This window comes from Cryptomeria japonica, chromosome 5 (assembly GCF_030272615.1).
Source record: "Cryptomeria japonica chromosome 5, Sugi_1.0, whole genome shotgun sequence".
NCBI classification, from domain to species: domain Eukaryota; kingdom Viridiplantae; phylum Streptophyta; class Pinopsida; order Cupressales; family Cupressaceae; genus Cryptomeria; species Cryptomeria japonica.
In genome coordinates this window covers 726,598,056-726,670,144 of record NC_081409.1, presented here as the reverse complement: position 1 = coordinate 726,670,144, position 72,089 = coordinate 726,598,056, and the positions used below count along the sequence as shown (strand labels likewise).

The window sequence follows — 72,089 nt, the reverse complement described above, 5'->3', positions numbered from 1 at the left end:
GCACATAATTATTAATTATATGCACCTAAAGTTAGCTTAAGTGTAAAAGAGATAAAGGGAACTTAAATAATTAAACAAATAATGTTTAATTAATCAAGTAAATACTCGACTACTCTAACACCCCCCCTTTAAGTTAGACTTAGGGAGAAGCTAAAACCTAGAACTGCTAATGAAAGCAAAAAAGATGGGTCCCGCCAACAAGGCCTTATTAGGTACCCAAATACAATGAAATCTCTATGCACTGGAGAAATAGAGAAAACCACGTGGGAACAAAACTCTACTCCAAAAAGAGATGGAAAAGAATACCACTGAAGCATGAAGAACCTACAAACTCTGTCAAAGAATAACTGTTGATCTGAAGAACCTCCACTGAAATAGAACATGACCAGGTAGAGAAGACTGTAATCTACATGAGTGCCCTCAAATGACACTACTCAAATCAGATGGCAAACAAGGCAAACACTGAAATTGAAGATACAGATGGCATGAGAAACCAAAGCCTGAAGAGCTGATCAATCGAACCATGGAAGCATTAGAACCAACGGGACAAACCTCCCCATAATGCTAACAAGGGAGAGGGACAAGAGCACTGAAAAGAACAGCCAAGAAAAACTATATGACGAAGAACCAGGAACGTCAAAGGTGCTGAGAAAAGTACATGGTGTTGTGGAAAGAACACTCACTTGACACACATCATGAGAAAGGAAGATGGCAAACAACAGGCAAACATCAACCCCCTCATGGCACTTGATCAATAGTGCATGTACAACAAGACACAAGATATGAAAGATTCCAAGTAAACAATGCATGATGACACTTTATCTCAGTGTGTTTGCATAAATACAAGCTACAATGATAAGAAGATTGGAAATAGAAACATGAACCAAAATAGAGACATCCTACTCAAAGAAGAGATCCCAGGACCTGAAACAACCATGATATCTACCAGAGTGCTGAAAAGAAAAAAATTGAATAAAATATTCATGGATTAGAATCTAGAAATAAAACTTAGATAGCTAGAAATTACACAGCACATGCTTTCCAAAAATATAAACTTTTCAAAAAATGGAGGTCGGATGCTCATTCTATGGCTCCTGGAGTGCAAAAACTAGACCTCACTTTGACTGGAAAAAAACATAGTCAAATAGTAGAATTGAAAAAAATTACCAACACCATGAGGTCGGGATCGGAACCAGCTTTCCGACACCTATTCGTTTTTGAAAAAATGACTCTGTATGCCCAAGATAGAGCCAAAAAACCAAACCCCCCATGAAAAAGGCCAAAAAAGGAGGTCTAGTGGCTCTTTGGTGGTCTGGTGGCCAGTGGGTGGTGGCCGGGTGGTGGCCAAGTGGCACCCCGGTGGTGGGCTATTATTTTTGGTGGAGCCTGAGTGGTCGGCGGGCCAGGGGGCGAATGCCGGTGACAGGAAGGCCGGGTGGCGGAGGAGGCCGAGCCGAGCAGTAGAAGCCGGCAACGGGGAGACCGGGCGGCGAAGAAGGCCGGGCCAGGCAATGGCCACTGGGGTGGCAGGGCTAGTAGGTGGCAGCGGCTGGTGGTGTTGGGCCGCCAAAGAAGGTCGGGTCGGCGGGGAGAGGTGGTGTCGGAAGGGCTGCTGGGCGATCGCCGGGGAACGTAGGGAGTCAGCAGGTGGCCGAACCGGTGGGGGCCAGGAGCTAGCAGCACAGGGCCCAAGGCCTATAGGACTACAGCAGGGGTAGGGGCTCCATGGTACCCTACGTACCATGGGACCCCCCCAAAAAAAAATTTTGCAAAACAACAAAAAAAATTTAAACCCTTTTTTTCACCTCTTTTTTTTATTTTTTTGAAATTTATTTTAATAAAAAATCAAAATTTGGCCTGCATGCCGTAAAAAGGCAAAATATTTTTTTTTTCAAATTTTTTTTCTCGATCTGCGTGTTAGGGCCATACGGCTTGAATCTGAGAAAAAAATTCACCCAGAGGCTCAGGAACCAAAATAGGTTGAATTTTATATGACCATAGGGGTTTTTGGGCCTTCTAAGCACAATGGTGAGGTCTGTTTAGGCCCAAAGTGCTCAAAAAAAAAGGGTCAAACCCTAGATACATAAAAAATTCCTGAAACCCCAGATCTGCTTCCAAAGCAAAATTCTCAAAACAAGAACAGGTAGTTGCAGATTTGAAGCTCTGATACCATATAGGAGTTGAGAAAATACAATACCACAGGAGCCCAAATAATCTCTGCAAGCTAAAAAACCTATTACAAGAAGAAGCAATGAAGCAAATCACAGAAGGAAAGAATACATAGGAAAAATATGCTCCAAAAGATGAGAGCTCAATAATCTCCAAAATGTATTGTCAATAATAATCCTTCTTCCTACAATGAAAAGAAAGAACTCAACCTTTAATAGGTCAAGAAACCCTAAAAAGGAAAACCTAGGTTTGCACATAATTATTAATTATATGCACCTAAAGTTAGCTTAAGTGTAAAAGAGATAAAGGGAACTTAAATAATTAAACAAATAATGTTTAATTAATCAAGTAAATACCTGAATACTCTAACACAGAGATCCCAACATTTCCAACATGGGATCTGATACCAGATGTAATGCCCACAAAATACCCTAGAGAAAATAACTAAACTAGCCAACATATACTAATGCAACATAGTGAACTTTAATAACTTCAAAACCATAGATTACTTCACAAGAATGCATAAAACATTATGAACATAAACATAACCATAACATCACAACCCTAAAAATCTCAACATACATATATCCATTTACACTTCCCTAGGGTACTCCAACGTCATCACTTACTATCAACAACACATAACGCATCCATATCATGAGACCATTAACATATATTGCACAATTATATTCTTCCCAACTAATTATTATTCTTTTTATTGTGAGAACCATTTACTTACAGTTCACATTCTAACATTATCCCTTATCCTTTAGGTTCATTTTAGGTTACCAAACCAAGTGTTCCTAATTTCCCATTAAACCATTTATCATCTTATTATCACATAAACATTACCTATAGCACATGTAGTTGGCTTCCATTAAGAGAAATTATATAACCTACAAACTACTTATTCTTATCCTCATTCAAAAGATAACCATTAAGAACACACTTCCTAATACCAACATAATCATTTAACACTTCACCATGATCATAGATGCACATAGGATAGTCTAATAACATTACTCATTCATTTACTTTCCTTTCCAATATAGAATTACATACATAATGAATATCTATCTATAGCAAGCATAATTCCTCACACCTCAACATGAGCAAAACCTACTACAAGATCTAATCCCTGTGTTCACAAGGTACTAGCTACATAATCAATATTACAATTACATCCTTCTTATGATACAATATACATTTCCCCAACATAGATCTCAATCTCTTTTCTATCTATGAATATTCTTACAACATGAACCATAAAATTAATACAATATCTAATTCCATTATAATCTCTACATTATCATGTCCTATTACATAAGAATGCATAGTACAAGTACATAATCTCTTTTACATTTACAATGTAATTGTGATACATTACGCTATCTTAATACATAGAAATCAGTTGCATGACTATCTACATAATGAAGAATCCTAGAATCCATATCCATGCATGCTAGCATCCAATGAAGGACATCCAAATGGAAGAACGCATCAATCCACCTGACCGTGTGAAACCAAATAGGAACCACCCCCCATGCTAGGTGGTGACATGGGGTTCCAACCCACACTTAATACCTATGCTAACACCTAACAACCAAGGGACTCAACATCACAACCACAAAGATAACAACCATAACAATAAATCAAATCACATCACAAGGCTAATTGTAAATCAATAAACTTCCAAAGGCATAACAATAATCAAGGCATAAGGATAATGGAGACATGTAGGGAAAGAGTGTCATCAATTGCTATCCTCAATATAGAACGGGCCAAGCCTCACCCTGATAAACATGTGGAACAATCTCCACCTTGGAGTCAATCAAGGGAGATGGGTTTACTGCTCCAATGGTCTTCCCAAACTTATTCTATAACATCCTCTCTAGGACTAAGCATTGGGGCCCAAATCAAATTATTATCTTGATTAAGTGAATCCTAGTTACCCAAATCCACTAATCAATTATTAAGATTACCACTTATAATTGCAAAGATAAACTCTTCATGTGGTCCCATGACAAGTCTAGACCCTAAGCATCCTCTCTAGGAATCTCTGAGAAGCCTATACATCATGACCCCGTTCCTACACATGGAAGAGCCCACTCTCCCTATTCATGGACCTAGACCTTAGGGTAAAATATAAATCACAACAAAATCATGAAGGCTCAACGTGAAAAGAATCCACAAATAACATCAAGTCCTCAACAACGGAGCACATCTATCACGTTGGAGCTAGATCAACATTTATGCACAAGTCTCAATGGTTAAGCACCATAACATATAACTGGAGCCAAAATTAACTTTGAATTGATCATACAACAACAAATAACCTTTCAGAGAATCCAAATCAATAGCAAAGAGTCTCTAATAAAAGCACAAAATTCAGAAAACCAATCATACAATTCGAAACTATCATATTCTAAATCCCTAGAGTAGTTCAGCGCTCTTAGGAGCCAGAATAGTTCATACGGGAGCCAAATTAGCTCTCTCAGTACATCTTTTAGCACTCCTAGTCTTAACATTAGTGTTCTGGGTAAGTAGAATAGTGTTTTTGTTAAAAATGCATAAAAACTCAGAAGATGGATAAAGCAAGAGATGAAACTTGCCTAGTTTGGTATATGGGCACTCATATGATCAAAATACACTCCCATGAGATGTGGGTGGATGATAAGACATCAAGGAAACATACAATTGACATATCAAAGACATATGGAAGGAAATCACATCAATTTCAAGCCCCTTACATGCTTTGAAATGTATATACTTGCATAGAATCTTGGGAGAAGAAATAAGACCAAAAAGGGAAAAAACAAATAACTTTTCAAGGCAATCTATTGCCAATACAACAATAATCCATTGACAGACCAAGCTAAAACAAGAATGCATCAACAACACTCAAGAAAACACATCTTTCGATAATGATATACTCATGTCAATCTGCAAACTTTCACACAAACTGAGGGAGATGAAAAATACATAAAAAGGTATGCAATATCAATTGCAAAGGCTTATGAAAACTCAATTTGAGTCACAAGGCAAAGAAATCATAGACTCAAGAATGAAATTTATAGAATGGACAATCACAACAACTCCCCAATTCCAGATTTTTGAATTAAACAAATACAAATCCTATCTTTCCAAAATATTTCTCAAAACAAAATTTATAAATTAAAATAGCAAATCCAATTCCCAAAACAATCTTTTAGAAATCACTGAAAAGACAGCCTTTCAAAAATGAAATTGCAGAGGGAAGCCAAGCTCCGACTTGGAATTGCAATCTCAACAAGATAACTGACAAAGAGCAATCAACCCAACACCTTCAATCCATATCTTCAAACAAAAATCTCCTAGCAATCCAGTCCAAAACTCAATAAAATATATAAAGCTTTCAATTCAAAATTGCAGAGAAGCCAACCCGACAACACACAACAAAAACTCCAATAAATAAAAAATTAAACTCCAAACTATAGAAAATCACCAACCAATCAGAAAATTCCAATAAACTATAGATTATACCTACCATGCATATTACCGAGGTAAGTATTATTTAATAATATTATTTACTTACCCATTCCAAATCAACCAACAAAAATAAAGGGTAAGTAAACTATATATTATATCCAGTTATGCAAATAATATTATTGTAACAATACGAATATAAATAGGATAAAAATAATAAATCAAATCCCAATAATAAATAATAAATAAAAAAGTAAATAAAAGGCTTTTATAAATAAAAACTAATAAATAAGTATAAAAATCATATCAATAATAAAACATTAGCATTAAATAATTAATACAATTTAATTAAACATTAAATCAAATAAATCAAACTGAATAACATTAATAAAGCTTCAATAAATAATCCAAATAATTAAATACCCATATTATTTAATAAATTAAATAAATTAATATAAATATTAATAAATCACATTAATCCAATTATTGATTAAATAATAAACATACACTCACGTCACCTCAAGCAACCCAATAAGGGTCAAAATCCACTCAATACTCTAACCACCAACTTATGCCACAACACAACTAACAAAGTGAACAACTAAGCCTAGAGTATAAGAGGGAAACACGTGACATCTCCAAAAACTTGCCATTGGGATAACACATGCTCTGACCTATGAGACCAGGTGAAATCAATGTTTGGTACCTATAATCTTGCATCCACCACTAAGCATAATACAATGTATACTTTCATACACATCATAATGATCAAGCAACTAATAGAGAATCATGATGTCATGCCGTGCTCACAATGAGTGGTATGATAACATCTCTAATCACAACACTAGAAGACAATTTCAATCATCATAGCATCAACTCAACCAATGTGATCATGAACTAGGGTTAGCATAACCAATATATCATCAAAATCCCATAAGCAATATGATCCATCATGAACAATGACCACATATAAATCATCAAATATAAATCCATCATCAATATAGTCTAAGATGTATCAATCATTCACATTAGTCATCATCTAGCATATGTCCATATATAGTTTCTAGCATCATCAATATCATCTGAGATAGAAATAGATTCATGAGTAATCATCAAAACACCATCCATAAGTCTAAATAAATCTATCAATGCATCAATCAAAATGCAAGTCTAGGAGGAACACTATTGTGTGTGTGTGTGTGTGTGCCCGCGCGTGTGCACGCGTGCACATGCATGTATGTATATGTATATATACATATATATGTATATACATATATGTATATATACATATATATGTATATACATATATGTATATATACATATATATATATGTATATATATGTATATACATATATGTATACATATATGTATGTATATATATATGTATATGTGTATATGTGTATATGTGTATGTATGTATGTAGACATATACATACACACACACACATATATATGTATATACATATACATATATAGACATGCATACATGCATGTATGTATGTATGTACACATACATACATACATATATATATGTACATACATACATACACACACACACACACACACACACACACACATATGTATATATGTATTTATATTTATGTGTGTGTGTGTGTGTATGTGTGTGCGTAGATGTGAGTGTGTACACATACATATATGTATATATATTTATATATGTATGTACATGCGTGCACACACGCACATATATGTATGTACATATATATATACATATATATACATATATGTATACATACATGAATATATATGTATATATGTATATATATGTATATATCTATGTACATACATATATGTGTGTACAGACATACAGAAACATGCACACACACACACACATATATATTTACATACATACATACATACATACATACATATCGATATATATACATACATAAATATATATGTATATATGTATATACATATATATGTGTGTGTATGTAAAGACATATATAGATATATATGTATATATGTATGTATATATATGTATATGTTCATATATGTACATATATATAGATATATGTATACACACACACACATGAATATATATATATACATGTACATATGTGTGTGTGTGTGTGTGCACATATATATGTACATATGTATTCATTTGTATACACACACATACACATATGTATGTATGTATGCACAAAGACAATGGCTTTCTTTTTCTTCATATTCTCCAACCCCAAAATTTGAGTTGGCATTATATATTTATATATTTCCATCTCTTCCAACTACTTTAATAACTAAATATGTTTATAAAAAATACAACCAATTGGACAATTATGAAAAATTTGCTTGACAACTTTTATGCAACATTGACAACTTTTGTGCAATTTTGAAAATATTTAACAACTTGACCTTAAAAATTATTAAATGTATCTAAATGATCCCAAGTGGTCTTAAATGACCTTATTAGACCCAAACAAAACAAAAAAAGACACAAATCAATATTTTTTAATATGACTCAAAATGACTCCTAGGATGCCCCTGCATCATAGTCCCCACAGAAGAGAAATTTGAGTTCCATCTCAAATATGAGTCTTCTTTCTTGTCTTCTAGTTCCTTTGAATGTGTGCATTCATCTCAATTGGTGCACTTGTTCCTTCTGGTCCAACAACAAGCTTCTTGTGCCAAGGCCAACTTGGCGTTATATAACCATGATTTATTAAAGATTTATCTTCTCCTAGTTCATGTACTTTGTCTTCTTCACCTACATAGGGATCAAACATATAATTAAAGAAATCATATTCTTTTTTTCCATACTTCAGTTCTTCATCCACCTCATGTGGTTTGTCATACATTCTTTTCTCCTTATTATTCTACAAAATATTTATGTTTTCAAGAAGATATGCTTTTAGTGCAACATCGTTCTTTATTTCTTCAACAATTTCTTTTTGATCAGCAATAGGCATTCTGATATCTTCCCTTATTATCTCTACATTATTCTCTTCTTCATGAGTTGTTTTAACTTCTTCCTCTTTCCCTTTTTCTTGATGTTTGACATGTGCATGCTTCACTTCCTTCTCTAGTGGCTCATTTGGCAACTCTTCATTTTTCACACCCCTATGGGTTTTCCCAATATTCTTTTTTTCTTTCCTCAAGGCTATCATCGATTTCCTTCTTCTTCTCTGATTAATAATCTTTATGGGCCACTTCACCTTCTTCCTCATTGGCTAGTGGCAATTATTTTCTCAATATGCTTGACACTAGTATGTTGCATCAAGATATTATTCCATTTTTCATTCAAACTCTACTATTTTCCTATCAAACTCTTCGTTGGATTTTTGTCTTATGGATTTTCATCTTCTATTGCATCTTGCTATCTCTTCTCTTTTCTTGAATTCTTCTTGTGATACCTCACCTAGGTTTCTTTCTTTTTCCTCACTACCTAGTCTTTTGCCATCTAGGTTCTTCTCTTCAACCTGTCAAAAGCAATACACAAACCTCCAAAACTTCCCTTGCCCAAATATTTGGGCTCTGATACCAAATTATGTAGAGAAAAGACAATAATCAAGTTCTATCACAATGGATCCACACATTCAAGCCTACTTCATCTTTCTAGATGCATTACTCCTTGAGCCTAATAGATGCACATTCATTCATCGTGATCAATATTATGCAAATGATGTCTCGCCAAGCCCTTTCCCAAGTCATTTTAAGGTCTCCTAACCATTACTCCTATTGGAAAATTGAAAATAATGCATTATTTCATCAAACCCTCATGAAACTAGGTTTTTAAGGTTGTCCCACTATAAAATACAAAGAAGGTTATTAATAACTTTCTGAAATCAAACAACTAAGTCTATCACTTCAATGAGATTGAAGATAACATAGATATAGATATTTCATCAAGTTTTCATCAAGAACCAATACTGGAAAAGAAATTTATGGATTTTTATCAAAATCAAGTAACCTTAGTTCCTAAACAAAATGGTTTGCACCAAAATTGCCCTAACTCACTCAAATCTTAATGAAATTCAATGAGAGTGATTGAAAATGAAATGAGATTAACTCCTCTAACATCTCCAACCAATTTCATCAAGTTCAACTGATCAATAGTATTACATAGTTGCAGGCTTTTATAGGTTCGTCTAGAAGAACCAAGAGCAAGGTTCAAGAGAAGAGCACTACTAGGAGCATCATGGAGGAGCTAGAATAAAATAATAAAAACTTTATGAAGAAAAATATGGATATTTTAGGAGATTTATTTAATTTTTTTCTAGATGGCCCAGTATGGTGATATGATGATAATGTATGTTGTCATTGATGTCAATAACTGCAGGTGAACTAGTATGAAGATTGGAAGAAGTTGTTACTGATGTTCAAGTTGGAGAACTGGTATGAAGAGATGTAGTGGACCGGTGTTAGGGTCTCACTAAGTGTGACTACTAGTCGGTAGTCTTAGCTCTAGGGTTTCCAGTTTGGCAATCTAGCTTATGCGGTGCAACCAGTGATAGTTTGTGATGAGTTAGCTAAGAGATAAGGATGAGATTGAGATGCCACGTCAGTTTTGTGCACGTGAAGGATTTCCTTGAGGATCTTGCATGTTAAGATCGATTGCATTAATTGTCTACCTTGAGAATGAACATTCTTCTTAGCGGTATGTGAAGAGAGCTTGATGGGTTACTGATTTCCATATGCGGTGGATAATGGACGATGCAGAATGACTTGTGATTTGTTTGAGATTGTTTCATTCTATGCAAAGTGTTTTGAACGGCCAGGATTGGACCGCCTGTAATTGTAAACCTAAAATGTTTAGGGTTTAGGGTTTATGCTACCAAGCTAATTGTTGTCTATAAGGTCGATGATGTTTGGTATTATTTGTGTTGGCAAATGTTGTGTTTGTATCCGAGTGATGAGACACTTGCCAGACCAATGAGTGGAAACCTACAGAGTGTGATTGCAGAGTAGAGGAAGTGAAAAGGATCTACCTTAGCATGTAGTGTTGTTATCAGATCGGAGCTTTACCTGTTGTCTTCTAACCATTTCAATAGTTGGAAAATCCCTTCAACAGGCTTATTGTAAATCCTCTAACTAGGTCACTCAAGATAATTGAGTTCTTCAAATCCTCTAGCAAGGTAACCTTTAACAAGGTTTCAACCTTTAACAGGGTATATAGCCATCCCTTAACTGGGTGATCTTTAACAGGATCGGTTCCTAATAGAACCTTATTGTAAAGTCTTTAACCAGACTAGGCTCCTAACAGAGCGAGCTTCAAAAGAGTTCAAAAACAAGCTTGTGGGTATTCATCCCCACCGTGGTTTTTCCCATTTGGGTTTCCACGTGAAAAATCTACATGCCATGAGTTGTGCATTTTTCATGTGATGATTTAGCAGTCTTTTGCTTAGGTGTATATGCATGCAAAGTTAATGGTTACGATATTACAGATACAACACATGCATGAGTATATTGGTGAAGTTGTTATCAAGTGTTGAATGTTATTTGAAGTATTCAGTTTTACTGGTTTAGCTGTCTGAAGTCTTACTGTGTTTAGCTAGTATTGCCATGGTTAAGTTTAGTGATGAAGACAACTAGTTAGAATTGTTTTATACTAATTCACCTCCCCCCCTCTCTTAGTACCGTTTAGGATATTTGTTTCTCATCAATATTCATCAATTAGTATCAGAGAAACTCCAGGTCCTCGATGATATAAGCTTAACCGCTTGAGGTAAATGATCCTTCTTTAATGATGAAGAGGGAAGGTCCTAAGTTCAATAGAGACAACTTCAAAATATGGAAGGGTAGAATGATGATTTATATCAAGAGTTTGGGTGCTCAACATTGGTGCTATGTTGAGAATGTTTATGTTATCCCCATTGGCACTCTAACCGATGATCAGAAAAGAGAAATTCAATAAAATGGACAAGTCATGGAAGCCCTTATTAGCAGCTTGTTTGATATTAAGTTCATTGATCTACAAGATAAGGACAGTCCTAAGGATGTATGGGACACTCTGGAAACCATTTATGGTGGTGATGAGCATGTCAAGCAAGCTAAGGAAGATAGCCTTAGAGGAAAATTTGAAGACATGAGGATGGTTGAAGGAGAGACCATTCAGTAGTATGGCATAAGGATCAAGACTGTGGTTGGAGATATCAAGAGCACTGGTGGAACAATTGATGATGCCACCATTGTCAGTAAAGTTTTAAGATCATTGTTACCATTCTATGCAATCAGAGTTGCTGCTATTTAGGAGCTAAGGTCTATCAACAAAACCAAGGTATCCTTAGACTTTATCATTGCAAAGTTGACTGCATATGAGTTGAATATCTATGATGGCAGTGTTCAGAAGACTGAGTCAGCTTTTAGAGCATCTGTTGCACCAACTAGAAAAGGCAAAGAAGTAAGTACCAGTTATGAATCCAAGTAATACAGAGATATGGATGATGAAGAGATTCTGATGGAATTTGAAGCTCTTCTTGCCAAGAGACTTCCAAAAGGCACCAGAAAATACAGAGGTAAGCTTCCTTTAAAATATTTTTCCTACAATAAGATAGGACATATAGCTATTAATTGTCCTAACAATGACAATAAGGATAAACCAAAGAGGTTTAGAAAGTATAAAGGAGGAGGTAGGAGAAATTGTCTTGTTGCAATGGATGAAGGTGCTACTGATGAAGAACCTGAGGATGAAGAGAATATGGATACAGTGTTTGTAGCTATAAAGGAAGAAGTGTCTGATAAGAAAGCCCTTGTCTCTCACATTAACAACTCAAATGAGTGGATTATTGATAGTGGATGTTCTCACCACATGACTGGTGACCGAAGAAAATTTCTCTCTGGAAGAATATGATGGAGGTGTTGTCTAGTTTGGCAATGATGCACCATGTTTGGTGAAAGGTAAAGGATCCATCTCACTGAATGGAAAGAGCAGTGTGGATGATGTTTATTAGGTAGAAGGTCTTAAGTATAACCTTTTGAGTGTTGCTCAGCTAAATGACAAAGGACTCATTCTAGAATTCAAAGGTGGAGTCTACAGTATAATTGGAAAGAGTGGTGAACTTATTGTCACCGATAAGTAGACTAGAGGTAACTTGTTTCAGTTGAATGCCAAGATTAGTCAGTGTCTAATGGCGAAGTTTGATGATAGTTGGATATGGCATAGGAGACTTTGTCATATGAATTTTGATAATATTGTAAAGGTGAGTAAGATCAAGGCAGTAAAAGGATTGCCTTTGTTGAACAAATCGGATAATTCTTTGTGCAGAGAATGCCAACTTGGGAAGATGTCTTCCTCAACTTTCAAAGGTAAGTCTTTTTCAGTAGAGAACTTACTTGATCTTGTGCACACTGATCTGTGTGGTCTAATGAAAACTAGAAGTATTTAGGGAGATAGGTATTTCATGATTATTACTGATGAGTGCTCAAGAATGATGTGGGTCACATTCTTGAAAGACAAGTCTAAGGCATTTGGAAAGTTCAAAGCCTTTAGAGCATTGGTAGAGAAGGAAAGTGGTCAAAGGATAAAATGCCTAAGAACTGATCAAGGAGGTGAATTCACTTCTGATGAATTCATCAAGTACTATGAAGAGAATGGTATCAAGAGGCAGTTGTCTGCCCCAAGGACACCACAATAGAATGACATAGCGGAAAGGAATAACAAGATTGTAGTTGAAGCGGCCAGAACAATGTTGATCCAAGGAAAGGTTGCTCACACATTTTGGAGAGAAGCAGTGAGCACTACAGTCTATACTATGAACTGGGTACTCATCAAGAAAGGTAAAGATAAAACCACTTACGAGTATTGGACCAGGAAGACTCCCACTGTGAGTTATTTTAAAGTCTTTGGTAGTAAGTGTTAAATCAAGAGAGGTGAGCATCTGAGCAATTTTGATGCTAAATGTGATGAAGGAATATTTTTGGGATATTCCACTAAGAGAAAAGCTCTCTAATGCTACAACAATAAGACTCAGAGAATTGTTGAGAGTATCAACGTCAGGGTTGATGAATCCTCTGAGAAACCTAAGGAAACCTATAGTGAGCAAGTGGAAGATGAACTGAGTGTAGCCTTTTGGGAATCGGTTAAGAAATAAATAAGCAAAGATATCAGTGTTCCTGTACCGGTAGAAGCTGCAATAGGTGAAGAAGAAGCTGAATGAAGAAGGCATAGTTATAAGGAACAAGGCAAGACTTGTATGCAAGGGATATGCTTAGGAAGAGGGAGAAGACTATGGAGAAACCTTTGCCCCAGTGGCTAGACTAGAAGGTGTTCGAATGCTACTTGCATTTGCAACATTTAAAGGATTCAAGGTATATTAGATGGATGTGAAGTCTGCATTCTTGAATGGAATCCTAGAAGAGGACGTGTATATTGAGCAACCAGATGGGTTTTCCTTATCAGAAGATAGTGACATGGTGTGTAGATTACACAAGCCCCTGTATGGATTGAAGTAAGCACCAAGGGCATGGTATAAACGGTTACACTCTCATCTTGTGAAGATAGGATTTTAGAGAACAAGTGAGGACAACAACATCTACCTGAAATTTGAAGGGGACTAGTTTCTGATCTGTGAAGTGTCTGTAGATGACATAATCTTTGGAGGAAATGATGAAATGAGCCATGCATTTGAAAATGAAATGAAGAAAGAGTTTGAGATGTCTTTGATTGGAGAAATAAAGTTCTTCATTGGTCTACAGATTCAACAGATGAAAGAGGGTATCTTTATTACCCAGTCCAAGTATGTCAAAGAGGTATTGAAGACCTTTGGCATGGAGGAGAACAAATCGGTTGGTACACCAATGGTGACCGACTGCAAATTAACTAAGGAAGATGATTTAGCATTGGTAAATGAGAAGGAGTACTAGTCAATGATCTATAAGATGCACTATGTGGTACACAACAGACCGGATATTGCTCATGCAATGGGCATTGTGGTCCATTTTCAAAAAAGTCCAAGAGAATCCCACTTGGTAGCAGTCAAGAGGATTCTTAGATACTTGAAAGGGATAGTTGATTATGGATTGTGGTATCCATACAATGGTGATTTTAATCTCAAAGTATTTACCGATGCAGATTGGGTAGGTAATGTGGATGATCGAAAGAGCACAACCGATGGAGCATTCTTTCTTGGTGGAAGAATAGTCTCATGGTCGAGTAAGACACAGAGCTATACTTCCTAGTCTACAGCTGAAGTGGAGTATGTTGCAACATCTATGAACTGTACTCAAGCAATATGGATGAAGCATGTATTGGATGGTTTCAAAGTACCTATATCTGAGCTAGTGAGTATATTTTGTGACAACACAAGTGCAATAAATATTTCCAAGAATCTAGTATTGCATGCTAGAACTAAGCACATTGAGCTCAAGTATCATTTCTTGAGAGAGAGGGTTCAAAACAAAGAGGTTGTATTAGAACATGTTTCTAGTAAGGAGCAGCTAGCTGACATATTCACTAAGCCCTTACCGAAGACTACATTTACTTATTTAAGAGGTGAATTAGGGGTTCTACCCCTTCATGAAGTAAACTAAATCTTTGTGCTCCACATCAGTTGGGTAATACAGTGTCAAATCTTTCAGGATTGATGTGTTGAAGGATGCTACTCCATAGGGGGAGCAACATAGTGGAAAATGGAAGCTTGTGCCTCCACTTTGGCATTGTTGTCAAAGGGGGAGAAGATATCTGATGTATGGGGGAGAAGATATCTATTGATGAAGATATATGTTATAGTTGCATTGGTCTACATTGTTTATATTTGCAATGCTACATTGAGTATTGCCATCAATTCCAAAGGGGGAGATTATTGGCATATGATGAACTGGTATGATGGTATGATGATATGATGATAATGTATGTTGTCATTGATGTCAATAACTACAAGTTAACTAGTATGAAGATTGGAAGAAGTTATTACTGATGCTCAAGCTGGAGAACCAATATGAAGAGATGTAGTGGACCGGTGTCAAGGTTTCACTGAGTGTGACTACCGGTTGGTAGTCTCAACTCTCGGGTTTTTGGTTTGGCAATCTAGCTTATGCGACACAACCAGTGACATTCTATGATAGTTAGCTAAGAGATAAGAATGAGATCGAGATGCCACATCAGTTTTGTGCAAGTGAAGGATTTCCTTGAGGATATTGCATGTGAATATCGATTGCATTAAATGTCTACCTCGGGAATGAACATTCTTCTTAGCGGTATGTGAAGAGAGCATGATGTGTTATTGATTTCCATATGAGGTGGAGAATGGATGATGTAGAATGACTTGTGATCTGTTTGAGATTATTTCATTCTATGCAAAGTGTTTTGAACGGTCAGGATTGGACCACCTGTAATTGTAAACCTAAAATGTTTAGGGTTTAGGGTTTATGCTACCGAGCTAATTGTTGTCTATAAGGTGGATGATGTTTGGTATTGTTTGTGTTGGCAAATGTTGTGTTTGTATCCGAGTGATGAGACACTTGCCAGACCAGTGAGTGGAAACTTGTAGAGTGTGATTGCAGAGTAGAGGAAGTGAAAAGGATCTACCTTAGCATGTAGTGTTGTTATCAGATTGGAGCTTTACCTGTTGTCTTCTAACCATTTCAACAGTTGGAAAATCCCTTTACTAGGTAGCTTTAACAGGCTTATTGTAAATCCTTTAACCAAGTCACTCAAGATAATTGAGTTCTTCAAATCCTCTAGCAAGGTAACCTTTAACAAGGTTTCAACCTTTAATAGGGTATATAGTCATCCCTTAACCAGGTGATCTTTAACAGGATAAGTTCCTAACAGAACCTTATTTTAAAGTCTTTAACTAGACTAGGCTCCTAATAGAGGGAGCTTCAAAAGAGTTCAAAAACAAGCTTGTGGGTATTCATCCCCACCATGGTTTTTCCCATTTGGGTTTCCACGTGAAAAATTTGTGTGTCATGAGTTGTGCATTTTTCATGTGATGATTTAGCAGTCTTTTGTTTAGGTGTACATGCATGCAAAGTTAATGGTTATGGTGTTACAGATACAACACATGCATGAGTATATTGGTGAAGTTGTTATCAAGTGTTGAATGTTATTTGGAGTATTCAATTTTACTAGTTTAGCTATCTGAAGCCTTACTGTGTTTAACCAGCATTGCCATGGTTAAGTTCAATGATGAAGACAACTGGTTAGAATTGTTTTAACTTGATAAGTTGTTGAGAAGTTCGACCACATCCTGTTGGATCGTATAAATCATTGTAATAGAGCATTAGAATAGAGATAAGTTAAGATATAGAGCATAGAAGATAGATCTTGAGATTTGAGGTCCCGGTTGTGACCTGTTCTGTATTTTGAGCATGTTTAGCAAGCTTGTGAGCTAGTTTATGTAACCCAGTTGTTACTAGTTGGTTGTAATAAGTTTTCATGATATAATTCAATCTTTTCTGTATTGCCTCCATCATATCCTTGTGTTTTCGTTGTATTTACTCTTGCTGACCAGTCTGAATTGATCTCTTTGAAGTCCCTCCTAACTGGTGACTGCACCAATATGTATGTATATGTATGTATGTATGTATATGTATATATGTATATGTGCATTTGTATATACATAGACATAGACATATACATAGACATAGACATATACATATACATACACATACACATATACATATACATATACATATACATATACATATGCATCTACATCTACATATGCATATACATATGCATATACATCTACATATACATATACATATACATATCTACATATATGTACATATATATATCTACATATATGTACATATATATATCTACATATATGTATATATATATATATATATGTACATATATCTGTACATATATGTACATATACATATATTTACATATATGTGTGTGTGTGTGTATATATGTATATATATACATACATATATATATATATGTGTATATATACATGTACATATATATATGTATATATACATGTACATATATTTATGTATATATACATGTACATATATATATGTATATATACATGTACATATATATATGTATATATACATGTACATATATTTATGTATATATACATGTACATATATATATGTATATATACATGTACATATATATATGTATATATATATATACATACATAATATATACATATATATATATATATATACAAATTGTGTGTGTGTGTGTGTGCGCGTGCACAAACAAGACAACATACAAACATAAAAAATATAAGGAAAAATAACTTGGGAACAATCATCTAGATGATTAAGGAAATTGAAGATATGGATATAAAAATGCTTACAATTTTTTTTTCTAGTTGAAATCCTATGAAAATATTTGTGGCACAAGGCTATAAGCAATACATTTAATCACTTTCCTATATAAAATTTAAACCTATTAAAGGAGATGATCACCCTCAATCCATACTTATACTCACCATCTAGCTATAATAAGTGATCTTTTATGTCTACATACATTAACTTGTAAACATTACCAAAAAAGTGGAGAACCACCTAATTATTAAGTTTCCTTCTATAGAGAAACTGTAATGCCTGCCAAAATACCCTAGAGGAATAACCTAAAATCTACTAGAAAATGGAAATTTTTTTTTTTTAAACCATAATATACATCCATATAACATGATTCATAAGCAAGAACATATAAACACATCCATTCCCTAGGGTATATTAACATCACTACTTCACATCGTCTAAACATAACACTTATATAGAAGATCATAAGCTACCATGCATATAACCAATTACTTTTCATGCAACTAGATTAACATTAATACATATGAATAACCCATCACATTGCATTTCCTTAAGTTCTTTTAAAAGCACTAATCAAATGTGTCTAAGAAGCATCTTGATTCATCAATCACTTAATGCACCACGAATCTAAATGCATTTATCCTTCTTCATATAGGACTTGTTTATTTCCTTAATCACAACTACAATACATCTCATCAAGAATACTATCCATATTCATATACAAGGTTATAATATTAAGCACTAATTATCCTCCAAATAGGATACCATACTACTAAACAATTTCAAGAATCGTATTTAATATTATAAACATAATATGGTCATTTAAGTATAGTATCTCAATCCTAACATAATGAACATTTCTTCGATATGAATCAAGTAACAATACCTCATCTTATTACAAGATCATTGTTCCTATTTCATCAAGACCTAATGCATAGGAGTACATAGAACAAGCACATGGTCTCTATTGCTACATCACATCCTAATGGTTGAATATTACAAGTAACATAAGTATGTAATCTCATTTCCTTTTATCATATTTCATCATATATTTTACTTAACCAATCATTCCTCATAAATTCTTAACTACTCAAGTAAAGCTTCAATGCAACCATTCTATTCTTTCCATCAATCATCCTAAGGCATAACATAACTCAATCCCAATGCAAGAATATAAATACAACTCAAATTCATATGACCACTCCATTTCACAATCACATTAAACCCATTAGCGCATTTTACTTATTAATCATTCTATACATCAAGGAAACATCAAAGCGTTCTTCCTAACCTCTACATCATGTTCCTTCTTCATTTTATTTAGATACCTAACACAAAGATGCTTAATCCTTTACTTAATCAAATCATCATTATCATCTTATGCAATAGTCCCAATTACATAGTATGGTTTATTAGTACATTATACAAATCATTTAACCTTTAGTATCAATGATCACCAACTACTCAAGTTAATTCAGTAATATGAGATAGCAACATTATGATAATTAATTAACCAATACAAGCACATAAGAAATAAATATTATAAATAATTTTCTAAATCATAAATGTTGTCCAAATAAATGAAATCTATGCTTTAATTTCAAAAGTTACAAAAAATGTAAGACACATTAGATTTACTAAAATGATATGTGTGCAAATGGGATCCTAGCCTAAGGATTCAATTATAATACAAATATGAGAGTTGAACACTTAAAATCTATGTTCCTTTTGTGGTTTACAATAGAATTCAGATGAATGCATGTATGATCTAGATTTAATAATGATAAAATGATACTTTTTGATAATAACAAAAACCTACACATAAGAAAGAAAACAAAATGGATTAGATCTAAAGGTGAGACACAAAAAGGAACCTAGAATTGTAAACCGGGTTTGAAAATGTTATACTAGTGTGCTCGACACTCTAGTCTAATGGTGTTTGTGCTAAGTAAAATAATTTGAAAGAAAGCTAATAAAATAAATAGAAAACATAGAAATTGTTTAATTTAACTAGCATCTTTTTAAACAACATGATTTCAAATCAAACATATTTTAATCATTTAATATTTATAACGGTTTAAAAAATATATATTAGTTAAAGAACAGAAAATAAAATAAGAGTATAGACATTAATTAATTAATTATTATATTTTTAACATTCATAAAAAATATGCATTGAAACAAAGGACAAAATGCAACAAGTTCCTACCAATAGTGTTGGTAGAAGAGGTGTAAGAGAGAAATATAGATAAATATATAGAGAGGGAAACATGTCTAGAAGGGGAGAGTAAGGAGAAATAAAGATAAAAGAGTGAGATAATGACAGAGGGGGGGATGGAGAGATAGAAAGGTAAATAAATAGGAGGTGATATATAGAGAAGTAGAGATAGGTAGATATATACATAGAGGGAGAGATAAAGAAAGATAGGGAGAGATGGGGTGAATAAGAGAGATATATAGATAATGAGATATAGATCAAGGGTGAGAGGAGAGATTTTAAGAAAGAGACAGAGGGGGGAAGAGTTGGAAACAAAGATAGAGATGAGAGGTAGAGATAGAGATAGAGAAACATAAATAGAGAGTTTGTGTGTGTGTAAGAGAGATATACACATAGAAATAGGTAGCGTTGAAATAGAGAGAGACACACACACACAAGTGAAATAATAATTGTAATGTTATTTTCAAGATAAATTTACATTATAAAAGTAGAAATAAAATATAAAACGAAAAAAATTTTTTATATAAAATTAAATCATTTATTTTTTATTTATTTAAACAATAAGATATTTTAAAAAATTATAGAAAATTTAATAAATAATAAATAGATATAAATGTTGCTATTAAAACATATATTTTAAAATCAACATTATTTGTGAGACAAAAACTTTAATACTTTACAAAATAAAAATAAAAATAAAAAATTACAACATCTATACAACTTTTTCTTAAAAATTTGATTGTATTTTACATTTTAATTATTGCATGATCATAGTATTTAGCCTTATTTCTTCTTCCAATAAAAAATAAATTAAAATTTGGCCCTCTTCACCATCACAATTTGATAGGATATCGAAGAAAAGAGTTAAACTCTCATAACCATAAGAAATCATTAGCATATTAGACATCAATAATCAAGGAAACTATTAATAGTCATTAGATGATATTAGATGAAAATCAAGAGAAATATCAAATAATAATAAAAAAATATCAATAATGGTCTAGTGTGATGGTTAAATAATGGTATTGTGTAATATCAAACCCTTAGGTGTTATTATTGTAGTTTCTTGCTTAGTTTTTGGATTATTTTGAAATAAATCAAACTTATTACAAACCACATAAAATGAAATTAAAAAATATTTAAGTAAATCAAAATTACGTTTATCTATATTTGCTACACATTTATTTACTTATAAAATATATTTTAAGTTACACTAAATTTACATTAATTTTTAAAATTTACACTTTTTTTCTAATAAATTGTATCATAATTTCAATATTACTAAATATATAACTTATCAAATTTTCTAACTTATCCTATTTCAAATTAATAATTTGTATTGAAAATTTAAGTTATTATAAAATAATGATTTTTCTATCTCATAATTTACATATAATTTATTGCTATGAAATACATTTTTTTTATATACATGATTTAATTATTAGGAAATATAAATAATATCTTGAAATAGTTGTAATTTTGCACAAAATAATCATAAAACTTACTTCATACAAGAAGAAAAAGTCATATCCGGATGTGTGCCCATTTATAACTAGTCAAATAAAATAACTAGCGAAATAAAATTTAAAGTAAGTCTATGCATTGTTTAAAATATATATTGAAATATAATATTTATATTTATATAAATATTAAATAGCTCTTTAAATAAAGTTAAAGTAAATGATTTATTTTTTAACTTTCTAGCACCCAATACTTTTATCAAACTTTTATGCTTTAGAGAACATAATTTTTAAAAAAACTATAAGGACTTAAAAGGTACCTTGTAAAAAATTCTATCATCTCTTCAAATGCCATTGAACGCAATGACATGAATGACAACACAGACTTAAGTTATTTCAAAAGATAAATTAGATAATTTGTAAACTATAATTGTGTGCATTCTAAATTTAACTAGTTCATAATTACAAATAATAAACGAGTTGGACAACACAGGCACATTTCCCAGGACACGTACGTTTCCGTGAGTGGCAAAGTGTATACGAAAGTGCATGATTTATAGGATCTTAGAGAGGCTAGCAGGTGCGGTTCACATTGCTGCTTAGCCAGTGCCGCTGTAACACGGGTTTCACCTTTCTTCTGTCCAACAATAAATACTGATCAACTTATTCAATGCTTTTCTACAAACGCTGTCAGTGGTTGAATACAAGGTGTTTTGAGATTCCGGAAAACACTAATCCAAAGTGACGTGGAACCGGCATTCGCGGTGGGACACTGACGAGCCTCCTTTTCTAAGAATATAATAATCGATATAAATATTATATTTAAACAATAGTGTTTTTATTAAAAAAAATTAATTCTAATTCATTGCTTAAATTAATTGTTGAAAATTTCAATGAATGTAATAGTTACTTGTGTTTGACATAAACTAATAATTTTATTATAAAATTATACTTCTAAGAACTTCACAAACTCATGAAACTTATAAGCTTTCATATCACTTCTAAACTTACTAACTTAATTACTAAGAAAATACATGACAGTAATCTTATGTGACAACAAGATTAAAAGACAATGCCCCTGATGAATTTGTTAGAATTTATACCCTCACTACTTAGCCTCACTACTCAAAAATTTCTGTGTAAAGGCTCTAGCTAGACTGGTGGCTCAGGAGCGTGCCCTTGCTGGACTGCCGCTGGCAGATCTGAACATAATTAAAAAATAAAAATAAAAAAATAAAAAAATTAAACGGAGTGCCAGAGCAGAGGAGGATGTGGTGTTAGGGTTTCGTCAGTTGTAAGAGAAGTTGGTGAGCATGGGAACCCATATGGAGATGGGTTTGTAGACATGGTGTTAGAAAAGGCTAAGGCGGCTCTGGGCTTGGTTTGTGCTGTGGGCGACACTAGAGAGGCGATCGAGATTGGGTTTCCCTTCGATGCCTTTTACCAGTGTGCGACTCGCTCTGTTTTGGTTGTGCTTCCCCTGTATGTGGGGTTTTCTGGTTTGGTGTCGGGTGTTGGATAGAGGGGTTATTCCTTGCCCTTGTCCTCTTTCATTTCTTTTTCCTTTGTTGCAGGTTAATGGTTTGGCTTGTGTGGTGGTCATCCTGTGGGTTTTCATTTGTTTGTTTGCTTCCGGTTTGGGAATGTTTTTAGCCCCTCTGGCAGCTACCCGAATAATGCCAAAGATAAGAGGAAATGTTGGGTTTGCTACTACAGGGGTTTTCTTGATCCTACGACGTTTGGAGTGCTTTTGACTCTGTTTTGGATTTTTTTTGCCACGATGGTGCTTGAATCCTTGGTTGCTTCGGAAGAGTGCTTGACTTCCGTTATTCAATGCTTGATGAGGGTTGGCATTGGGGTCTCTACCCTCTATGGTGCGGCTTTGGGTCGGCTTAGAGGTTTTCTTTCCCTCTCTTTGTTCAACTTGGTTTGGGGCTGAGAGTGGTATTGTTCATTTTTTTGCGCTGTGTTCTCCCTCTGCTTGGCTACATGTTCTTCTTTGGGATGTGCGGTGTTGGTTGGTTACGGTGGGTTTGGCTTGCATCTTGGGTGCCTTACGTGTGAGGCTTTCCAATATCGTTTTGGGTTTGGCTCTCTTGGTCCCCTCAGCTATTTTCAGCTAGTGGGTTCTGTTGTGCAGAGTCCCTGTTCTCATCAGTGCCTTAATTGCCTTCTTTCTATAGACCTTTCAATTTGTAGCAGTGTGCTACCAAAACTTCTTAAGTTGCATAGTAGTTTGATATTGTGCACATTGTTGATTGTCATGTCAAATGGCTTGGTAGGAATGTTCACACTTTATAAGTAAATATATTTTCCAAGCTACAGCCCCCTAGGATCAGTTTTGATATGTTTTAGATTCCCTTAGTTTGTGGGTTCAAAGAAGATCTTGCTGCCTACATTTCGTTAGGTCTACTGTTAGCATTTGCCGAATCAACCTGAGTTGCCCAGTTTGATTGCTTATATCTTGTACCCTATTGATTGTCATCCAGGGAACCTTGGTAGTCTCATTGCACATGTTTAGTGCCATGACCCCACTTGATTTTCTATTTTTCCAAAGCCCAAAGTTTTCAGGGTTTGAACAGGTTTGATATTTGCATTCTTTGAAATCAGCCCTGAAGCCCACGTGTGACCTTCAAAATATTGCATCCCAGAAGGATTTCACACAGAACCGTCTACTAATATATCAACAACTACTAAAGAATGTAATGATTGAGAGATGGAATTCAATATATCAATCGTGCATGCCAATCACTTAAATAACAAACATGGAGATGTATGGAAGAAATAAGGTCAATTTTATGGGATGTAAAAGCTATAGGCGCAGATTGAAAGTATCACACTAGAGTGTAAAGACAAATATAGGGCTTTGAAAAGCTAAGTTCCATGAAGATGTGGCAGAAGATTCTGATTTCAAATCCATGAGGATTATTGAACTTTTGATTGGTGGCGTTATTGGTTCATCACACCATAATATTGTGTGCGATTTTTTCACGTTAGACAAATAACGAAGCGAGCTGCAAGGAAATGGATGTGAAAATTATAATTTGAGGTGGATCCAGTAAGCAGAGAATGATGAACAACCAACATAGCATGCCCTAATATATTTTGTAAAATGAAGTGCTAGAGTTGGTTGTTGCAAGAAATATTTTAAATGCTAGAGGACTTTAATGTTTGGCAAATTTGTTCATCATGAAGGGGGATTTTCATTTTGTTTGTCAAATGTTTTTTTAACCCAAGTAATCATTTTCACCTATGGGAGGTGGGAGGTCAAGTGGCTTCTTAGATTTTCACCTAATGTGAAAAATATTCACAGAAATGACCAAAATATTCATAAAGTGCGGTATTATTTTTATAAGGATGGATTACTTATGCAAATTAAGTGCCCTTAGTAGTCTACATCTTAGATAGCTTGACTCTTTCATTTCATTCATAAATACTTTTCAACCTTTACCAAACTTCATAAGAAGTATCTAAAGAAACAACAATCACCAATTCATTTTTAGATAAAGCACTAAAGAAAGCATACCTTGCTCATTTTCTTCATAAGATTCAATCTCATTTGGTGTAGTAGGTCCATTTGTTGGTGTTGAATACTTAGTCTCCACAACATTCTAGGTCTTGTAACTTAGAGAAATCAGATATCCTCACATCTTTACTTTCCAAAAATTGTATTTCAATCCTTCAAAGGTAGGGATAGTCAATTTATGTGCCATCAGATCTCCTTGAGCAGTTAGTCTCACTTTCTAGGAACCAAAGCTCTAATACCAATTGTTGACTGTTCCAAACAATTGAGAGGGGAGTGAATCAATTGTTAATTAAAATTTATCTCATTTTTCACAGAAAAACAGATCCGGTAAATTAAATTTTAAATTGCATGGTCATGAACAAATGATAACATGAAAAGAGCACACAAAAGAGTCACCAAATATGACGTGGAAAACCCAAGGAGGGAAAAGCCATGGAGAATGCTAGTTCTCATAAAAATACCTATTAGGGTGACCTTGGTTAAGGTATGACTCACTGCCAAAATTTCTCACTACCTGTCTAAAACTGGAATAAAAAAAACGACGGAGGTCTTACTGCCCAGAGGAAGAAAAAAAGAATTCACCACAAAGGCACAACTACCACTTTGCTCCAATGTAGGAAGAAACCTTAGGCTCATTGCCACTGGTACCAAACAACATTAGAAAACAACCACATTGATCAACCACTTTACATTAGCAAAGATAGATATCCTTTTACAATCAACTTCCTTCTACGAAACCTTCTTGATCATTTTTCCATTACAAGCAATCTTTATTTATACTGATTTCAAGGATAGATTTTTTAAGTAGGCCAAGGATATAATGAAACATAATTCAAAAATAGATCTTCACTAAGCATTCCCACGATGGAGAGGAATGAAAAGTGGACCACTCCACAAATCAACAACATGTTATCCAAATGTCACAATCTCTGGACCAAAAGATAAAACATCTAGGCTTAACTAGACCAAGTAATAATACTTCCGGAGCACAACAACTTGTGCTGAATCGAAACAATGAAGATACATGCACTAGAAGCATAAATCCATAAACACAACAAAATAATTGAAGATGCAGAGCAATGTGGTGCTCTACAAACTTTGTCAGACACGCATCATCAGCATAGCACAGAACTCTGGAAAACGCCTTCCAAACCACCAAACAATGAAAGAAGAATCTCAAAGAAATATCCAATAATGTTAACATATCAGGAATACATTTGGAGTAAATTTGAACATCTAGAGAAAAAACTAAGAATGAAAAACAAAATCAATACATTGACATTAATGACAACCATACTGAAACATCAATCAACTTCAAATTTGCAACATGAGCCACCATGCTAGATTTGGCATTAAATTTTTGTTATCTCACATCCCTGGAAATTTGGAAAAAAGTTGGTAGGACCAGGATGCTGGGATTTTCCATGGTGCCACACTTTTTTTGTTGAATTTTTGGTAGACAATTTGGCAGTCCTATTGAACTCAAACCCCACTCTGTGTGAAACTATATCTAATCTAAGTTAGTCTAATGGTGATTTTAAATATGAAATCCCTATATAAGTCATCCTTCTCAATTCATTTCAATAATCTTATCTTATGCAAGCATTATCATCAATGAAAGAGTAATTCTTATTCCTCAAGATCAGATCTAATTTAGGGAGCAACAAATTACATCAAGGCATCTTCACATTATGTTTCAATTGTGATTTCAAGATGGATTTTGTCTGATTTATCATGTTATTGCATCAACACACGGAGGACTTATCCTTAGAGCATTGCATCACCTATTGAAGGTATGATAATGTGCATTCAAGCATTTTAGCCTTTCCCTCAAAACGAAAGTTTTTCCAATTTAATTCAAGTTCAATTTCTATTTCAATTAGGGTTAATTCCAAACCTAGGTTTTGACCTAAGGCAAACACCTATCCCCAACATCTTTCTATCTCTTTCTGTACGTAGGAAACAGATGCAGGATTTGTACTTGGGAATTTCAGTTGAGTCAATAGTCATGAATATGTCATATTTTGATAGAGAAAAAATTGGAGGACCAAGGTGGACTCGTACTACTTGGTCTTGAAAATTTAAGCTAGATTTCTAGGAATAAGTTCTAAATATCTTATTTTTCCTAGATCTCAGTTGGTGGTTTCGTGGGACATCTATAGCTTACTATTTTTTCTGGATTACCTCAATAGCCCTCATTTTACCCTAATTTTATAATTTACAAACCATTTCAATTTAGAAAGAGGGAATCAAACCCTAACCATTGAATCTAATCAGAATTTCAACCCTTTCCATATTTGGATTGAGGTTAGATCTATTAGTTTCACCCCTCTTTCAATGTATTGCATAATTTAGTTAATTAGTGAAATCCTAGCTCTAATTTACACCTCTACACATACAAATATTCAAAATATGTTGAACTACTTCTTGTTAGTATTGTATTCATAAGCTTCTATGTGTTTTTTCTTCTTCACCAAAGTCTAGAGTCACCAAGTTTGTGACTTAGAAGCCTCTTGAAGGCTAGAAACACTGTTGTACACACCAAACATTAGTATAAAGGCTTGAATAATGAACTAAAAATTAGGTTTCAATCTTGTCAGGCATACCAAAAACTATTGTCAATTAGATTTGCACCCTATTAGATGCAAATTCCAACAATCTATTGAAACATGGAGATGATCTCAAAGTGTGGGTACCTTATGCAAGATCAAACCTCTAGAATGAAAGTGCACCCTGATATTAACTTTGGCAGTTGTCCTTCATTTTTGTAGAAAGGACATTGTATGTTGCTATTTTTGAAGGAAAGGAAAGCCTTATCACTGACAAACAACCATATACCATCATTTCACAATCTACAACTAAAAGAATATATTTTAAGCTCATATAGGTTTTATTAATACACATCTTAAGTGGTTTTATCATAAAAACACAAGAAAAACATATTCATGAAGACTAAACACAATATGGGACAACCAATAGAAATCAAACTTTCTTTTGTATTGATCAAAGAAACTCTTATACAATAGTATAAAACGAAGAATGCTTGAAGTTACAAAACTAAAAATGCTTGGAACTTTCATGAAAAATGCCTCCTACAATGAGACATTAATCCAAGTGTGACTACTTTCGAGTTAAATCAATACATGTTTTTCTTCAAAGGCCTCTAAAGTAGCTACAATAATTGCAAAAATGAAAAAAAAGAACTAAATGAAAAGTAAACAAAAGAGATATGCTTTATATATTAGAAAAAATTGTTTACATCATCTTGAACATTAAATTCATGGAGGAGGAAATTGGTTACTTGATTGATCACCATCTTGGTCGTCCAAACTCTTTGGTGAAACTTTTCGGCCTTCAAACCAACTTCAAAAAGGTGGGAATGTGGAGAAATTAATCCCTCTTTGACCCAGTTGTGAATAAAGTCTTTAAAACTACCCATAGATGCTTGGAATTGATTTGAAAATAGTCAAAACTACCCCCTATATTTTCCCTGCCTACTATCTATCTCAATAATTTACCCCTAGATGTTCTCTACATATTCCTAAATACTTGAAACTGAATGGTTATAGCCTCAAAATAATGTCTCCAAGTGTACATATCCATAAAGAGTATTTCCACATATGGAAATGACACCTATGCATCATAACTTTGCTACTTTCTTTTGCACTTTAGGACCCTTTTAGTTGTCTTCACTATTCTATTGATATAATGTCTCTTTTTGACATCTAATTTGTCCTCATGATGGAGTGCCATAGCATTTAATTATGGAAAACAAAAATAGATAGAAGAAAATGTGTATACCATCTTAGCTCTTTTCTATGAACACGTATCACTACATTGACAACCATATAAGAGAAAAATTATCAAAAGGAAACCTACACTTAGATCTTTTCTTCCACAAACTCAATAAGAACATTACACACACATTCAAGATTCACAATAAACACAGTGTAATGGTGTTATAATATTCAACACTTGAAATCCAATAGCCTCCCATGTGCATAAAATCATGTCTCTAAATTGTTCAATCTCAATTTGAATGTTGCAACTATTGGTTCATTAAATCTTCATTATACTCTCTCAAAAATGTTGGAAAGGATAAAAACTAGGGTTTGTTTCTTTTTCATACAACTTAGAGAACACTCTTGAAAGGGCTCAACTAACGTAGTCAACCAATGTGGTTGGTATTCTTAAGGAAAATCATCTTCAAGTGAGTTAGAATAGTAACAAGAGATTCTCAAACATGACACTTTTCCTCCTAAACTCTAAAACTAAACGTGGCTCCTCAAAACATAACGTGGCTTTTTATAAATTCAAAAAAGTAAAAAGGAATATGTTAACATGTAACCTCTCACAACTTATTCAAAATAAATGAAGGTATGTTTAATTCTTAATCCAAGAAATGACAACAACCTTATTACAAATTAAGTACAAGGTAAAAAAAATGTATATGAGGCAGCCTACTTATATGTTTCCCTCAAGTGCACTAGGTCAATGCCTCTTGTGCAATGGATAGAGTTACTCCATCTCCCTCTTCCTCTATGAGTTTCTTGCCTCATCATGAGGAGCATAATGGAGGGAGCTTTTCTACTCAAGGTACTTGGGAGACTTACTCCAAGGCTTATTCCCTAGTTGTAAGGAGGGAAAATGATCAAGTGGGTTGGTTGCAACCTAATCATTGATGCTCTGCCTCCAAACCACCTACAAGTGAAACCTTTATGTGGCTTGCTAGTGGTGCTTCTAGCGAGTTTGATTCAAACAAGCTTCCTTGCCTATCTATTGTTAAATTTTACCAACATTCATGCTATTGAAGAAAAAGAATATAAAGACAAAAAAATGATGATGATGGGTGAGGCATTCCTATGGATATTTTAGAAATCACTAATTTATGGAGAAAGATAAATTACTAGGATCATCATCTAGCTTCCCTTTCTACTACACTAGCTCCCTAAAAGTAACTAAAAGCTTTGCCAACGAGTGGAAAGAGGGCAATATTTCTTTGTTTGGGAAGTCTGTGGTGATAGATGAGAATGTAATCACTAAGATGATAGGTTTATCAACTAAGGGGCTCAAATTTTATAGGGATAGGAAATATTTAGACCTTGTGGTGAAGAAATTCCCTAAAACTAATAGGGAGAGGAGGAAGTTGGTTAAGAGTAACAAAAGTTAGTATGATGCAGTCACTATCAAGCTTCTTTAGAGAGATGTGTTGAAGGTGAGTATGGAGTAAATCACTATGGATGGCTGCAATTTGAGAGTTTTTGAGCATCATTCATCCCGCTCAACCATTTTAGACACCAGATGAGGGTTTCTTTCCCCTTCTATCTCTTGTCCTCCCTTAATACTAGCATTTTGGAGCATAGATAAACCCCTAGTGTTAATCCTATTTTTATGAGGGAGTATTGTTACTAATCTATGAGCATTTCAAAGCCAAGTTTTCTAAGCCCAAATCCCCCTATATCTCCATTTCGAAGAATGGGGAATCGGGGACCCATAGTTCTAATGATGAGGATTGGAACACAAATGTGGAGGAAGATATCTATGTTCCTCATAAGAAGGATAAAAATAAAAAAAAGGTTGACAATTTCCCTCATCTATTGGGAAGAGAAAGTTAAAGGGGTCAGATAACATAGGTACTGTGGTGGTGAGAAAATCGAGACCGGGTGACTAAGACCTAATCCCATGTTTGCCAACACATTGGGAATACGAAAGAGCCTAGGGAGGTAGATCACTTTGGCTACTTCCTGTGAGAAAGAGAGAGCCAATGATCACCTCTTAGGGTTTCTATTCCTCTTGCTACAAATGATGAGAAAAATTAGGGTACGAATGATCAACTAAGCGAGGTGATAAAGAATGAAGCATAAATGAACTCAAAATTGAACAAACCTACAGACTGAAACTGAGATACCGAAATAATGAAAGGGAGAGGATTCTGGATGTGTATCTAATGCTACAAATTGAACAAAACTAATCTAGACCAGGGTGCCACGCCATTGTCCTTTTTCTACAGTCAAGATGTTGCAACTGAGACACTGCAAATCTGAGATCCTGAAGCTGCAACTTGCTAAAAATCATTGAAAAGAAGAGGGACCATGGTACCACGCCACTTTCCCGGGTAGGACCAGGGCACCACGCCCCTGTCCTAGGCATATTATGGCAGATTTGATGATTCTGGGTGGTTCCTGTGACTTTTGCTGAGTTGAAAGTGCCTCTGGGTACTTGTTTTTGCACCTGCAACTAAAAAGGGAAGGTTTGGATGGCTATATAGGGTTTTTCCTTAGTCAAACCCCTGTGTTGGTGATTTTCACCTCCACAAATAGCTGATAATGTACTAAAAATGTGTGCTAGAACCTTGTGTGTATGCAAGATCCTAAATGATAAGAAACTAGAGCTACCCTACGCATGAGAGTAAAACCTAAATTTAAACGTGAATGTAAATAACAATGCTTAAAACCAAATATGCTAAATGATCCAGAGCATGAATTTGAATATACAAATTGATGTAAAGAAGCTCATACAAAGACATGAAAATAACATGAAATCATACCAATCCCCAATGGAGAGATATTGCCACTAGATCTCCTATTATTCTTCAATGTCTTCAAGGCTCCTAATTGATTATGAATGGTTGACAAATGTTTGATGAATTTTGTTGAATTTTGTTGAAGAGTCCACATAGGCTTCTCTTTCACTACATAGAAGGCTCCTTATGCTCGCTCCAACATCTTTTTTCTCTATTTTATGAGATACGTTCAAATGAAGAAAGAGAGCTCTTATGTATGAAACCCTAGATCTTAATTTCAACTTAATTCCGCCTTTAGGATGCCCTAGGAATTGAATTTCTCACCAATATTTTGGGGTTAAGCATTATAATATCATAGAATTGTGCTCCCAAAATTTTGGGAAAAAAGCCAAGGACCGTGGCGGGAACGCACATGGTCCGACCAACTTTTTACCAAATTTTCAGGGCCATTAGATATAATGATATTAGAGAAAATCCCAAAGTTATAGATGATTTCGAGGTGTTTTGATATGAAAAATTGGGCCTTAAAGGTCGAAAAAGGACATAATTAGGTTTTATGATCAAATGATTTATTGGAGGAATAAAATAAAAAGGGGCACACTTAGGGTAAAGGGCCCAATTTTATAATGTATGAAGTGATGAAATATGAGTTTAGATTTAATTAAATTAATTATTTAAATGCTTAAAGGGAAATAATAATGCAAGATGCAAACACACTAAGGCGGGTGCTAACCTAAGTGTGAAATTGTACCACCCTAGCAAGGGTGTACAATTTATGACACTACAGGTACCCATTTACCTAGCTTAGGATACAATTATGGTGGAAAAATATCTAAGGCTCATCCTTAGAATAAGGGTAAACCTCTGTCTGTTGAGGATCCCTCCTCTAACTATGCTAACCAAAAATCCCCTGTCTCCTCTAGACTCAGAGAACTCTTACCCCTCAATCGATAGGGAAAATAGGCCCCATTTTCCTACTAACCTAAACATAGATTTTCACTTCCTTAACCTAGATTAGGAGTTCCCTACTAAAATTTTGGCTTATGAAGTGGGCCTTTCATGAGATTAAAAGCCTTAATTTAAAACAAAGGGCAATGAATAGTAGGTTGGAAATACTAGATTCTGGGGGTGTGGTTTTATTTCACAGATAGGGCTCCAAAGGTAGTGAGCTTTGGATAGAGGAGGAAAATTTTTTCTATTGTTGACAACCTTTCGAAAACTATTGAAGCCATGGACAATCTCAAAAAAGACTGAGAAAAATATTGCGGCCTTTAAGAAAAAATTGAAAAATATTAAAGAGATCCCTTACTCCATCATGTCTCTCAGTCACAAGATTATCAAGACTACTATTGATAATATGAATACTATGGTGGGTAATTTAGAAAAGGGCTATTAGGGTAATTTGGTTGTCGGCATGGATTTGGATAAGGAAAAGGGTAACATAGAGGCTTATGGACCTAGTAAGAGAACTTGTTTCAAATTGAAGTGGAAGGCTAAGAAACCTCCATAGGATATTCAATATTTGAAGAAGGTGGCTTAGAATATGAATGATCTAGTGGCGGAGGTCATTGAGACTTTGAAGAATTTGACCTAGTTCTCCTAATTTTTTCCTTGGTTTTTGTAGGTTTTTTTGCTTGTATTTTGTTGGTGTTGGGTTGTTGCTATCTACTCTTTTTTATCTTTGGGTAGCATTTTGTCTATACGTTAAGCTCTTTTATGTTTAATTTTGGTTTTGACCTTATGTAAAGGGTTTTGGGTTCCTTCAAAACCCCTTTTTTTTGGAATTTGAAAACATATTCTAGAAGAGAATTTCACCTCCCTTCTTTGGTTTCAAACATATGCCTTTTACAACCATAACTACATCCCACATCTCTAGCCAAATAAAATTTAGTTTCTCTGTCCTATAATGACCACTCAAATACATGAGCATTATGGCAGTTCTCTAGCCTCATTTTATATTAACCTCATCTGAAAAATACTTATGATAATTATGTTTAAAAAATTTTCCTTTCTCATATAGTACAATCTACATTAGTTATCTATTTTTTGTTGGTACTTGAGTGCAAACTTAAACGCGCTTCCTTATTGATGGATATCGAGCAGAGCTTCTATCCATATAGCAAGTAATATATATTCATTGATCTTAATATCACGGAAGTATATTCAATATTCTAATTTTTGCTAATAGTTGCCATGCACTACGTTTTTTTTTGGTCAGAAGTAGATTGGAGAAGACCAAGCCAAAAATCTTGAGGATTTTCAAAATATTATATCTATTGCCTTGGATCAAATTTATGAGAAGGTGAGCTAGATGAACTTTTACAGTCCCGTTGACCTGTTTGATCATTTTGTGGAGAGATCGATATAGTTTGATATAATTTAGTATTGTATTCATAGAATTTGATTAATAAAATTCATGCTAATTATCACCCAAATTCGTGAATGCCTTAAGGTCAAGTCATGGTTAAAAAATAAGGATCTATTATCTTCATTCTATCCCTAAGATGACTACAACTATCTTGGTGGAAATTAGGTTTGGAATAAATAAAATCACTAAACATAATCCTTCCATGTGCTTGGACAATTCAAAAAGGCCTCTTTTAGTACTATTTAGAGCTCACCAAGCTTTGTCACATTATATTTCATCAAGAATTGACCTACATAGCTATAGGTAAGAAAATACCTTTTACAATATGAAGGGAGAAGAACCTATAGTCATCTATTTGTTTCTTACACATTCCAAAATTCTATAAAAGGAAATCCATGACTATAATTATTCTCTATATTGTATATTGTAATGTTCTTTGATCATATAGAGCTTTGGTTATTAAGGTTCAATCTTGCAAAATAGTGAATTATTTTCATCGAATTTGTGTTTCTCTTATCAACTTCCACTATGATTTACAATATGTTTTTGATTAAGGGAAAACAGGTTTTAAGGGGACCCAAAACCCCATACAACAGGTTTTGAAGGGACCCAAAACCCAATAGATTTTACTGGGATCTAGAACCCAAAAAAGAAGGATGCTCAAAGATATTCACAAAGAAAATGACAGCCAAAAAACCAGCACAACAAACACAACAACACCCAACTAAAGAAAAATAAGGCTACTAAAAAGAATAAACATCAGAAATCCAGCAGGCCTACCAAAACTAGGACTGAAAAGATCAGCCCCAAGAATGAACACAATGTTTAAACAAAGGCACCCTTAGCCTACAACTACATCCATGGGTGAATCCGGGCACCCATAACCACAAACATAAATTCCAGAACACAACATTTGACCAAACATACTGTAATGCCCCACCAGGAACCCCAAAGGAAAACCACACAACTAAGCAACTAAGGGTGAAATATATATGAAATTTTTTTTTTAATTTCCAGATAAATCGAAATAACCAATAATAATCACATAGGAAAATATATTTAAAATAATACACACACACACACACACACACACACACACACACACACACACACACACACACACACACACACACACACACACACACACATATATATATATTTCAGTGGTAGACCGCTACTAATGGTAGTGCTGCTACCATATGGTAGCAATGGCTACCATCCCACATGGTGGGGAGATGGGTCCCCTACCACGTGGGCCAATAAAAATACATTTTATTTTTTTAATTTTAATTTTAAATTTTTTTTTTTTTTTAATTTTAATTTTAAAATTTATAAAATCACTAGTAAAATTTCTACACAACAATGCACTCTGTGAAAACAGAGTAAATATAATTTTTATTTTTATTTTAAAAGAAGATTTCAGAATAAAAATTTATGTTTATAATAAGATACAAATAAGACCCAAATTAAATGACATTGGGCGAAATCCATAAGGAAATACTGCATGAAACATATACTGCAAATCAAATTAAAGCATATCACCATACTACATAATGTCTAAGCAAAATACCACAATAATGTATTCATTGAAAAAGTCAACAAAAGTCAACATGAGTCTAAAAGTCTGATTGAGAAAGGGGTACTACATTCTCCCCCCCAAAACTAGGCTTACTCCTGGAAGCCTAAAATGGATAAGAATAAAGCTCTCTCATCTTCACTGCATCCTCCCATGTCACCGAGGTCTCATCATTTGGGTCCCATAGGACCCTTACCTGGTCGATGGTACAACCCCTGAGGGTCAAATCCTGAAGTTGAAGAATGCGCATGGGCTCCATGGAAATCTTCCCATCCTCAACCTGTAAAGCGCTCCAATCAAGAACATGGGTCACATCAGGATAATAAGGTCTAAGAATAGAAACATGAAATACATCGTGGATGCGGGATAGGCTCGGCAGCAAGGCAAGATGGTAGGCAACAGGTCGTATCCTCTCAAGGATCCCAAAAGGGCCAACAAAACGAGGCACCAAATTAGAACCCTTTCCATAATGGATTAGACTCTTCCGTGGATGCACTCTCAAGAACACACGATCGCCAACTGAAAACCGATGATCCACTCTATGGGCATCAGCATACTTCTTGAGCCTATCCTGAGTAGCTATCAAATGCCCATGAATCTTCTCAACCTGCTGCTCCATCTCTCGAAGCATATCCGGTCCTAAAAGCACCCTATCCTCTAACCGATCCCAACTCAAAGGAGTATGAAAAGGACAACAATACAATTCCTGGAAGGGAGACATGCCCATGGAGCTGTGATATCCATTGTTATAAGAAAACTCCACAAGGCATAGATATTCCTCCCAACCTGACTGTCGGTCCATAACATACATGCAAAGCATGTCCTCCAAGACCTGATTCACACGCTCGGTCTGACCATTGGTCTCTGGTGATAAGATGACCTAAAGTTCAACTGGGTCCCCAAAGCATGCTGAAGTGAGGTCCACAATGCTAAAGTAAAGACATGATCTCTATCAGAAATGATCTGCCTAAGAATCCCATGCAACCTCACCACATCTTCCAAGCAAACTCGTGCCACCACTGCTACTATATAGGAAGATCCAATAGGAACAAAATGAGAAACTTTGGTCAATCTATCAACAATGACCATGATGGCATTATGACAATGCGAAGAAACTGTTAACCCCACTATGAAATCCATGGAAATGATATCCCATTTCCAATCCAGTACCAAATTAGGCCGTAAAAGACCTATAGGGTGTTGATGCTCCGCCTTCAACTGCTGACATTCTAAACACTTCAACACAAAATTAGCAATGTCACGTTTCATATCCGCCCAATGATATATTTGTCTAAGATCTGTGTGCATCTTCTTGACACCAAGGTGTGCCAAATAAGGCGCACAATGGGCCTCAGTCATGATCAAAATATGAAGACCCTCCAAAGGAGGTACATAGATCCGTCCAAGATGTCAAAGAAGACCATCTGCCTCAAGATTATATCTAGAATATCTACCCTCTAATGGTCTTCCAGACTCCATCACGACTCTAACATCCTGATACCAAGTGTCCTGAGGGATAATCCTAAGAATTTTCTCTCTCAAGTCCACCCCAAGGGACAATACTGCATACTCATGTTGCCTACAACTCAAAGAATCCACCACTACATTCTCTCTTCGCCTGGATATATCAAACCTCAAAATCATACTCACAGAGGAATTCCAATTATCTTTGTTGTCAAGCATTCAAGTTCGGCTGAGTGAAAATATACAACAAACTATGGTGATCACTATGCAGCTCAAACTAACACCCCAACAGAAAATGTCACCATCTAACCAACGCATGCACTACAACTGCTAACTCCAAGTCATGAATTGGATAGTTCAGCTCGTGGTCCTTGAGTTTGCGATACTCATAGGCTACCATATGACCATCTTTCATAAGCACTGCTCCTATACCTTCTAAAGAGGCATCTGTGCATACCATAAAATCTCTAGATGGATCAAGAACTGCCAAAAATGGAGAAATAACAAGGAGTTCCTTCAAGGTATGAAAAGTTGACTCGCACTACTCTGACCAAACAAAATTCTTCCCTTTCCTCTGAAGAGAAGTGATCGGGTGACCTATTCAAAAAAAACTTTGAACAAGCGACGGTAATATCTGGCCAAATGCATATAACTCTAAACCTCAAAAACATTGGTCGATGCTGGCCAATCTACAATAGCTTGGATCTTAGAAGGATCCATGGATACACCTTCTCCCAAAACTACATGACCAAGATAGTTCACCTCTGACTAGAAGAAATCACACTTCACCAAGTTAGCATAAATCTGATTCTCCCTCAAGCATTGAAATACCTATTGCAAGTGGTTCTCATGCTCTTCCATAGATCTAGAATAAATCAAAATGTCATCCAAGTACACAAGGACAGAATGATCAAGGCAGGTGCATAAAACCCCATTCATGAGGCTCATGAAAATTGAAGGCGCGTTCGTCAACCCAAATGGCACCACTATGAACTCATAGTGACCATAACGGGTACAAAAATCCATTCTGTGAATGTCTGCATGATGAATGCGCAACTGATGATACCCAAATTTTAGATCAATCTTAGAGAAAACCTTGGCTCTCTTTACCTAGTCAAAAAGATCATCTATATGAGGCAATGGATATCGATTCCTAATGGTGACCTTATTCAGCTATCAGTAATCAATGCATAACCGAAGAGAACCATCCTTCTTCTTTTCGAAGATAATAGGCGCACCCCAAGGAGAAACACTAGGACGAATGAACTCCTTGGCCATCAATTCCTCCATCTGCAACTTCAACTCACTCAACTCCCGAGTAGTCATCCAATATGGAGCTCTCGAAATAGGTTTCGCACCAAGAACCAAGTCAATGCAAAAGTCTATGTCTCGCTTCAGAGGCATACCAGGAATATCCATAGGAAACACATAAGCATACTCTCAAAGAATAGGGTGAGCATCAAGACCAATTTCTCGACTCTCTTCCTCATCCACATCCTCAAGAGAAACTACAAAAAAACTGACACCCTCGACGTATACACTACTTACGTTTCATAGTGTAAATCATACGTAAGGATATCGATCTCTGAACTCCAACGATCCTCACTTTCCTGCCACGATCATCTAAACACTCCACTGTCTTTTGATGATAGTCCACATGAGTACTATGAGATGCCAACCAATCCATTCCCAACACAACTCCATAAGACCCCAAAGGAATGACTCGAAGGTCAACTGAAGTAACAAAGGGTCCTAGGTCCAACTCACAACTGGGAATGAGGGTATCTATGGACACACGCAAACCAATAGCCAACTCTACTTGCCACCTATCCGCCTGCTTAGTAGATGCAAGCCCACACCACTCCATAATGGAGGAAGAAATGAAAGAATCAAAAGCACTGGAGTAAAAAAGTACAGAGATAGGAATACCACCCAATACACCTGCAGTCTCGGTCACTGTACCCTGGTGCTCGGCCTAGTGGTCATCAACTTCTGCAAAAACTCTATGGGATCTACTTGCATCCCATAGTGTCGGCTCTGACGCTACTGGCCTTTGACTACCTGTCTGATGAGAATGTTGAGGGCACTGAGAAACTATGTTGCCAAACTGACCACAGGAGAAGCAAGCTCCCATACTAGGTCCTCTACCTCTAGACGACCCACTTGACTACTGGAAACTACCCCTACTAGGGGCCTGAGATGCACCCTAAGAGGACTACCCTGGAAAACTCTGCCTACTCCTCTGCTAGTTCCTATTCTTCTTAGGCTAAGAGTTGCCACCCCGCTGGCCCTGAAACTACTTCAGCCTCGACTAAAAGCTTTGCTATTGCTGCCCACCCTTAGCGGGTGCCTGAAAACTCCTAAAAGGTGCAGTAGTCTCAGACTGATTCCCTCTATCTCTAGAACCACTATAAGGCACACTCCCAATCTACACTCCAGACTGACCGCCATGAGCATGGCCAAGATTTTGCTCTACCAGCCTAGCTTTCGCCATGACTATCTCTACTGAAACAGGCTCAAACACTCCCACTCCTCCACTGATGCGGTCATTTAAACCCCTCAAGAAGTACTAAACTAGCATCGCCTCATCATTCCCAATACCAACATACTATTTGAGCTCATAAAACCTATGCTCAAACTGATCCACATACATGCCAAACTAGCATAATGCATAAAACTCATCTGCTCGAGACTGTCTCCATTGAGGTGAGGGAAAGTGTGCCCTAAATCTCTCCAAGAAAATCTCCCAAGACATAGTGCTAATGTTCAAACTAATCGTCTCCTCCTCCAACCTCCACCAGATAGAAGCAAACCTCTCGAGATGCATGATGGCGCATCTCGCCTTGGTGTTTCCGCCATAAGGATGCATGGTGAAACACAAATCTAAACTAATCAACCAAGTCTCTGCCTCAAGATTGGTACCCAAACCGTCAAAGGGAGGAGGATGGGATCTTATCAAATCCCTCATGTTCCCCAAGATGACTGAGTCCTAGTCCATTGGAACCTCTCTCCTCCTAAGAGACCTCTCTCTCTCCCTCTCCTCCAGATTATGCTGATATGACTCTCCTACCTGAGCATGGATAGGTTGTTCGGCCTCAGGTCTAGGGCCTAGTTTGGCTAACACCTCCTAAAACATCTGCCTCAACTCTTCCCTTTCGTAAACCTTCTTTGTTGCGTGCTGCTCATCTCTGATGAACAAACTGATCCTGATCGACACTCACATGAGTGGGTGGTGGTGAAGGATAATGATGGCCTAAACCTCAACCACGTCCCCCATCTCTACTTCTATTATGGCCACTAACGTGACCACCATCTTTGACTTTCCTAGCCATCACCTAACACTACACGAGAGAAAAAGGTTTAGATCAACAATAAGGATATAGACAAGGGAAACAAAAATACTAAGACCTAATCAAAAGGTCAAGCTGAATGGGCTCAATTTAAAACTAGAGTACCTAGTGTTGAAACATGGGCTTTGATACCAAATGTAATGCCCCATCAGGAACCCCAAAGGAAAACCACACAACTAAGCAACTAAGGGTGAAATATATTTTAAAAAAAAATTAATTCACAAAAAGTGCTTTACTTACTACATTGCACGTTTATTACACAAGTAGAAGTCTAACACAAGAATTCGAAAAGGATTACCAACAAAGAATTAATCAAAAGGTTAAATTCTATAATAAAGCTTAACCCAATTATCCATCAATTACTTATTGAACAGAATAAACCATATTCACATAACATATTTCATCATTGAAAGATTGAATGTATTACAATATATTTTACTCTTCAAAAAAGAATAAGGATAACTAATAAAATAACATCCAATAAATTAAGATCACATTATTCATCAAATACATGGCTTTCAATAATACATATAAAATTACATCTTAACCAAAAACCAAGGTTACATAATCCACTGATACAAATGACCATGCAAGTCTCAAATACAAAAATCTCCAATAAGAGATGATATAAGAATCACGAACCACGACAATATCTATGAAGCCAATCCCTGCATGAAGGTATAGACATAAACATCCGATGGAAAGTGGCACTACCACCCGACCATGTGATCCCAAAATGAAATCACCCCACCATGCTAGGAGATAGAAAAAGACCCTCAAGAAAGCATAAGAAAAACATGGTCGACAATAGAAGTGTGACTCCACGATACTCCAACTCAACCCAACATCACAAAACACTAGTGACCCTAAAGAGAGAGTGTGATCGGATAACTTATGATGGTTACCCTAGGTAGGCCTCCATAGTTCCGGCCCCTAACCTGGTTTATCCTTGTAACCTTTCCCAAACCCCCGGTTCCATCCAAGTCTCATGCGGACCCTACCAACCCTTCATGAAGACAAGGTGGTCAGTTTGCCATTTCGGGCCTTCCCACTACATCTTGAGTCTATACGAGCACTCAACCATGCACGGGGTACAATATCTTATTTAATGTGAAGAACTACCCACCCCCTAATCAATTATTAGGTTATCGCTTATTATCTCACTTTCGAGGGGTTATCCAACCAACCACTTTGGGCGTGACCCCCACTCGAAAGCCACTCTCCCATAGAACACTATACAAACACGGTCTCTCTATGAGAACCCTATGGCAATACAGACAACCATAAAACCACTACAAAAATATAGGTGATGAAAACATAGTCTTACTAACCCTTGGTTAACCATAAGGAGCAAGCACAATACGGTTTAAAACGACAAGGTTATAAGGACAACACCTATTCAAGAGGTACAACGAACACTACGACAGGACGACAAAACATTTACAAGTATTGCAACGAAATAAGCCCCTTGCTAAGAAATATCAATTCACTGAGATCATACTCAAAAAAGATTTTGAAATTAATAACATCATATATATTTGCAATTCAACATTTAAAAATTTAATAAAACACAACCACACTGATTAAAATAAATTCAAGTCGTCATTTATCTAATAAGGCTAGAGATTAAACCAATTTACCCCCTTTCAATTTTGAACAAGAAAAAATCATAATAACTTAATGTATAAAACATACCATATTAAATAATACATTTTCCACAAAAGCATCATTTAAATCATTTAAATTTAATAACATGCACTTAAGTCATTTAAATTTAATAACTCAATTTATTTAACTACCTCATTAATAACAAAGGCATATTAATTTAATTAAATACACCAACATGAAATAACAAAGACATATTAATTGAATTTAAATATACCAATAAGAAATAATACTATTCATTCAAATTAACTTTTCTAACTAGCAGGATGCATGCAAAATGAGAAATAACCACCAGACAACTCACAAAACAAAAATGCCAAAGGGCCAAGACTCACATACCGGTCAAATGAGAAACGATGACCGACTGACAACACTCACGTGAGTGTAACTGTGGGTCAATTTAGGGTCTAACAACTATCTCCTCCACTCCCATCGGACAAATAAGGTACGCTTAGACCTGTGAAACCAGGTGGAGTCGATACCCCGTACCTACCCGGTACTTGTACGTGTAGTGTCCTGCATCAAAGAACCACACATGCATATAGATAAATATATATAATAGACACAACACACACACTGATGAAAGAGAATCATGACGTTCCCTGTCTCACCGGAGTGAGTGAAGGAAATTCATTGCCTCACACCCCATACACTTACAAACATGAAACATGAATATAAATCATTGCATGTATAAAGTAAATATGTCAGTCAATGACAGTAATCCAATAAAAATCACATTAAACATCCATAAGGAAATACTACATGAAACATATACTGCAAATAAAATTAAAGCATATCACCATACTGCATAATGTCTAAGCAAAATACCACAATAATGTATCCACTGAAAAAGTCAACAAAAGTCAACATGAGTCTAAAGGTTTGCTCGAGAAAGGGGTACTACACATACCTAGTTTGGAGACAAAGGGTTTTGAAAGGCTCCCCAAACCTTGAATCTGGGTTTTGAACTCACACCCAAAACCAACAAAGGGATTCCCAGGATCCCCAAACCACTTGCAAAGAAATCAGGTCACCAAAAGCATAACCTGTCGTTAACCAAAACCAAGAGCCATTACTGGCCACACTAGGTCCTTGAAAACTACTAGCATCTAGCAAAGCCACAACACCCAAAAACTGAAACAAAAAGGCGAGAACAATATACAACAAGAAGACTCTAGGCCATAGAACTAGTTGGGAGTTTGAGATGAGAAAGTCCCAGACCCATCTGAGAAGAGACCTTTGAGAGAATAAGACAACAACCTCAGCTAGCAGCAAAAACAACATCAGCAGTCGAAAATCCCCATCACTCCATCTCCCCACCTCAATAGGAAAGATGACCACCTCAATAGGACACGAAATAAGGCAAATAGACAACATACAATTCTCTGTCGCAGCTAGCAAAATCCCACCCTCTCCCCTCCTCCACATTTCTACCTTAGTAGAAAACAAGGTCACCTCTAACAGACAAAGGGAGGGAGAAGAACAAAGGCCCAAAAAATTCTCCAAAAGGGGTAAGACAATCCCTCATAGATTCTTCCAACAAACTCCAGGGCAAAATAATATCCAAACGAACTAAAAGAAACCCCAAAGTGGTTACCAGATCAATCAAAAGAAAGAGGGGAAAGGGCACTAGAAGCAAATAGTGCATCCCCATCCTCATGGCCTTGAACCAGGGTTCTATAAAAGACATTGCCTCCATGAGAAGGAGCAAAGGAACATCCAGTAGAATATCCCATCCCAGGGAAAGAAGACAACCCAAGGGGAAGGGAGAGCACACAAGCCCAGGAAGAACCTTGTTGCAGAAGATCCACCTGGGTCCCAAATCAGAGGGAGGGCCTTCCGAAAGATGCATCAAATCCAACCACAGCTAGGCCAGAGATAGAAGATGCAACCTAGGAAAGAAGCAAGGGAGCCCTACCGACCAGAGTGGGTATCCAATCTCAGAGGGGCACTCCACCAAATGCTGGATCTCACCAAACCGACCCCATCCATACCAAACGACTCATTGTCATGAACCCAATGTCATCATCCAAAGAGGTAGAGGTAACCGACTTCCCATCCCCATCTGCACCGTAGAAACTAGAAGCCCCATCTTCACCTCCACCATCACGCTCCAAGAGACCAAGGAGCAGAGAATGACAACTTGCAAAGCAGGGACCAAGGGAAGCATTGGAATCAACCACAAACCACGACAGACCAGCAACCGTCACATCCACGCCCGTCTCAACAGTAAGGCCATTTCCATCCTCCTTATCAGCCTTCCCTGTCGCTTCTTCACCAGAGGAAACCCTAGCCCTCGTCCCGCTTATACTCGCGCTCTCGCTCGCCATATAAAAAATTCTTAAAAAACTGTATTCCATGATAGTTACATCATAGTCTCACTATATATGATTTACAATATGTTAAAATATATGAATCTTAAGTTTGTTGTATGTTTGTAAGATATGAAATTATTTTCACTCATGCTGACAACCTGAGGTGTTTCTGATACTATATGAATATGCTGAAAAACATATGAATTTTACTAAAATTTGGGATTTAAATGTGTCTTTGTTACTATTGAAACTATATTCTTCCTTGCATTGTTCTACTTTAATGGTTTGAGTTTCTCGTAGGATATTAAGTCAAATCTTACTGATTTGAATTTACTAAACTACTTTCAGGACATTTGGTAGGATATTAATACGTACCTTGAATATTGGAGGAACGGTTCCCTCAAATGACTATGTATGGTACAACATGTCAATGAGAACAAATATGCCTATCAGAGTGTTAAGATTTTTAATGCAGACTTCATTTTCAATCTCTTCATATTTGGACATATTTAGTTAATGGTGATCCCAATGAAAACAAAGTTGTGTCTTAGAGTGTTAATTTTTTTAATTTGGACTTCATTTTCAATTGCTTTCCATACTATGTTTGTCAAAACCAACCTTACCTTGCCAACATTTGGGGGGAGCTATGCTATAATGCAACTCTTGTTCTTTCATATATACACTCAATTGCCAAATGATTTGAAATGTATGATATCGAGGGTGAAGTTCTCGATGTTGAAACTTATTAATTATTTGGTAGAGTTATATTATTCTTATATATATTACTATATTAAAATATTCTTTAAACTAAACCCAAAATTACATAAGAACTAGAACAAGTACGCAAAATTCACCAATAAACTTATATAATTAAAAATAAATTGAAAATGTTATATTTTAAAAACTATATTATAATAAAAATAATATACATTTCACACCAATTTCCAATGTATATACAAGTAAAAAATAAACAAAATGAAGAAACAAATTAGAAACCATTTCAAATGCAATTTTAGCAATTACTTCATATTGGTTTCATTTTTAGTTTTCACCATAGACATAGAACTATTGGCAAGGGCCATTCTTTAATTAGTTATTAATAAAAAACAAATTATCAAGTCAAAATTTAGAGGTTTTTCTACCAAAAAACCTATTAATCTTTATTAAATATAGATGCAAATTTTTTAATTAAAAATATTAAGAAAAATAATTATCTTCAATTTAATTGGTTATTAAACTTTAGGTGATATGAGAGAACATTCTATTATGAGTCTTTTTTAAAGATTTCATTTTATGCTTTATTCCTTTAAAATGTTGGCTCAAATGGCTAAATTGAATAATTTCCAATTTTAATGAAGAAAATTGATTTTTCTAAAAGAATACTAAAATAATGAGTTTTAATCGTTTGGAAAATATTACTGAATTTTTTTTACTTATTTTTAATATTTAAATACTTATAAGTTTTTTAATATTTCATAGTAAAATATCTTTTAATGGCATTTTAAACATCCTTTTTTATTAGGTAAAATAGGTTTATTAGATATCATTAATATTTTGAACAATTTAATTTTTAAACTATTGTGTAGAAAATGATTTAACCAATCGAAATAATATATATTGCTTGACAGATTATACATTAAAAAATGTCACTAGTATCGGGAGAAAAATGTACCTTTATTTAAATATTAAGTAAATCTATTATATCATAATGGTAAACAAATATGATCGAGGTTAAACAATAGTGAATGGTCACTAAATTTAAATAAATGATTGTAAAATTTCAATATAGATGGAAGAATATTGTGAAGAAATTGAAACTTACATGCAAGTAAATTTATTGTAAAAGTGTAAAAGTAAATTTTCTTGTGGAAATGAAAAGTAAACAAAATCTAGTCCAATAAATGCAACTAAACCTCCAATTTTTTTTTGGAAAAATCAACTCTATTATCTTCTTTCTTTTCTTTCATACATTTCTTGTAATTATTTAATATCCTATACTATTATAACAAAATAATGATAATTATTTGATATCCTATATTATTATAACAAAATAATGATAATTATTTGATATCCTATATTATTATAACAAAATAATGACACAGACAAAAACTTTGCTCTTGTTTAAAATGCTCCAATAGAAACCGTAAAACCCGAGATTCCAAGTAATATGAATAACGAATGAAAATCCTAAAATCCAATCGATTGACATCTCTTAAAAAAAAGACAATGAGCCGTCACTGTGAACTACATAAGTGCTGTACGTTGAAAGAGAAGACATATACCTCTTCTAAGACCATCTGTATATGGAAAGAGAAGATTAATAGTCCAACTACTCTGCAAGGTCGAACAGAAATATATATGGAAACAATACTTCCGATAGTAAATAACCAGAAAAATAGTTTGCTCATTTAAAAGCAAAGATAAGAATAATGATGACGAGGTATACCATTTGAATATACACGAATGCAAAAACGTCACTGTTGATAAGCAAGTATTTTTTAATTTTCCTTTTTTCGAACTTGAATAGAAACGCGACTGCGACCACAATTGGTGTGATGAGTACAAGAACGATCTCGTATGTCAAGAGCGATTCATACTTCGAGAAAACCTCCCTATCTCTACTTTTCAAGCTGTCCAGATCATGGGGTATTAGGACGGTGATGGTGGCACTCACAAATGCTACCACCGTCCAACAGATTGAGACTAGCAAGCTTGCCTCAGAGAAATCGGACAGCGTATCCATAGCTGAGCCCCCCCAAAAATCAACTTTCAACTGTTGTCGAAGTAACCACGCGACAACCACTACAATGGAAGCGATAAAGGCCGTAGTGTCAGAGAATAAAAACAATCTGAAAACTTTATGGAAAGCCAGTTTGGCAGCTCCATAATGTATACTCTCTTTGTCATCCTCAATCCCCCCTGGGATTTGAAACATGACCGCAAAAGTGATGGTGGCAATCAGTGATGCCACCACCATGTGTGTACTAATGATACTATCGTCTTTTGAAGGAGAAGTGGTTGTATTGGATTTTGGTATAATAGTCGACCTTACAGCTCCTGCAGCTTCCAGTCTTTCTACGATCTTGGCACAATTGGGGTTGTCTTGAGGTGCTGCAGATGCTATGTCAAGTCCATTCATGCCTTCATCGTTCAGCACATTTATATTGGCACCTCGAAATGGCAGGAGGAGGTCCAGTATCTGTATTCACAACAAAACCATACTGTATTACATTTCTAACCATTCTAATGGTCCTCACAGAGTTTCAAGCTTTGAGATAATTCATACGTAACCATATTTATACTATTTCTTGCACTGAATTTTGAAGCTATGCTTACTCATGCCATGAATAAGCATTAATGATAAATAATCATTGAGAATTAATGGATCAAGCGCAATGCATTAATAATAATCATACAATTCCATTATCAATGGATTAATAAATGATCCATCCAATACTTGATGTCTCAAGGGAGGGTGTTTGGCTCGTCCTGTGACTTTCACTGATTATGCATGATCTTTTACTAGCCTTAATATTTTCAGTTGGGTGGTGTTCAGCTTGCTACGGTTTTATAGTGTGGAGATTATGTTTCTTGCTGAGATCTAGGTTTCTATGGTTCATTTGTAGGCTGCTACAACAGTTTGTATGTAATTGCTACAGCTGGTTTCCACAGCTGTCTCTTTATTCTTTCCTCAGTTGTCTTTGTGTTTTTGTTTCAAAAGTCCCTATGTATTTGGGACAACTGAGCTTCTACATCTGATTTTGTATTTCTGATCTAATTCTGTAATTCTTATTTTCATCCAATAAAAAATAAACTTACATCAGTGAAACCTCTATTGATGCTCACATTTATTGATATTACCAATGGAATCAACCTTGAATGAAAATAAACAAATAAATACACATTATTAATACAGAGAACTATCATTTAGAATCAGACAGCTTAAATCACACACAATAAGTTTGATTTCTAGACTTAAAAGTTTTTAACACAGAATTGACTAACATTCTCTAGACTCAAATATATTGCTTAGTATTTAATTTTATCTTGGTTGATTTACAACTCATCTAAAACTTCATACACTATACTAAAATTCCATAAGCTATTAATATTAAAATAAAAATTCTACATTTAATGTTTATAACAACTATTTTTAAAAAATATTTCATTAACATTAAAATTATAGTGAAACAAGAAATGTAATAAAAGAATAATAATCTCAAGTAATAATTCATAACTTATACTCTATAATTTATTTAAATGGCAATAAGGATAACCATGGATGCAAGCATAAATAAAACTTTTCATAATGAGATTCTTGTGGATGAGAAGGGTAGTTTCAAATTTATTGAAGCTATTAGACCTCTACCCAAAAACGTCATTAAATAAAATATGTTAACTAGTGTTAGGACGTTTGAATTGAATCAACAAGTTAAAAGAGTGAACATTAGACTTGTATATTTATCTTTTATTATTGCAAAAGAAGTTTAGTGATGTGTGAAAAGGGATATTTTTTATGCATCTTTATTATGTATAAAATTTTGTACATAATTATCTAAATCATGATATTGGATCTATATATTTGTTTATTCTAATAAATACAAGATGTAGAGTATAAGAAGAAGTTGTAGTTACTCTAGGGAAAATTGGATAAAAGAGATGGATAGCGTTCTATGCGATCCATTTTTACTACTTATAAAATCAACATATTTATTCTACAATTAGTTTGTTTCTACAAAATGAAGGGTTTGATATGTACCCATGATCAATGTATTGCACAATAAGAGATAGAAGTTTTTGCATATTGTTGAATACTTTTTTGCCACCTACATATTTTATATTAAGAGTATCTTATCTAAGAGGAAATTTTCTATAATGGATTATGGTCATCATATCGACCATAGTATATTTGGTATAATATTTTTAATAGATCAACAATTGGTTTCTAGAGAAAAGAGTAGTTTTGGGGACCTTGATGTCCAAAGATTCAAAGGATAAACCAATTCTCCAAAACTTCAATGGTAGAAAATTCCAATAATAGACTTACAAATCTAGAAGAAATGCTTAGAGAATAAATGGTAGAACTAGAGCATTTTAGAACATCTCTAAGGGTAACATCTAGAAAATGCTTCATGGTCTAATGATATGTCATCCCTCATTATAATAACAAGCCACTTATGGACTATTTTCCAAACAAAGCGTCAAGCTCTATATTTTTCCCTCAAAATATGTTTCGATGAAAAATTTCATTTAATCCTTATCATTCTAATTCTTCAATGACTATTTTGTTAGATTTAAGAAATAATCATCATCAAATGGATATGTGTAATTTCCACACTTTGAAATAAAATGTAATGATAAATAATGATGATATATATATAGCACGAATTAAAACGACGAAGATAGCTTTTATCTGTTTTATCCATATTTGGTTCTTCTTTTTGAGCATCTGCCTTATTGACTTTTTTATCTGTTGTAAGCACATCAACTACAAATTGCAAAATTTTTACTCAATAATCACACTGTAGATCAGATTTCAGATGTATTCATATAAAGTGATTATTACATTGTTACAATAATCTTTAGCAACATATGCTTGATCAATACTAAATAAGAAGTTGTTCACACATTAAAGAAGAATCATTGCTAAATTGAAGTTGTATAAATTATTCTCTCTTATCGTTCCAATCAAGGTCCTAGTATAATAACTACAATCACCTCTTGATATCATTATTTAACCAACCATTGTCAAAAATTATTAGGAAGTCCACAAGGGGACATTAGAAGTGGTATCAAAGCATGTTCCTACCAACGCAAGTGGAATAGTTGATGCAATTAAGTCAGCAAACTTTAAGGGCCCTAGAAAGAGAAAAAAATGAAGCAACAATAGCCATGGAACATGAGTTTAGAACTTTTATGAAACAAACTACACGGACATTACAAAACATAACAACCACCACAGACAATCTTAGATCAAACTGGGGGAATGGAAAGGAAAGGTCCCCCAGTCAATTAGAAAGTGATGGTAGGACAACTTGGGAGTCTACTCCTAGGACCAATGCACCAACTTTCCTAATTATAGAAGAACACTTGACATGTAGGGAAGAGACTCATATCCTGGTCATAAGAGAGCTTGCAACAGAATACACAAGGTTAGATGTTGAAATAAAAATAAGTTTCCCTTTTCTAAATTTTGTGAAGAAGATTAAAAAGGAAACTATAGAAAAGGTGGGACACATCCTAATATGGATGTATAAAACAAGGTGGGAAAAATGACTATTCCCAACTTCGATGGTTCTATGAAAAATTCAGCCTACTCATGGATTCAGAAATTAGAAACTTACCTCACCCTTTTCCCTATGACAGAAAGGGATGCTATAACATATTCCATACTCCACCTAGAAGGATCAACACATGAATGGTGGCATCATGGACTAGTTACATAAGACCATAAAAATGTTAAAACCTATGTTGACTTCAAGAAAAAACTTATTGAAAGATTTGACAACATCCATCCTCAAAAACATTTTAAGGAGCTCACAAGGATAAGAGAGAAGCAGACTCTTGAAGAATATATTTCAAAATTCCAAAGGTTAGTCATCATGGTCCCTGGGATATCCAAAGATAGGATCGTTTACCTATTTGTAGAAGGATTAATAGACACCACCCATGGATTAGTAAGTGCCTTGGATCCTACTACACTACAAGAAGTGATTCTTAAGGCCACAAGGCTTGACTCCGCCCAAACAAAGGAGAAAAGTCACCATAAGAGAGTACCACCAAAAGATAATCATTTTATTGAGGAAGATGAACACAAGAAAAAATATATTTCTTATAATGATCGAGAATAATAAAAAAGGAAAGACCCTTTCTTGATTGCAAGAAAAAATGGAGAAAGGGACACATTTGTAAGTAAGATGAAATTAGCAAGGAAAAGGTGTGCTACAAATGCCAAAACGAATGGAGACATGGGAACATTTGTAATCTATAGAACATTAAGAAAAAATACTTGTGTTACAGATGTAATGAAAGGTTGGAGGTAGGACAAAAATGTAGGAAGAGAAGCCAAGCCCATAAAATAGAAGCCACATCCACTGAAGAAAAAAGAAAAGAAGGGGAAAGGACAAGAAACACATGGAGTTTTGTGGAGGATCAAATCTAGTGGTTATAACATCCTCGCATCCACAAGAAATTATTAACCTGGCGGTTTTAACTTCTTTTTATAAAACATCACATAAAGATGCAAGAGGCGCCTTATGGGTGAACACCATCAATAGAGTTATATATTTCATATAATTGAGTTAACATTTTATTTGGCCCAAGAGATGGTTTTGGTCCTCAATGGACGCTCCTGCCTCTTGTGGATAAAGTAAATTGGCCAAGAGATGGTTTTGGTCCTCGTTGGACGCTCTTGCCTCTTGCGGATAAAGTAAATTGGACCAAGAGATGGTTTTGGTCTTGGTTGGACGCTTTTGCCTCTTGTGGAAAAGGTGAGTTAGCCCAAGAGATGGTTCTGGTCCTGGTTGGATGCTCCTGCCTCTTGTGGAAAAGTAAATTGGCCCAAGAGATGGTTTTGGTCCTGGTTGGACGCTCCTGCCTCTTGTGGATAAAGTAAATTGGCCCAAGAGGTGGTTCTCATCTTGGTTGGACACTTCTGCCTCTTGTGGATAAAGTAAATTGGCCCAAGAGATGGTTATGGTCTTGGTTGGATGCTCCTGCCTCTTGTGGATAAAGAAAATTGGCCCAAGAGATGGTTCTAGTCCTAGTTGGACGCTCCTGCCTCTTGTGGATAAATTAAATTGGCCCAAGAGAGGGATCTGATCCTGGGTGGACGTTCCTGCTTGTTGTGGACTAAGTAAACTATATCTACATGTGTATACTTGTATCTATCCATGTGTCTACTTTGTGTTTTCATATGTATGCTCCATATTTTAAGTGTATTCTTCGTGTCTTCATGCATTCATGTATATACTTTATATTTTATTTAAGAAAAGAAACAGTTTTGAATTTCTTGAGGACAAGCAATATTGGATAGGGAGGGATGTAATGTCCCCACTTTGGAATACAATATATTAAAATGACGAAGATAGCGACTGGAATATATTGTGGAAGCACAATAACTATTGATTATAAGGAAGAAGACAAAACAAAGCTTCGATGGGAGGATTATAATGCTTCATAGATCGATAGAAAAATTCATTGGTAATTAATGGACAGCGACAAACATGGATCGTCAGTGATAACAATGCAGATCGTTGGTTGGTAATCCGTTGTCTATGGATAAGATTATTGATTAAGATTGATCAACACCCTTTAGACAAAAGTTAACTAATGCCACACATATATGGATAACAGTGATTATACAAGTAATTGATCCATTCATATATTGTAAGGGAACACGATCAAGATTAATATTAATCATCAATGTAGCAGGGATTTGGTTAGCATATTGTAATCTCTTTAAGTCGCTGTTTTAGCCTCGATTTATGCTAAAACAACGACTTAAAGAGATTACATTATGAGCAATAGTTAAGGATATCGGTTTAAGAAAAAGGTTGACCAATCGATGATTAGTCATAACCAATGTTAATGACAGCAGATTGTTATGGGTGACGGCAAATAAACAACCATTATGCTAATCGACATTGATTATAATAATCTATAGCATTACCGATGGAGTTGTGAGTTAGAAGATTAATGGCAGTGATCTATTATTATGACTTAAGAAGGCGATGATTAATGAGACTAATGAATAGGCATTGGATGTCTTTTGGGATACAGCCTATCATTCCGTTTTGCAAGATATAAGGAAGTGATTAAACTCGCTTCGACAATCATTGGTTTTGAAGCTTTTATCTCTTTTATCCATATTTGGTTCTGCTTTTTGAGCATCTGCCTTATTGTCTTTTTTAATCAGTTTTAAGCACATCGACTACAAATTGCAAACATTTAACTGTGTAATCACACTGCAAATCAGATCTCAGACGTATTCATATGGAGTCATTATTACATTGTTACAATAATCTTTAGCAACATATGCTTGATCAATAGTAAATAATAAGAATCATTGCTAAACTGAAGTTGTATTGTTCCAATCAAGGTCCTAGTATAATAACTACAATTGCCTCTTGATAGAATTATTTAATCAACCATTATAAAAAAAATATTAGGAAGCCCACAAGAGGACATTACAATATGCTAGAAGCTAAAATTAGTCCTAGCATAGATTGGACTCTTAAGGAGAAAGAGAAAGAGCATAAGAAAAAAGTCACTCCAATCAGTAGGATACTTGAAATTATGAATCCATGTCTATATTCAAGGAAATTAATTTAGAGGTAAAAAATGAAAATTAAATAGTGTCCAAAAAATTGTTAAGATTAGATCACATATATAAAAGGAAAAGGTCTTTCGATTATATAATATGATTACATAAAAAGAACAGAAAATACAATATTTTTATAATAAATCCAAATTAGAAGAAGATAGAGATTATGGTGAAACTCTTCTCAAAATAAATTCAAAAGAAGTTAGAAAAAGTAGAAAATGGAGACCCATACAAAGATGTAGTGACACGGGAAGAAAGTAGGGGTCAAGAGAAAATTACCTCCAAAACTTAAGAGGAGTTAAAAAATAAAGAAAGAAAAAAGATCCAAAAAGAATATATAAAAAAAGAATTCAGAACCTTGGCAAGAGAAATGTTAGCAAATGTTTTGAGTCGGACTAAAATTAAAAAAACATGAAAAGTATGAGAATAATTCTAGTGTTGATGAAATGAAATTATTCTTTAAGAATATAGATATAATAATAGAATATACAACTAGTATAGAGAGAGAAATATTTTATATGTAGAAGATATAAGAGACATTTTATTGATGCAAAATAAATAAAAAATGATTTTCCCTCTAATGAAGATAAGTAAAATAAAAAAAGAGATCCAATCATTTACCTTGTATACAAAAATAAGGCTTATTTTTCATCAGCATAGGCCATTATATTTTAATGCTTTTATTGATTTGGGATCAACAAGATCATTTAGAAAAATGAAAGATATTCTTTACAAATACTATAAACTAAGGCCAAAAATCCCAAGTGACATTCCATTACAGGTAAAAAGCTAAATGTGGGGAGATTCATATGATTTTAAATGTTATAATTTTTATCATATACTTTTTTATATTTAGTGAAAAAGTGATATTTTTTATATATGTTTATTCCATGTACAACTTGTATGGAACTTCTATGTTAAGAAAAACTCATATCTTTAAGGATTAAAGATAAAATACTAAAAAATTATATCATTTAATATAATCTCATATAGATTAGAAGATAAGGAGGAGAGAAAGAAGGAAAAAAGTTAAAGAATGTATAAAATATCACAGGATCATTATTAAAATGTTCAAGTCATAAAAGAAGATTTATTTTGTGAAATAATGTGTCAAGATTTGAAAACAATGAAAATATTATGAACACTTTTTAATTTATTTTATTAGATCAAGAGGTGTTTGAAGTTCAAATAAAGCTATAATGCTAGCTCTAATAATCCCTCATGAATTATCTTTCCTTTCAGGCATTGGTGGAGTAGCCAACATCTACTTTCAAAATCAAAAATCCCCATAAGAAACCATATGAAAGATGAGAAAATATAATTAGGATAAAATATGAAATATCCATAACATCTCTTTTTATTAAAAGGATGGAGTGGAGAGAAGGTAAGAGTGAAAATATGGCTATCCCTCCAAGAATGAATCTTCTCTAAAATATTATGGACAAGTATTTAGACACTTGGTGAGTCCATATGACGTAATATAAAAGGTGAGATGTCTCCGAACTAAGAGTAAGTATAGTGTGAATACAAATCTCCTAGATAGGGTAAACACTAACTAGATTATTCAACCCCCTTGCTTAAGTGATACGTAGGAAGAAAAATAAACACTAAAAATGATGAGTCATAACAAAATAGCCTGATAAGGTAACTATATACAATAAATATATCCAATAAAAAGAAGAAAAATAGAAAACAAACTAAGAAAAAAACTCCTCTCCAAAAGTGAGAAATGAGAAGGAATGAAAGGTCTTGAAAAATATCCCATGAATATGAGAACATGATGATGATGAACTCCTAAAGTGTGTAGAATTTGTAGACATTATTAAAGAGGAAATGACAGTGTCTACTAAAGTCCATTAACCTTCCAAGAATGTAGATCAAAATAATAGATACAAAAAAACACGAGTGAACCATAGTACATCACTAAAATATGCACGGTGCTCTACTATTGTTCTATAATCTCACAAAATATGATTAAAATAATAAATTAGAAGGTTTTTCCACTACTCCACTAAAAAATATGGATACATTTGTATAACCATGTGATAATTCCATCTTAATGGTAATAAGAATTGCTTGCGGATTGAAAAACTGAAGCATGGCACATATGTGTAAGAGAATTTGGAAACAATATTAAATCATTTATGATGCAAACGTTACTAAAAAAATTGCATACAAAATTCTAAGGAAAATGTTCATGATATGAGAATCACTAGGATTCATTTCTATGGTGGTGAAAATTAAGACTATACAAAACTCCTAGTTACACTTTATAATATAGTGCAAGTACAACACATGCATAATATATGTACAAAATATCCCTAAGGAACATAACATTAATTTGTTGTACTTTATATGAATGTATTTGTAGACTTATCTATATTTTTACAATTCTTACAAGTTTATGCTATGAGGTAGAAATTAGGACATGGGTCAAAAATGCCCTATAAATGTCAAGAAATGAAAAAAATTAAAAAATTAAAACCTCAATTATACAAAACATGACCCGTTCATCTTACATATAAAATTAAAAGACTTTATTTTGCATCTTCCATATTATTGTTTCTTCCTGAATTTATCAACACTACATAGACCAACTTTATCAAAGAGATATACTTCATGGAGAATCTTCTTACTACCTGGGAGGCCATGAATTGGGCAGGGTCTCTACAAAATGATACAATGTTCCTCTTGGACTTCAAAAAAGCATATGATAGGGTTCGGTGCTCCATCCCAATCATCACCTAGGAGGCTTAACCCAAGAGGATTTTGGATTCCTAGCAACCCTTTGTTAGTAGGCCCAAACTCTCTTTGAAAGATACCTATGTTTAGATTGATATAAATGGTTCCTTAATTGAATCATTCAGCCTTGAAAGATCCATTAGATAGGGTTCTCCATTATCCCCTACTCTATTTTTCATAGCAGTAGATTCTATACACTACTTTCTCAAAGAGGCCACTCTTTCACCTAGAGTTAAGGGTATATGCATCACTAACATGGAAAATCTATTAAACTTTCAATTTATGGATAATACTTCCCTATTTCTTGAACTCAACAAAGATAATATGGGATCTCCAATGAAGAAGATCTCTCTTTTTTGTGATGTTTCTTGTGCAAAGCTATCAAAATCCAAATCCATAATGTTAGGGTAGCAAGAAGAGCCTCCTCTACGGTTTGCAAATATGACATTGAGTGGGGTGGTCCTTCAAAGCAAGTGAGATACTTGAGAATATTGTTTCCCTTAATCAAAATTTAAAAGATATATGGTTATGGTTTAAGGGGAAATTTAAGCACAAACTAGGTGAATAGGATTGACAGTTCTTTTTCTTGGCTTGCAAATTGTAGGTTTATCAAAAAATACTATCTTCATATAGCCTCTACTATTGCTTAGTATGGTTATTTTATAGTTATAGTTAATTAAATTCAAAATTAGAAAAGGAGTTTTCAATGGTCTAATGGAAAAGAAAAGAGGAAACAACATATTGTAAAATGGCAATGGTGTTCCATTCATAAGAAGTGGGGGGGCTCTTAGACTGAAAGATCTTAAGTTACAATACATTACACTTGCTTGCTTGGGAACAAGAAGGATAATATTGTTTCTTACATGGCCCCATAGGACACCATATGACACCTTAGGACACCATACGACCCATAGCAACACTATATCGTGTTCTAAGGGGTCACATGGTGTCCTAAGGGGTCATATTGTGTCCTATGACCCCTTAGAACACCATAAGACCCCTTAGAACACAATATGGTTTCTTTATGGGGTGTATGGTGTCCTAAGGGGTCATATGGTGTCCTATGGGGTCATAGGACACCATATGACCCCTTAGAACATAATATGGTGTCGTTATGGGTCGTATGATGTCCTAAGGGGTCATATGGTGTCCTATGACCCCTTAGGACAGCATATGACCCCTTAGGTATCGTTGGGAATCATATTGTCTCTTAATGGGTCATATGGTGTGTTATGACCCCTTAAGACACAATATGACCCCTTAGGACACCTTATGTTGTCATTATGGGTCATATCATGTCCTAAGGGGTCATATGATGTCTTAAGGGATCATAAGACACCTAATGACCGCTTAGGACACCAGATGACCCATAATGACACCATATGGTGTCCTAAGGGGTCATATAGTGTCCTAAGGGGTCATAGGACACCATATGATCCCTTAGGACACAATGTGAACCCTAATGACATGTAAGGGGTTATATGGTGTCCTAAGGGGTCATATGACCCGTTAGGACACCATATGACCCCTTAGGACACCATATGCCCCATAACGACACTATATGGTGTTCTAAGGGGTCACATGGTGTCCTAAGGGGCCATCTGGTGTCATATGACCCCTTAGGACACAATATGGGGTTGTTAAGGGTCATAGTGGCGTGAGGGGTCATATTGTGTCCTATGATCCCTAGGACACGATATGACCCCTTAGAACACAATATGGTTTTTTTATGTGTTGTATGGTGTCCTAAGGGGTCATATGGTGTCCTATGAACCCGTAGGACACCATATGCCCCTTTAGGTGTCATTAGGGATCATATTGTGTCTTAACGAGTCATATGGTGTGTTATGACCCCTTAAGACACAATATGACCCCTTAGGACACCATACGACCCATAATGACACCATATGGTGTCCTAAGGGGTCATAAGACACCATATGACCCTTGAGGACACAATGTGAACCCTAACAACACATAAGGGGTTATATGGTATCCTAAAGGGTCATAGGACACTATATGACCCCTTAGAACACCATATGACCCCTTAGGACACCATATGACCCATAACGACACTATATGGTGTTCTAAGGGGTCACATGGTGTCCTAAGGGGTCATCTAGTATCCTATGACCCCTTAGGACACCATATGGTGTCGTTATAGGTTGTATGGTGTCGTAAGGGGTCATATGGTGACCCCTTAGGACACCATATGACCCCTTAAAACACAATATGGTGTCATTATGGGTGGTATGGTGTCCTAAGGGGTCATATGGTGTCTTATGGGGTCATAGGACACCATATGACCCCTTAGGTGTCGTTAGGGATCATGTTGTGTCTTAACGGGTCATATGGTGTGTTATGACCCCTTAAGACACCATACGACCCCTTAGGACACCTTATGTTGTCATTATGGGTCGTATGGTGTCCTAAGGGGTCATATGGTGTCTTAAGGGATCATCAGACACCATAAGACCATACTAACACCATATGGTGTACTAGGGGGTCATATGGTGTCCTAAGGGGTCATAGGACACCATATAAACCATACTCACACCATATGGTGTACTAAGGTGTCATATGGTGTCCTAAGGGGTCATAGGACACCATATGACCCCTTAGGACACAATATGATGCCTAACGACACCTAAGGGGTCATATGGTGTCCTATGACCCATTAAGACACCATATGGTGTCGTTATGGGTTGTATGGCTACCTAAGGGGTCATATGGTGTACTATGACCTCTTAGGACAACATATGGTGTTGTTATGGGTCTAATGGTAACCTAAGAGGTCTTATGGTGTCCTATGACCCCTTAGGACACCATATGACCCCTTAGGTGTTGTTAGGGGTCATATAGTGTCCTATGACCCCTTAGGACCTAGAGAGAGGAGAGAGTGAGGAATAAACTGAGGGAAAGAGGTGAGAGAGGGAATTAGATGGGTGTAAGGATGGAGAGGGAGATAGCTCGAGGGATAGGAGAATAAGGGAATTGTGAGAGCTAAAGAGGGGAGGGACAAAGAAGAGTATGTATCTATAAGAATGAAGAGCCCAAGAAGAGGTAAGGGGAGAGAGAGAATATGAGATCTAGTTCATAAAGAGAGATAGAACTACGAGGGAAGGGAGATAAAGAAGGGATAGGTGAGATGGGGGTTTCTATGTACACATTTGGTGCTCTCCCTATTTGGCACACACCAAATGTGGAATATGGACCACATTTGGCGCGCGCCAAATGGGAAAACCCATTTATCACATTTGGTGCACGTCAAATAGAGTGAGCGCCATATTTGGCACGTGCCAAATGACCCGCTTTGGGAAAAACCAAACCTATGGGTTGGATGTTCCTTGGGAATCCAACCCAAAGGTTTTGATGACCATTTTAGGCTAGAGACGTGTTTTTATCAAAACATTGAAAATTTTGACATATTTTTGGTCGTGCTCTCCGTCAGGTTTGCATGTGTTTCAATGAAGTTAAAAAAAATACCATGGTAAACTTGAACTCCCTCTTAGCTATCCAACAATGTAATTTATTTCAAATTTTGATTTCGTTAAGTCTTTCATCTATAATTTCATTTTTCAGTGTGTCCGTTTTTTGTCAAAAACCAACATGCACTATTTTGGGTATAGATTTTTACACGTTCATCAGATTTTAAAAAAAACTTACATTTTTAGAAATTAGACTCCATTCTACACAATTTAAAAAAAAAGGTTTTGATTTTTTATTAGTTTTCAATGATTGTAGGGGGGAGCACGCTCAAATTTCTATTTTTTCAGGATGTGTCCACTTCAAAAATTAGTAAAAAATCATATACTCATTACAAAATTAGCTGAAAAATCTGACATAAACTACAAGGTGTTAGCTTCTCACTGAAGAGATTTTAAAAATTCAAAAATAAAAGTTAACATTTTAGGGGGGCCACAATTGACGATATGTTATGTTTTTTGCATAAAGATAGGACCAGTTTTTGTGGCCCCCCTTTTTGAAGCCCTTAATCTCCACCATTCTCAAAACAAATTAGTAGTTTAGAAAGTAGATTCGAAGCACTCCGACTCTTGTTCTTGTTGCATCTTCAAATTTGGAGTGTAATTAGGTTCAATTTGTCGTTGAAGTTCAGACTTTGCTGATTTCAGAAGAAAAAAAAAGTGGCATCTTAAGACCCCGTTTTGGTACCACAACTTGGTGCACATACCCATAGACTTCCTCTTCTAGTATTCCATTTAGAAATGTTGACTTTACATCCATCTGATATACTTTTAATCCTCTATATGCTGCAAATGCAAGTAGAGTCCTAACACCTTCCAATCTAGCAATTGGTGCAAATGTCTCACCATAGTCTTCTCCTTCCTGTGCATAACCTTTGCATACCAGTCTGGCTTTGTTTCTGACTACTAGTCCATCTTCATTCAGTTTATTTCTAAATACCCATTTAGTACCTATTACATTTTTGTTCATTGGTCTGGGTACTAGGGTCCAAGTATTGTTCTTCTCAATCTAGTCAAGCTCTTCTTCCATAGCCTTGATCCAATGATCATCTCCCAAATTTGCCTTTGTTGTTCTAGGCTCAATAGTGGAGATCATACAAAAATTATCTCTTATTCTTCTTTTGGTTAACACACCAGCATCTTTATCTCCAATAATTTGATCGGGATTATGATTGAGTCTAACATACCTTGGAATAACATGATCATGATCATTAGGTTCTTCTTCTTCGTCATCTTCTTCATCCTCTGCAGAATCTACTTGTTCCGGTTGAACTGGTGTTGCAACATTCATTTCACCAACTTTTGGCTTCACCGATTCTGGTTCCAAAATCAGAATGTAAGGTTCATATTCCTTCTTCTCCTCATTGGTTTCTCTTGCATCTCTAGGACACTCATCCACTTAGACATTAGTACTTTCAATGATCCTTTTTGTTCGGTTGTTGTGACATTTTTAGTCTTTTCTCTTGGTGGAGTAACCAAGAAATATTCCTTCATCACTCTTAGCATCAAACTTACCAACATAGTCACCTCTCTTAATAAAACATCTGCTACCAAAGATCTTAAAGTAATTGACATTAGGTGATCTACCATACCAGTATTCATAAGGACTTTTATCCTTACCTCTTTTAACCAATGTCTGGTTCATTGTGTAGACAACTATGCTGACAACTTCTCTCCAGAAAGTCTCAGCAACACCTCCTTGTATTAGCATAGTTCTCGCAACTTCAAAAACTGACCGATTGTTCCTCTCTGCAATACCATTTTGTTGTGGTGTCTTAGGTGTAGAAAGCTACCTCTTAATTCCATTATCTTCACAATATCTAGTGAATTCCTCTGAAGTAATTTGACCACCTTGATCAATTCTTAAGCACTTTATCTTCTTATCACTTTCTTTTTCAACTAAGGCTCCGAATGCCTTAAACTTGCTAAAGGCTTTTGTTTTGTCCTTCAAGAATGTGACCCACATCATTCTTGAGCAATCATCATTGAAGATCATAAAATACCGATCACCTTGAATACTCCTAGTCCTTATTGGTCCACAAAGGTCTGTATGAACCAATTCTAGCACATGTTCTGCTGAGAAAGATTTGCTATTAAAAGTTGAGGATGTCATCTTCTCTAAATGACATTCCTTACTCATAGCATTCACCGATTTGTCCAACTAAGGCAACCCTCTTACCGATTTGGACTTACTAACTTTGACAATGTTATCAAAATTTACATTATAAAATCTCTTATGCTAAAGCCAACTATCTTCTACTTTAGCAATTAAACAATTGTTGACATTAGAATTTAGGTGAAACAAGTTAGCTTTTGTCTACTTGTTGGTTGCAATCAGTTCACCTTTGCTCCGATAGATTTTGCACATCCCATGCTTGAATTCTAGTGGATAACCTTTGTCATTAAGTTGAGAAACACTCAAAAGATCATGTTTCAATCCTTTTACCCAATAGACATCATCTGCACTGCTTTTTCCATTCAAAGAGATGGTTCCCTTTCCTCTTACCATACATGGTGAATCATTTCCAAATCTCACAACACCTCCATCAAATTCCTTCAAAGTAAGAAACTTACTCTGGTCATCGGTCATGTGGTGTGAGCAACCACTGTCTATAATCCAATCATCAGAACTATCCATCTGAGAGATTAATGCCTTTTGATCTGATGTCTCTTCTTTAATGGCAACAAAGACAATGTCCTCATTTGCATCTTCTTTAGACTCCTCATCTGTAATTCTTCCATCAATTGTAATGAGGGAGTCTCTTTTACCTTTGCCTTTGTACTTCTTATACTTCTCTCGTTGCTACTCATTGTCTCCATTTGGACAGTTAGCTGCAATATGTCTAATCTGGTTACATGCAAAACACTTCAAAGGTAATTTACCTCTATACTTATCGGTACTTCTGGGTAACCGCTTGGCCAACAATGCTTCAAGCTCAATCAGACTGTCTTTATCATCAACTTCTCTGTTGGATCTGGACTCATGAATGTAACTAGTTTCTCTGCTTTTCCTTATCGAAGGGTTAGAAACTGAAGCTCTAAATGCATATTTTGATTTCTGAATACTTCCATCATTTAACCATTTAATTCAAATGCAGTTAGTTTACCAATGATGGAGTCAAGAGTTACCTTTGTTTTATCAATAGACTTGAGTTCTTGAATGGCTACAACTCGGATAATGTAGACTGGTAGAAGGGTTATCAACACCTTGCTAACCATTGTGGTATCCTCCATTGTACCACCAACACTTTTGATCTCACCGACTATCTCCTTGATCCTTCGGCCATACTGTTGAATATTCTCACCTTCAGACATCCGCATGTCATCAAATTTACCTCTCAGACTCTCTTCTTTGGCAATCTTCACATGCTCATTACTGCTATATAAATCCTCAAGATTCTTCCACACTTCATAACTAGTCTCCAAACCATGGACATTGTTGGTGTAAATAATTATTCATCAGGGATATTATTACACTTACTTAAGTTTACTTAGGATAATGCATTTTCATAGTAGTTTGGGTATGAGACACTTGGGTGTTTGTGCCACATTGGGATAATGTGTGTAGGAGAAATTCCACCTTTTATGGTGTTGATTTTGTTGTTACAATCCACTCTTGTTGTTACACTCCACATTCAGTGGGTGATCCACCTCATATGGACTATTATATTATTTCTCCTACCTACCCACACCTATTTCCTACCTACCCTTGTTTCTTATTGAGCCACATGTCATGTTTGTGTGCTCACATATCCCTAGCCTTGCCTATATAAGCAGGCTCATCTACATTGTATGTAACTATTGAACAACTATTGAATCATGTTATTGATCATTTTCTATTGATGAGAATATAGTTTATTCTTGTCCCATATTATGTCTCTATTTTGTACATTTCATTGAGCTCTTGATCTTGGCAAAATCCAACATGGTATCAGAGCCATTGGGGCTTCATTGATTCATCTTGAAGAGGCATTATTGCGACGTCAAGAGGCAGATCTGAGGAGTAGCATCTTTTTGGAGGTGTCCTAGACCAGATCCGACCCCACCATTGTGTCCAGAAGGCCGTTTCCATGAATTTTGGTTATAAAGTTGGCCTATTTTGGTGAGAAAATTTTTTTCTCCAATTTTGCTAGTATTGTACAGATTTCGAAAAAAAATTATTATTTTTCAAAAAAAAAAAATTTCTTTTTCTGAAATAGTTTTTCAAAAATCAAAAATGAAAAAAATTGAGAAAAAAAAATGAAAAAAATTGAAAAGCGAATCAAAAAAAAAAAAATCAAAAAAAGGATTTTTTGGGGGGTCCGCAGACCCCCCCCTGTGACCCCACAGTCTGCAGGTCTGCAGCGCAGGTTGCAGGCGTCGTCGTACCTACGTCGCTGCCGCTGAAGCCTCATCGTCCGTGCTGACCTCGACCGCTCCGGACGCCGCCGCGTTCGTTTCCCGTGCCGCCCGTCAACCGCCGCCCGCCTGCAGCACACGTCCCATCCGCCGACACGCTTCCTCCAGCGGCTCCCACGTGCACCTCCTGGCACCACCAGTGCTGCCAGCAAAGAAACCTCCGGTCACCTCCCACCGGCCTCCGTGCCACGTCACCCGGAGAATCCTGCGTCCGCCACGTGGCAGGCGGCCACTGGCCCGTGGGCACAAACCTGCCACGCAGACATCCGTACGATCGCCACATCAACGACCAAATCAACTCATCCAGTCAGCAAATCTATACGGTACGGACACACAGTCAGCTGCACAATCACTGCCACGTCATCTATCAGTACAGTATGGATGCCCAGTCAGCAGAGGGCGAAGTTTTTGCGACGGTCATACGACCGTCAAATTTAACCCAGTGATTTGCTGACGTCAACGCCACGTTAGCATTTTTCAAAAATTTGGCAGGCCCCTCTCATTTGCATTTTTTATTTTGCAGTTCAACTTCAAATGGCCATAACTTGCTCATTTTTGCTCCTTTTTGGGTGCAATTTTTTTTTAAATGGGCTATAATTTCGTGCTCTCCGCAGTGGTGAAATTTTTTTTTGATTTTGATGCATGGATTTTTCAGAAAATGCAGTTTTTGGTGACTGTACCTGAGTAATCCTAGTTTTTGCAACTTCAGAGGCTTCGTTTGGGGTCATACGACCTCCTTTTCAGGTGCCTTTTTTTTGAAAGTGTGTATTTTTTCATCTAATTTCACATGATTCTATCAGATTGATTCCATTGTAAGTATAAATTGTACTTTCATATTTTGGCCATTTTTGGCTCTTTTGGTACTTGTATATTTGCTTGAATCTCAGTTAGATTCATTGAACTATTGATTGAAGTCTCTTTTATCTCATTTGAGAAGTAAAATTTGCATCATAAGTCCACTTTGCCTTGTTTTGCAAGTGGCTCATTGTAATCGCACTAAGTATAAAGTGCCAAAATCATCACTTTAGGGGGGGTAAATTGATTGAGTGAATTTGGGAACATACTCTGAATTAGAAAAGGAACTGATAATGGCCTCTAATGCTTGATTATTCTCCTGTTGATCCTTCTTTTGATCATTTGACAAAATCCCACTAGGCAAGCTATATTTAGTAACAAAATGTTCCCAATATTGACTTCCTAAGCTCTTGATATAGATATTCATCATATCACTCTAGATTCTGTAGTTTTCCCTATTGAACTTCAGACCTTCTTTCTTCATCATGTTCTTCTAGATCTTTACCTCAAGCTATTAGGCTTAAACACAAGAGGACTTGAAATGCTCTGATATGAATTGATGATATGATGAATCAATAATGATCCGATCAACTAATGAGAGGGTGGGGGGTGAATCAGTAGATAGAAAACAAGCTAAACTTTCACAAAAATCAAACCCAAATCATAAATCAATCACTAAACTAATCAATTTAAACACTGAACTATAAACTGCAACTGCACTGTCAAGCTTACCGATTGACTGGAATACCAATATAATAGTGTAACAGATCTGAAACTCATATACTATTTAACCAAAACATCAAACCACTTTACTAACATTAGTAATAGCACATTTCAAATCAGTTTTGGTCATCTAAACACATCTAAGTGGCTTTACCAGTTAAATAGATTAACCATATCAAAACATAACCACAAAATCATTCACCACTTAGCACAATAATTTTTGACGTGGAAACCCAAATGGTAAAAACCACAGTGGGGATGAATACCCACAAGTATTATGAACTCTTATGAAGTTTTCCCTATTATGAGCCAAGCCTTGTTAGAAGCTTTACAAAAATGTCCTGTTAGGAACATATCCGGTTAAGGACCACCCGGTTAAGGGATTGACTAGAATACCCTGTTAAAGTCAATACCCTATTAGGAGTAACCTCGATAGAATATTTCAAATCCAAGCTAATGGATCACCTGGTTAGAGGATTTAGAAAACACCAACCCTGTTAAAGCTTACCCCCGTTAAGGGATTTAACTGTTGTAGCTATTAAAGAACAATAGGGTCTTTGCTGATCTGGTAATAACACTACTCTTTTTTATCAAATCCTTTTCATGCTCCTATCTTCCTTCACACATTCTATAGATGCTCCTCTTGGTTTGACAATCAATCACACTGACACACTTAACCAAAATTTCCAACACTGTTACAAAATAACTCATCGACCTTATAAGAAAAGCAATAGGTTGGTAACACATTACAAAACCTAAGATCTCATAGAGATTACAAACATATCAGTTTAAACATGACCGTTGGGTTACATAGCAATCATTTGCACATTGTTCTAGACAACCTCGACCACTCCTTGATCACTGCATATTGGATCCTGTAACTCATCACGCGGTTTCCACTTCATACAATGTACTCACTCATTCCCAAGATAAAATAGTTATCTCTACACGCCAAAACCACTTTGAAACTCATCATGTGCATCATGCATATGTGACATAATCATCTCCGATCACCATTCGATAATAGATCAACACAACTGAATCACTAAGATCCATCGCTTAGGGTTCGACATATCAACAGGTAAGGGTTACCGGTTGATCTCACTGCTTCAATAGTAATACTGGTTTCCTTCACTACTCAACTACCAGTTGCATTACTGCATCACTACAAGTCGCAATACAACTCCATTACCAATTACAATTGACATTAATGACAACCCTTATGCTTCATTAATGCAATGTTCATGCAATGCCAACATTTGACACTTTTTTTCATTGTAAAAGGTTATGGGTCATTTCAAAACAATGCTAACTTAATAAAAAATAAATGATACAAACATGTCTGAAGTTGGCTTTATTTGCCCAATATTTATGTATCATTATAAACACTTCTCTCCACATATTTGGCCCCCACTTTATCCATATAAACACACACTCTTATGTATTAATCTATAATACCTAATTATTACACTTATCTATATACATATCTCCATATAGTTCTTTTCCACCTAAATATAAGCATTTGACCAACTAAGGTCATTTTTATAGTCACAAACTCTACACACAATCACAAATTCTACCTTTCTCTTTATAAAATAAATAACTTAAATTGTTTTTGCTAACTCCCTTAATTTTTTTGACAAACTTTCTTAACACAAATTTTAGAAAAAATAATGTTATGTGCTAGCATTCAATGATATTCCATGCATTTATTTTAACCATCAAGCATATCAAATTATAATCATGTCTAATCTTAAAGTATTAAACGAATAATCAACATAAAGACCAGTAACAAATCTACATATGTTATCCTAAGATAATTGTTTTCAAACTTTAATACACATTTGTAGGGTTTTACCTATGAGAATATATATTCTCTTAACATAATGATAGTCACTTCAAGGCATTTCTAGATGCTTAGTCATTAGATACTATTAATGAGCAGACTACATGGAGATGGACCTAATGAGTAGAGAAACAAGAGAGTACATATTATTTTGTTTGAAGTCCTAACATCAAGGATGTATCCGTCATTGTGGAACTTACCCAAACCACTAGACTTGATCTTCATGATTAAGATAAAATTTGAGGCCATATATAGAATAAAAGAGCATATTTTCATACTAGATACCATCGAAGTTCTTGAATCTCTATTAGAGACATAAATTATTGTGTCATTGAGTTATATATCCCCTCCATCACATCTACTTCAATAAAATAGGAAGTTTAATAATTATATTTAACATTCCCATGTCTTGATTGTTTAATCTAGACTAATTATATTTAATTAATTAAACTAGATTAATTGCATGAAAACCTCTTTTTTAGTATAATTAAAATAGACAGATAAAATTGAAAAGTTATTCAAATATAAAAAAGAAAGAACAATAAAATTGTCACGAAAAATTCAAAGAACAGATTCTTAAAATTCAAAATAAAAAAGTTCCAAAAAGCAAAATAGTATCTTCATGTTATAGAATAAATTTTGAAGAAAACTAACTAAAAATTCACTGTAAGAAAAATTTATATTCTATATTATAATTCAAAATATCATTATCAATCTATTAGAAATCTCTCAAATTAACATTTTGCTTTAATTTTGCTTGGGATTTCAACGTCCTTAGAGATCTGGAGCACCAATTGTCTGACATAAGAAAGTAATCTATTTTAACCCATTTTATTGAAAATGTGGATTAAGGCCTATAAAAAAAAAGTTTCCTTCGAGCAATTTCCAAGATGTGTTGAGTAAGCAGAGAAGCAGAAACCAAGAAAATAGAAAGATGGGTAAAGAATGTAAAACCTGGAGAAACCAAGAAAATAGAAAGATGGGTAAAGAATGTAAAACCTGGAGACTGACTCCATTTATTGCTGCGAAATGTAACGTCGTATTGCGAGAAAGGTCATGGTCACGGCTCACCATTTCTTCTGCTTTTTTTTCCTCTTTGTTTGCAAGTAGACACCTCACTACATCAAATTGATCATATTCGACTGCAAAGTGTAGAACAGATCTCTGATCTGAACTGCGGATTTCGATAGAATCTGGTATTCTCATCATAAATTCGTCAATCATCTCCATGCGGCCTTTCATGGCTGCTACATGAACTGCGCATCTTCCATACTCATCCTCCTCCGTCATTGTGTCGTTCCGCCACGATTCATGATTTAACATTGCCACTACACTCTCGAGACGTCCTCCTTGCACGACTGCATGTAGAATCGGGGTTTTAGGAATAACCCGAGGCACATCTACCTCCAACGAGACTTGTGAACCGGAAAATTTGGAAAGAAAACTAGTCCTATTGTGTCTGGGTGGATTGTCGAAGATCGCCACAAGTACATCTGCCTCACATTCATATTAGCTGAAGTCAATATACGACAGATGTGCAAACTTAATATTTACTTCAACTTCAACAAATAATGTGTAAATTTACCTTCATATCCCCTGTAAGCTGCCTCTCTAAAAGATCGATCCCATTCAAATTGATCTTCAAATGACCTGGCCTCCAATAAACGTTCAACTATTCGCCGGTAGCCATACTGCGAAGCTATCACCAGAGGTGTCTCTGCAAACTTATTATATTCTGTTTGAGTTGCGCGGTAGAAAGTACTCTGTTTGCGGACAACTCTCTGTTTGAGTTCAAGGAATTTTTCGACGACATCTAGATTGCCACTTTTAACAGCTTCGTGAAGTGGCGTGTTTTTATCCTTGTTTCGAGCTTCACCTAAAGAAGGATTTATTTGAAGGATCCATTTAACAAGATCTATATGTCCTTTTCTGGCAGCAATATGCAGAGGAGTATCTTTTTGGAAAGTAACCTCACGCAGAGCATGGCCGTTCTGCTCATGTAAACTTTGAATGGTACAAACATCACCAGCTTCCGAAGCAACAAAGAGATCCCTTTTCATCATGTTCTTTCTTTTTTCTGCTTGCATACAATAGAGGATGCACCCAAAAAATCACAGACAACGGAAGAATAGGTTTCCGCCTTAAAACTGCGTGGCCCTGAGTCAATTATCATAGATGAATTTAGAAAGGTGTGAAAATTAAGAAAAACGAAAAAAAGCAGGGCAGAGGAAGGGCACTGGCTATGGAGAGTACAAAATGGCCCGCCCCATCCCCATCCCTATCCCCATCCCCACCCCAGCCTGGAGATGAAAGCGAAGGACATGAAAACAGACTCTGATGACACAAATTAATTGCCTACCAAATTACATCGTCTATTCATTTTCGTCTCCAGGCTGTGGTGGGGATGGACACTGGCTATGCAGAGTAAAAAATGGCTCGCTCCATGTGCATTTTGTACTGCCCATCCCCACCCCAGCCTGGAGCGAAAACGAAAGACATGAAAACAGACTCTGATGACACAAATTAATTGCCTATTAAATTACATCGTCTATTAATAATGGTGATGTGAAATAAAATAACTATTCTAATAGTTTTATTTCACATCCACCGTACACGGGATGGTGGATGAGGATGCATGGCATGGGGCGGGCCATTTTGTACTCTCCATAGCCAGTGCCATTCTAATAGTTTTATTTCACATCCACCGTACACGGGATGGTGGATGAGGATGCATGGCATGGGGTGGGCCATTTTGTACTCTCCATAGCCAGTGGGCTGGCTATGGAGAGTACAAAATGGCCCACCCCATGCCATGCATCCTCATCCACCATCCCGTGTACGGTGGATGTGAAATAAAACTATTAGAATAGTTATTTTATTTCACATCATCATTATTAATATCATTATTAATAGACGATGTAATTTAGTAGGCAATTAATTTATGTCATCAGAGTCTGTTTTCATGTCTTTCGTTTTCGTCTCCAGGCTGGGGTGGAGATGGGCAGTACAAAATGCACATGGAGCGAGCCATTTTTTACTCTGCATAGCCAGTGCCCATCCCCACCCCAGCCTGGAGATGAAAATGAATAGACGATGTAATTTGGTAGGCAATTAATTTGTGTCATCAGAGTCTGTTTTCATGTCCTTCGCTTTCATCTCCAGGCTGGGGTGGGGATGGGCACTGGCTATGCAGAGTACAAAATGGCCCCGCATGCCATGCCTCATCTACCATTCTGCGTACGGTGGATGTGAAATAAAACTAGCAGAGTACAAAATGGCCCCCCATACCATGCCTTATCTACCATTCTACGTACCAAATTACATCGTCTATTCGTTTTCGTCTCCAGGCTGGGGTGGGGATGGGCACTGGCTATGCAGAGTAAAAAATGGCTCGCTCCATGTGCATTTTGTACTGCCCATCCCCACCCCAGCCTGGAGACGAAAACGAAAGACATGAAACAGACTCCGATGACACAAATTAATTGCCTACTAAATTACATCATCTATTAATAATGGTGATGTGAAATAAAACAACTATTCTAATAGTTTTATTTCACATCCACAATACACGGGATGGTGGATGAGGATGCATGGCATGGGGCGGGTCATTTTGTACTCTCCATAGCCAGTGCCCATCCCCACCCTGGAGACGAAAACGACAGGCTTTGATGATACAAATTAATTGCCTACCAAATTACGGCAATGGCTACGCAGCGGACAAAACGGCCCGCCCCATGCCATGCCCCCATGTGATGACGTGACGGCCCCATCCAATCAAACCCTCCGTGCCATCTCCAGTCCTTTTCGGACATTTTTTCATTTTTTTTGACAAGTCCGTGGGTGTGGGGGATTTTTTTTTTTTCAAAGTATGATTACATTTTTAAATTAAAATAATTTATTTTAATTGTTTTTATAATTTTTTATTTTAATTTTTTTATAATTTTTTATAATAAGTATGACATCTTCTAAAGTTTAATATTTTTAGAATAATTAAACATATAATATATGATACATAAGTAAAAATTAAAAATTTAATTCAAACTATAACTTATTGCTCAAATTTACAAAATAAAATGTATATAAATTACACACAAGTAAAAAAATTAAATTCAAACTATGTAAATATTGCATCTAGATTGACAATGTCCCAAAAGGATTGGATGGTCACGTCATCACATGGGGGCATGGCATGGCATGGGGCCGGGCCATTTTGTCCGCATCTAGATTGACAATGTCCCAAAAGGATTGGACGGTCACGTCATCACATGGGGGCATGGCATGGCATGGGGCCGGGCCGTTTTGTCCACTGCGCAGCGGACAAAACGGCCCGGCCCCATGCCATGCCATGCCCCCATGTGATGACGTGACCGTCCAATCAAACGGTCCAATCAAACTGTCCATGCCATCTCTAGTCCTTTTGGGACATTTTTCCTTTTTTTGATAAGTCCGTGGGGGGTGGAGGATTTTTTTTTTTTTTTAATGTATGAT

The 72,089-nt window shown here is 35.5% G+C and overlaps 1 protein-coding gene across 1 annotated transcript; it reads right to left on the bottom strand.

Annotated features, from left to right (window-relative positions):
* Positions 1 to 46,529: 46,529 nt before the first annotated feature.
* Positions 46,530 to 69,780, bottom strand: LOC131875656 (protein ACCELERATED CELL DEATH 6-like). The gene is made up of 3 exons (XM_059220261.1): positions 69,187 to 69,780; positions 68,601 to 69,094; positions 46,530 to 47,489 (listed from the first exon to the last, which is right to left on the bottom strand). Exons 1-3 carry the CDS (start codon positions 69,686 to 69,688, stop codon positions 46,695 to 46,697), a joined length of 1,791 nt encoding a protein of 596 aa, XP_059076244.1. The 5' UTR covers positions 69,689 to 69,780; the 3' UTR covers positions 46,530 to 46,694.
* Between the last annotated feature and the right edge of the window lie 2,309 nt (positions 69,781 to 72,089).

What these genes read in the sequence shown, in the direction of transcription:
- LOC131875656 (XM_059220261.1), bottom strand. Translation starts at nt 69,688, where the DNA reads ATGCAAGCAGAAAAAAGAAAGAACATGATGAAAAGGGATCTCTTTGTT. An exon ending in AGCTTACAGGGGATATGAAG is followed by an intron (nt 69,095 to 69,186) that starts GTAAATTTACAC and finishes AATGTGAGGCAG; the next exon opens with ATGTACTTGTGGCGATCTTC. An exon ending in TAAATGGAGTCAGTCTCCAG is followed by an intron (nt 47,490 to 68,600) that starts GTTTTACATTCT and finishes TTGTGAATACAG; the next exon opens with ATACTGGACCTCCTCCTGCC.